The 72,089-nt window shown below is 41.0% G+C and overlaps 1 protein-coding gene across 2 annotated transcripts; it reads left to right on the top strand.

Moving 5' to 3' along the window:
* The first annotated feature begins 23,672 nt into the window (after positions 1–23,672).
* Positions 23,673–34,689, top strand: LOC125463803 (phosphoinositide-interacting protein-like). Of its 2 annotated transcripts, none has more exons than XM_048555527.1 (2): positions 23,673–23,975; positions 33,054–34,689. In XM_048555527.1, the coding sequence occupies exon 2, from the start codon at positions 33,088–33,090 to the stop codon at positions 33,490–33,492; it is 405 nt and encodes a 134-aa protein (XP_048411484.1). In that variant the 5' UTR covers positions 23,673–23,975; positions 33,054–33,087; the 3' UTR covers positions 33,493–34,689. The 2 variants fall into 2 exon arrangements, with proteins under 2 accessions (XP_048411484.1, XP_048411483.1); XM_048555526.1 differs by having other exon boundaries at positions 33,049–34,689.
* The last annotated feature ends 37,400 nt before the right edge of the window (positions 34,690–72,089 follow it).

Below are 72,089 nucleotides of genomic sequence, written 5' to 3'. Positions count from 1 at the left end.
TGTGGAGCTGTTCGGTCTAGGCCCGAAACGTCAGCTTTTGTGCTCCTAAGATGCTACTTGGCCTGCTGTGTTCATCCAGCCCCACACTTTGTTGTCCATGTACATAATGGCAAAGATCTTATCAACATCAACCAAATCATATCTTTCATTCTACTAAATTCTCGCCAAAACAAACCCGGTCTGTCCAATCATTCCTCAGAAGACAATCCCTTTTTCCAGGTATCAAATCTCTCCTGAACCACCTCCAATGTATTTCAAAGCTTCCTTTAATAACGAGACCAAAACTGTGCACAGTATTTTAGATGTTGCCTCACAATGTCCTGTGTAACCAATGCATTGCATCCCTCCTTATATGTTCAACCTCTGTCAAACTCAGGTTAGCTGCCCATGAACGCTCCTAATTATGTGATGTACCTGCAGACTAACCTTTCCTGATTCATGTACTAGAACATCAAGATCCCTCTGCACCTTAGAATTCTACAGTCATTCTCCATCCTATTTGTATATTCTGCCTGCCAAAGTGAACAACTTCATGTTTCCCACATCATGCTAGATTTGCCAGATATTTTCACTCACTCTCTCCACCTATTTATTTTGAACTGCAAGGTTGTAATATCATTTTCTCAACACACTTTCCGACTTATCATTGTGTTGTCTGAAAGTTTAGCCACCGTGCCTGAAATCTCCTCATCCTTGTGCAAACTGTAAAAGGTCGAAGGCCCAGCACAGAACTCCACTAATCATATTGCATCAGTCTGAAAAAGGCCTATTTATAAATATTTTCTGCTAGCCAGTCAATCCAACCTGGATTTTAGTATTTTAACGCAATACCATGAATGTTTACTTTGTCCAATAACCTTTTGATGTGAAAACTTGTCAAATGCTTCCGTCAATCCAAGTATAATACACCCCTTTTAAGGACAGTGCATGTTACTCCTTGAAAGAAGTCCTAATTGGTTCAATAGGATATCCCTTTCCCAAAACCAGGCTGACTCATCCTTATTACCTTGAATATTTGAAAGTACCTAGTTATAACTCACGATTGTCACAAATGGCTTCCCCACTATAGGTGTCAAGTTAAATTGCCTTCAAGTTCTCGTCTTCTGCCTCCCTGGTTTCTTGAATAACTGGGCTATTTCTATTATTTTCTAGTTGTATGGAACTTTTCCAGAATCTAATGAGCTTTGGAAAATTCACACCAATGCATTTACTGCCTCATTGTTCATCTCTTTTAAAACCCCAGGGTGAAGTCCATCGGGGCCTGAAGACTTATCAACCCACAGTTCCATCAGTTTGCTCAGTATCATTTCCCCAGTGATTGTAATTTCACTCGGTTCCTCTTTTCTTTCAACCTCCACCTTCACTGGAATTTTTTTGTATCTTCCAAGGTGAAAACAAATGCAAAGTTTTTATACCATATCCACCATTTCTTTATAACCTATTCATTTCCCATTATTAATCTCTTGAGGACCAACACTCACTTTACTCTTTTCCTTTTAGATACCCATGGATACATACACTAATTTTATATTTCTAGCTTGCTTTCTTTCGTGCCATAATTTATTATTTTTGCTTAAAAGTCACTCACTAACACTCAGTTTTGCATAGTTATCTATGCTTTTACCTTAAGTTGAATGCATTCCTTTAGTTAACTACGGATATTGGGTCCTCCCTTTGGACGTTTATTTTACAGTAGGAAGGTACTTATTCTGTGTATTCTCATAGAATAGAATCAGAGAATCCCTGCAGTGCAGATAGAGGCCGTTCCACCCATCAAGTCTACACTGACCCTCCAAAGAGCATCCCACCCAGACCCATCCCCTCATCCTATCCCCAAAAGCCCACATTTCCCATGGTGAATCAATCTAGATTGCACACCCCTGAACACTGTGGGCAATTTAGCATAGCTAATTCACCTGACCTGCACATCTTTGGACTGTGGGAGGAAACCGGACTATCCTGAGGGAAGCCACATAGACACGGGGACAATGTGCAAACTCCACACAGACAGTTGCCCAAGGGTGGAATCAGTCCTGTGTCCCTGGCGCTGAGAGAGCAGTGCTAACCACGTTACCACCATGCCTTTAAATGTCCCTATAAATGTTTGCCACTGCTTCTCTACTGATCTATCTACTTGTGCAATGTAACAATTCACTTCAGCCAGCTCAGTTTTCATGCCCATGTAGTTACCCTTTTCAGTTTTAAATGCCAGCCTTTGACTCACTCCTCTCTTTTTCAAACTGGATCACAAATACAATCATATTATAAATTTTATTCTCATATTACAGGCAGAAATCATTAGTTGGAGTTGTCTATAGACCTCAAAGCATCGGTGGTGAGGTAAAGTAGGAAATTAGAGATCCCTCTAACAAGGATGCCACAGAATCCATGAGCAATTTTAACCTACACAGAGACTAGGCAAGCTACAATAGCAATAATACCATTTCAGATCAATTTCTGAAGTGCTTACAAGATAGTATTTTCGAGACCACTGCACATTGAGAAACCATTTAGGGATGGCAAGCAAAAAACTCCACCAAACTAAGCAACATGACATTAGCATCAAGCCAATGCCTTTCATCTCCTGCACTTCCTGCCCTCTGCTGTGATTTTGCCAATAGAGTGGGAGGCATCCACTGGTCCAGCCACCAGTGGGCCAACCCTTGAGAGACTAATTAAAGGGGCCTAGTGTCTAATCTGGCAGGTGAAACCTGGAGGACTGGTAACTGGGCAAGAGGTGGGCCTGTGACCATTGGAGATCCGCCACACCCACTAAAGTCATTATCCCTTTTGGCGTTCCCTACTGCTGCGAAGGGTCAGCCAGCCAGGTCCCAGCAAAACCCCAGAGACGCCTTCATCCAGGACCAATGAATCCTCTTTCTCAAGAGACTGGCTGCAGTCCCAGCAGTGGCCACAACTCACAGGGGCACTGCTGAGGCAAGAGAGCTACCAGCCCAAACCAAAACTGTGGAATTTGCTGAGTCAGAAATGGAGACGTTTCCTTTATTTAGTCACTGCCAGCCATAAATTCTTGAAGTGGACATTCTACTATATGATATCCTTTCTTCAGAAGATGGCATCGGCAAGCTGGTGCTAAAGAGCTCTGTAAAAGATGCTAAAGGATGGAACATTTCAAATGGAAGAATTGCAATAAAAGAGTACTTCTATCCGAGTGTCATGGGTGTTGTTTAGTGGAAAATTGCTTGGCCTGGGCAGGGGGTGGATCTTTGGGTGGACCCCAACTTTCTGAATTCCCCAGTGTCCTGCCTGGCTACCCAGCATCATGAGAAGCAGTTGATGTCTCTTGCCACAGATTTCATCAGTTTCTCCTTCTCTAGCCCAAAGCAAAGTCAGTCGTTTGATGCATTCACACTTGCAGGATGTGATCCCAGCAGAAGAGGGAGCGATATCAGCCCTTCCACTATGAAAACAACTTCAGGTTTTATTTTCCAAATCTGTGCTTCTCTGAGAGTTGAAGACACGAACAAGCTGAGATCCCTGATCTTGGGAGGGTCACTCACAAGAAGGTCCTGCGATAAGGAGCACAGTCCAAAGGTAGACCATACTCGTATCAGAGGTCTAGGAGCCATCACGGCTCCTCCTAGCCCACAATCCATTCTATAAAAGACTCAACTCTCATCTCCCTTCTCCAGCCCATTGCCCAGGGAATCCAGTTGGCTGGGGTTAAAGCTGAGCGAAATCAAACATAATGCTGGCCGCCTCGGAATGCTGTTATTAAATGGTCAAGTCTTTCTATGAGATGTTTCCTCCCCACCCCAACCCCCCAGCCCACACCCACCCGCCCCTAAACCCCAGAAGCTACAAACCATTCTCGCTGGAAACTTTATCACCGCTGCGACACTACCACCAGGTCAAAAAGACTAGAACTCTGTTCCTCACGGCACTGTAACGGCCTTGCTACACACATGGGTAGCAATGGTCCACACAGGTGGCTCAATCTCAAGGGCATTTAGGGATGTGTAATAAATGTTGGCCTTAATTGAAATCCTGACATATCAAGAATGAATGTTAAATTTAAAACCCGGCAGTTTGGAATCAGGTTCAGAGTTTGCTTAGAGATTTTTAAAACTTTCATTTCCCAACTGTAACATAGTTTATATGGCTATGGTTACCCTGTATTGTGACAATTGTTGTGACTGCTGAGAGGTGAGGGTCCTTGAAACTCATTATGAAACTGAAGGCTCTCTGTGAGATTAGTAAAGAAGGGGTAATAATGGTCAACAAGAAACTTGACCAAGTCTGCAGCATCAACGAATCCTCAAAAATGGACAAGTCTATTAGGGATTGGCACCAAAAACAGGGATTGATTATGTTGCATTAAAAATCCTGACTCATTCTTCCTGAAATTCAAGATTATGAGGGTCTGACTTTATTTGACCGACTGGGTTATGAGCGCGTACAGATCACACAAATCACTTGTCCATATACACAGCGTTACACTTGTACTTTAGTCCATATACACTACTTGTTCTAATTGCCTCTGGCAGTATAAAGCCTCTGAGGGGGAGGCAATGGCCTAATGGTGTTATCACTAGATTGTTAACCCAGAGACCCAGATAATGTTCTGTGGACCTGAGCTCGAATCCTGCCACAGCAAATGGTGGGTTTGAATTCATTTGAAACGAAGCTCGAATGATGAACACGAATCCATTGTTGATTGTCAGGATTATCTGGTTCACTTACTTGGTCTGGCCTACATGTGATTCCAGACCTGCAGTAATATGGTTGATCCTCAAGTGTCCTCTGGGAAATTAGGGGTGGGCAATAAATGCTGCCTAGTCAGTGATGCCCTCATCCCTTGAATGAATAAGTAAATAAATAAATGTTGTGCAATTGTGACACAATGCTTCTAGTGGTTAACTGGTGCCAAATACGCCATACAGGTTCATAACACATTCCCTGTAGATGATGTGCTGGAAAATGTGTCAAGTCTGAGTAGTGAAAGCAAAGCCATTAGAGAAGTAAATGTCTCATAATTCACCTAACGATCCATTCTATCTTATTTACTTTTGTTTTGGCAATATTCAGTGATATTATTGGGACTGTCAAAGTACATGTTGAAAAACTGAGTTGTTAATGATTATTTGCAAAGTAGCATAGAGATCTTAAAGTGATGAGCTTTTCCGAATACATAGGTTATGACTCAGTTTTTTAGAGGTTCACCTCCTTCAGGGATCTAGTTTATCAAAGGAAAACATTGACTTTTAAAACAGAATGCACTTGCATTCAGCAACACTTTGCCAATATGTACAATCTGCTTGTACTAATTGTTTGTTAAAACTGAGTATGTATTACTGAATTAGAAATGAAAGAGAAAGCAATGGACTCACATCAAATGATCATGTTATCAACTGTAAAGATGACCTGATTGCAATTTATGATTATCTCAGGATTTCAGGGAGGAATGTAGTTGGAAAATATTGTTTACCTGTTGTAAGATACTTAGGAACCAGCACTTAAAATATCTTGAGTGGAGAAAAATAAGTATCAATCATTTACTGAGCTCTCAAGCTTGAATGATAAAATTGAACAACTCTAGCCCTTTGCAGATGGTGGACAACATAAGAGCCATTCAGAACAATCGAACTAGTTGAAAATATGTCCAAGAAATTAAAGTAATTTATTGAATGAAAAAAGCATAAACTGCATGAAAAAGAATGAAGTGTTGAATTTCCCAACTAGCACTGAACAAGGTACAAAGAAATAACAAAGTTAAAAGTTAATACACATTGCTGACCTTCTTAGTTTTAAGTAGAAAATAAAGAAATAAAGCTGAAAGTTCAAACATTACAGTCTTTCTTAAATGCTTGGCCACAGTGGCACCACACTTTGACAAATCACCTTGAGACCAAAACGTCCATGCTGAAACCGGGCTGAAAGTCCACTGTGCCAGGCCAAAGGTCTGCCATGCCAAGCCGAAAGACCACCACACTGGGCCAGAAGTTTGGCACACCGGGGTGAAGGTCCACCACACTAGGCCAGCAGTTTGCCATGCCAGACCAGATCTGAACTATATGCTCAAGTCTTTAGAGTGGGATTTGAACCCACAGAAACAAGTATGTCATCACTGAGCCATGGTTGACAAAAATGGCCTGTGGATAGGTTGTAAAAAAATCCAGAACAGCTGTTAGAACATAGAACATAGAACAGTACAGCACAGAACAGGCCCTTCAGCCCACAATGTTGTGCCGACCATTGATCCTCATGGATGCACCCTCAAATTTCTGTGACCATATGCATGTCCAGCAGTCTCTTAAATGACCCCAATGACCTTGCTTCCACAACTGCTGCTGGCAACGCATTCCATGCTCTCACTACTCTGTTGGATTACATTTATTTATAACCCCATCATACGTAAGTCATATATTCTTCTGCAGCCTTACAACAACTTCACAAAATACTTTATTAGTTCTGAAGCTCTTTGAAGCAACCAGTGGTCATGCAGAGTGCTATATAAATGCAAGCCTTGCTTTGTTTTAGAATTGGTGATCCATTGTTAGAAAAATCACATAATTGGAGAAGGTGCATCTGATTCGCAATTTCACATGGAAGAAATACTTAACTGGTAATGCTGTGGAATGAAGTGAAACTTTCTGTGTAGAAAGCTATCAAGGGAAAGACACATGTAACTCAGGTAATGGAAGAGTGTACTGGAACACCAGACAGAACAGTCCTTCTGCAAAACAGACAGAAGAAGGGGAAGGTGTACTTGGTGGTGGAATAATGCTTAGGTTGTGAAAATGCAGGTGGAAATGCTAAAGGAAATGAGACTCAGAAAACAAAAGAGAAAAGATTAAGGGAAAAGCCGAAAGAGCTGTAGATGCTGTAAATCGGGACGAAAACAGAAGCTGCTGGAACAAGCTCAGGAGGTCCGACAGCATCTGTGAAGCAAAATAAGAGTTAGCATTTCAGGTCCGGTGACCCTTCCTCGGAACAAGATTAAGGGGGCCATTAACAATGAGCTGAAATCAAAACTCTGTGGAGAAAAGGTCATTTCAGAAGCTCTGATTGGCAAAGTGGAGTCACCAAAGCAGATATGATGGACAGGTAGAGAAGAAGGGGCAAAGAACAGACCAGGAAAGATAGACAATGCAACTTTGTATTAGAATTTCCATACAAGACTAAGATGAATTTTTTGGATTAAAATGAAAAATATAAACTTCAAGTGTGCAAGAATGCAATTCTTAATTTTGAAAATGACAAGTATGCAGATGAGACTTGAAAAGATGAGAAAATAAATTCCTGTTGCATGGAATAGACCACTTCTTGTCCATGCTGTTTCTGGAAGGACTTTAGCAAGAGTATTATTTTTCTCAAGGATTTTCTTTTACGTGATTTAATATATTTTACCACTTGGGGTCAGCCATGTACAATAAACAGCATTGAAGGCATTGCTTCCTGCTAGCAGGCAACATGTTTTGTTTGCCAGTGCTGTTTTTCTTGTCAGGAAACTAATAATTCTGGGAGATCATGAACAACATCATGCACAACAACAAAATATAACAAATTGAGAGCATGACAACAACCAAGCCTGTATAAATACCCAAACTCTATTTTGAGATATTATTCATTTCCAACTAAAATTCTCCATGTATAACAAGGTGTAGAGCTGGATGAACACAGCAGGCCAAGCAGCATCATATCTAAGATGCTGCTTGGCCTGCTGTGTTCATCCAGCTCTACATCTTGTTATCTCGGATTCTCCAGCATCTGCAGTTCCTATTATCTCTAAAATTCTCCACACTTCTGTTTAAATCTGTCCATTCCCAAAATTTATTGCCTTCAGTCATGCTTTTGCCCATCTGCTCACCCCCTCCTGCCCTTACCCCTCTCCTTCTTTCTCTCTCAATTTGGTGGTCAACCTGAAATGTGCTCTCAGCAATCTTTTGATGGCAAGATGCATGAGAAATATAAAATATGATTGCCGTTGTTGATTTTTTTAAACATTTTTGAATCCATTATTATTTCCTGCTTTCCCATGTGTTCCATGTATCTTTGCATTTTTAGTGTTGTTACTAAGCTTTTGCAACACTAACTTCAACTTTTGTATTTTTTGCTGCACATATTAGAAGACAGACCAATGTTCAAAATGAGACAGCAGGAAAGTCAATAAGTCATTCAGCATCTGGGGAAGATAAGAGGCAGATTTTGTTGCACTCTGTAATTAAATTGATTATTGGGCCAAGGGAAAGTAGCTGCAGCTGGATATGGGTGTCTAAGAGCAAAGTGACTGGAACTGAATTCAACCACATGCTTAGGGTGGGATGCAAAGGGATAGTGTATGGCTGAACTGTGGTGAGGAAGAACAGGTTTTGGCATGAATGGAAAATGGAAAAGCAAATGGATACAATGTAGAATTTACACCAAATATCAATTTAATCACGTGGCTCAGATGGTTTTGTGAACTCAAAAATACATCAAATTATAGGGAATAAGAAACCACTCATGAATCCACAATCTTGTCGTATGTTGCATATTGTCTAGTCTATAATGAACACTAACTCACTGACTTAACCTTGTAAGGGAACATTCCGCTCAAAGTCACCCAGTGTGCGAAGATAGCACATAAAGTTCAAAAGTACCCGCCCATTCTTATTTTATGTTATTCAAACCTAACCCATTATGCTTGCATCCTTATGCATCCTCAATCCATAGCACAGTACTATTTGTGCACCAAAAGGATGTCATTAATATTGAATAAGTGCTTTTCACTCACTTCTGTGGCATGCTCTGTTTCACTTTTCTTGAATAGACTACACTGCTGTTTGCTGATGCTGAGTATTGCTGGTTGACAATGAAACTCAGGGGTGGTATGTAATTAACATGGTATCAGAACATCCACAAAAATATGATTGTGTGGTTTATGGAATTCCAATGAAGAAATGAATTTGTTTAGCTATGGAGCAGAATTTCAAAAGAAGCAGTTGTTATTATGTTTTTTAAAGAAAACTGCTCCATTTATAGAGACAACAACAGTTCATGCTGCTGAAAACTAAGGATCATTTTGTCTGCAGGATTAAAGATGCAGTGGTTCATCAATTAGACTGAACGTTGTAGTCAATAATTATCTTATTATCATTTGGACTAAACTAGATTTTTCTAATTTGCCTTATAATGAACAATAGAGCAAGAAGCAATCTCTTTTGTCTGATGGCCTGAGTCTGTTTTCAATATCTAATCATCTGTTTCAGAAATAAATAATTGCATTCACTATCATCACGTGCTTGGATTAGTAAACAGATTTTCAAAATGAGCACATCATGGCTCATTTCCTGTAATTATTTCATCCTTTGTTTCTTTCCAACTTTAATTGGCAGAATCAGTAACACAAAAGAAATTAGCACCATATTTTGACTAATGTACATTCACCAGGATATGATATCATTCAATTGTTATTGCTTCTCTTTTCCTAAAGGATCAGTTTAATCCCAAACATGAGCCCTGACTTTATTTTTCAAACACTTTCTCCCTGAAGTGATTTCATATGAAACTGACAAGTGACTGGCCAAGAAGTCTGGTGTTGTTTCCAATTAGAACTGGCTCAAAACCCATAACTATCTTAATGTATCGTCATGGTTAAGAATAATACATGAGCCATACCAAAGTTTTCACAGCATCTTGGCATACTATACATAATCATTTTTAAAGATGCAGAGAGATCATGTGCCTTTCCAAATGTTGGCTAATAAGAGGTAATTATTTGTGGACTGGCACTTGCTTTCCTTAACACACAGGAAGAGATACACTGGTGAAATGGATTGCATAGTGTTTGTGGGATCTGTAAGATTGAGTGACTCACCAAAACATTTTGAGTTGGTGACATAGGATCCGATTTGTAACACTGGGTTTCCTCTTGGTCTTCTGTAGATCAACTGAAAATGCAGCTTTTTCATGTCATCGGTCACTGGGAATTGGAAAGTAGCATAGTGGTATTGAGAGCACCAGCCATGGCTCAGTTGGGAGCACTCTTCCTTCTGAGTTATACATCCTTGGTTCAACTCCCACTGTAGTGCATTATAGAGGGAAAGCTATACTGTGTCACAGTTTTTGCTGACTATTTTTTATTATTTATATCTTTTATCAATTTTGTTTAGGAGCTGCAAAATGGGAATTATGAGCTGAAGATGACTTATGGAGTTTGAAAAACTGCCTGTAATAAAGGGAAAAGAACAGACCAAACAAGCAGTCATATCTTTGTGAGGCCAGACTTGAAGATTAATTTCAAGCTGATTCTTTATTTAAAGGGTTCATGCAGACACAACAACCTTGGAAGGAGAATTGCATGTAAAAAGATTGCAGAAGTCGGGTATTAATGATGTCAGTACCTGAGAATTGGTTCCAGCAAGTTTGGAAGAGACACTACATTCAGACAGGTGGCAGTTGTTGAATGGTAATTGACACCTTGGGAAAAGATGGTCAGTCTATCGGGGTAGCACTGTAGTTAAAGTTTTATTTTGAATTATGTTTTCCAGGACAAGTTGTTTCAGAGATAGTAGGAACTGTAGGCGCTGGAGAATCCCAGACAACAAGGTGCAGAGCTGACATTTATGAAGAAGGGTCTAGGCCCAATACATCAGCTTTCCTGCTCCTCTGATGCTGCTTGGCCTACTATGATCATCCAGCTCTATACCTTGTTATCTCATTTTCTGGGACAAGTGTTTCGCTGTTGATGAACACAGCATGAAGATTTAGAAGCTCCCTATCTAACCTCCCTTACCAGCTTTCAGAAGACCAAAGAGTAAAAAACTGAGTTAGAAGAATTATTACCTCTACCTGGGCGAACTGCAAAGGTGACCCTGAGTAACATTTCACAAAAAGCAACAAGGAAATAAACATTAATACATGTGAAACAATGGATCATGAGAATCACGTATATAAACCAGCCAGATTTCTTATCTCCTTTTATGTACACCTCAGATGTGTTTGTTTGTCTGTCTGTATTTTGTATGAATGGGAGCTGGAAATAAATGTTTTGGTTTAAAGAATAGGCATTAATTAGATTATCTTGTTTCATATTTAATAAATAGTTTTGTATCTTAAGCAAACGACTTAATTATTGTATATTTAATAAATAATTAAGCCTTTTGCTTAAGATACAAAACCAGTGTCTAGAATTAATTATTCACAAAATCTGGGATTGGTCATTCAGAAGTCTGGTTTGGAACCATGAGAGTAATGATTGAGGATCTGCAAAGGGTACAGTTGTACTGTGTTGTGAATACAGAGGTACAAAGTCTGATTTGGTTTAGATGTCTGTCTCTGTGTCAAAACAACTGTTACAGTGCCACGTTTTGAATGAGACTAAAGTCCCCTGTTCAGGTAAGTGTAAAAGATCCTGTGGCACTATATTCCAAAGAAGACCAGGAGAGTTATCATCAAGTGTTTTCACCCATACATATCCCTGAGTCCACTGCAGAAAGGCATTGTAGCTGGTCGTTATCGCATTGCTGGTTGTAAAATTTGCTGCCCTGATGACACTTCAAAGGTACTTCATTGGTTGTAAAATACTTTGAGTCAAGAAAAGTGCGATATAAATACAAATATATATATATATATATAAGCACTATGTATATATGTATGCAGTTTTTAATAGATATAGCTCTTCCAGAAGGCTTAGGGTGGATGGGGAGGTAAATACACACCATGACGAGAATCTGGGCTCAACCACTGCGGCAAAAGCACTGCAACTGGGCTCAAAATGGGAAAATTCTTTGTTGCTGCCATTCTCCAAAGCAAAATGGGGAAAAAAATGATCAATTTGAGGTAAAATATCTGCATAATTAGGATTTCTTGAATGACGTCAAGCAATATTTCAGCAGACTTGGCAGCCACATACCCCAACAGGGGCCTAATGACGGTGTCATGGCCTTCCTCTGAGCAAGACTGGTGTCTGACACTTTAGACCGAAAGACTTTCAAACCACCACCAGATGCTGTCATCAAACAGTAAGTATTTTTAAAGTGGCCAGGCAGAATTTTCTATTTTAAAGTTAAAGTATGGTGCCCAAAGACACCAAGACCTGCAGATACTGGAGTCAGAGACAACACAGTGTAGAGCTGGAGGAACACATCAGGCTAAGCAGCATCAGAGGAGCAGGAATATCAACATTTTGGGTGAGGGCCTTTCTTCAGAAATGGGGAGGGGAAAGAGGGCTGAGAAATAAATAGAGGGAGGGGGTTGGGTCTGGGGGAAAGTAGTTGGAATGGTGGTAGGTGGATGTGCAGTAGGGGTCTGGGGTAGCGGGGATTGTCCGGTGAGAAGGGTGGGGCAGATAGGTGGGAAAGAAGATGGGCAGGTTGTGTTAGGTCAAGGAGCTGAGAGGGAGGAGGGGTGGGGCCGGGGTGGAGGGGTGGGATGGTGATAAATTAATGCAGGTGGGGAGTAGGAGGGGTTGGTCAATGGGATGTGTGGGGTGGATAGTTGGGGAAGATGATGGACATCTTGTGTCAGGTCAAGGAGGCAGGAATGCAAGGGAGGGTTGGATGTGGGATGAGGCCAGGGGTGGGCAGATTTTAACACTGTGATATTCCATGCTTAGGCCATCGAGCTGTAGGCTCCCGAGGTGGCATATGACGTATTGCTCCTGCAGTTTGTGTGTGGTGTCATTGTGGCACTGGAGGAGGCCCAAGATGGACATGTCATCAAGGGAGTGGGAGGGAAAGTAAAGTAGTTAGCAACCAGAAGGTGTTATCAATTATCTGAACGTTGTTTGAAGTCCATTGGGGGTCATACAGCCGTGTAGGCAGGTCTGTGTCAACCTGTCCATCATTTTCCCCACCTATTTGCCCCACCCATCCCACTGACCAATCCTGACTACCCCCTACCTGCAACCATCTATCACCATCATACCTCACCTCCCTCAGCCCCACCCCTCCTCCCTCTCGCTTCCTTGACCTGACACAAACAACACATCTTTCTTCCTATCCACCTGCCCCACCCTTCCCACTGACCAATCCCCCCTACTCCCCAAACTACATCCACCTATCACCACACCAACTACCTTCTCCAGCTCCAGCCCTCCTCCCTCTATTCGTTTCCCAGGCCCCTTTGCCCTCACCATTTCTGAAGAAGGGTCCTGACCCAAATGAGGTATGCCTCTCAGCAACTCCACATCACTCCAAAAAGTATCGCAGTTCACAAATGTCGTCAACCTATATTTGCTCCTCATCACACACGTTGCCTGTCATACCACCATCAACAATGTGGATGGCTCATGGTTGTCCTTGTCAAACCAGCAAATTTTCCTACTCCTCTGATGCTGCCTGACCTGCTGTGTTCCTCTTGCTCCACAAAGTATGGTGCCCAGTGTGTTGAATGGCGCCATAACTGCCATTGCTCAGAGTGGGTTATTTTACACAGTTTACCTGCTTTTAAGCTCATTATCTACGCCACATTGCTGTGTGAGTTACCTAGTGAATCATATGGCAAGCGAATTGGAAGTTCTCACAAGTAGCGAGATAACCTACCAGATTGCTACCGTACTATCTTACATTGTCGCCTATCACTATGATTATTCTGTCAGCTACCAGATATGAGAAGGCCAATCACCAGACTTAAATTGACTGCAGCCTCCATGAATCTATATATTGTCCCCAAAACATATTGGACTCTGTTTGACTCAGCGCCTGGTTGGTTGCAACCCTTCCTCCAGACTGGTTTTGCAATAACACTTGACCAAGCGACCAGCAAGGCCTTGCTTGACTGGCAGGACTGCGCATGGCCCAAACCCCAGACTGTACCAGCACAGATCCCCTGACTTCCATTAGACCAACTCTCGCCTCAGAAAATAAAATGTCCAGCTTCTGGACTGACAGTGGTGAGATTCCAAACTGGTGTCTCCTCTTGTCCCACTGACAGTATCTAACCTTCAACTTTCATGCATTTCAGGTATGTGCAGTTTCCTTGTTATATGAACTGCTGGTACGTGCACCAGCTGTGCTGTTGTCACAGAAGTGTGCCATGCACTACCATCCTCCTTTTCACATTGACTCTTCGCTGCCTGCCTGCCTTTGCTTCTGCATGAGAGTATGAACTGCATGAGATAAGGTACTGCCTGCCCCTGCCCACAAACGTGCCAACTGAGAAGCTGATGCTGGTATGTTGCCATTGCCCAAATGGGGAAATGATGGCCCAGAGAGACCCTGTGCCTTAATCACTTTAGAAGTGGTTCCATCTAAAGAGAAGGAATATGGTCACAATACACCCACAGTGAAAGGGAAAGACCCAACTTCACAAGGCCCTGCTTGGTTTATGCAGTTGAGTTTTTGAAGCATTCACTATTTCAATTTGGCCAAGGTTGATTGAGAGGGAGAAGTTAGTTCCAATGAGTCCGGTTATTAATAAAAAGCAAATACATCATCTGAATGAATTTGATCTCACTATCTAAGAAGGAAGGCCTTACAACTATGTCAGTTTAACTCAATCTGATTGATTGGACTTTCACTAGTATTTGTCATTATTCTCCACACCCCTGGAATAGAAAAATTTTGCCCACCATTCTGAGGAGTATCAGGTACACCTCTTAGCAACTCCACATCACTTCTAAAAGCATTGGAGTCCACAAATGCCATCAACCTATATATGCTCCTCACCACACGTTACTCAGCATTCCAATAACAACAAGGTGGATGGCTCATAGCTGTCCTTATCAAACCAGCAAGTTGCTTCTGGAGGCATCTTGCTATATGCCAACGAGGCAAGAATCCCAATTCTGGTTAAGATCTAACCTCTGGAAAATGCTACTGACTGACAATATGGTTAATGAAGCATACAGTATCATAGGCTTGATTAGTAGGAGCATACAACACCTGACCAAATAAGTTATTTTAAACATGTACAAGACACTAGTGCAGCCTCAGATAGACTATTATGTCCAATTCTGAGCTGCACACTTTCAGAAGGGTGTGAAGGCTTTGAAGAGAGTGCACAAGAGATCCACAAGAATGGTTCCAGGGTGAAGAAATTCACTTATGAAAATAGGTTTTGGAAATTGGAACAATTTTAATTGGTGATGAGAGGCTCAGAGATTATTTGAAGAGGTGTTCAACATCATGAGTGGTATGAACAATATAGATGAGGGAAACGATTCCCACTTGGAAAAGGATCAAGAACAAGAAGGCACAATTTTAAAATAATTTGTAAAAGACAAAAATGATTCAAAGAAAACCTCTTCTTCACATAGCAGTCTGAAAAACATTCCCTGAGAGAGTGGCAGAGGCAGTTCAATTAAAGCATTCGAAAGACACTTAAAAAGAGAAAATGCCTCTAAGCAAATTGTACATTCAGAAATTTGGTTAGACACATGAAAAAAATTGCCTCCAACTGTATTGTAATGATTCTGTGATTCTGTGGCAATATGCATTTTATTTCAGTATCAAAACTGACTAATAATATTTCCAAGATAATAAAATGTGAGGCTGGATGAACACAGCAGGCCAAGCAGCATCTCAGGAGCACAAAAGCTGACGTTTCGGGCCTAGACCCTTTCCAGCCCAGAATCCTCACATCTATTGGATGAAACTCAATATTACAAGCAATTAGATTATATGTCAAAAGAGGAAAACTATTATAGAATAAAGCATGAACAATATTTTACATTTAAAAATTTTCACTCAAAAGTTTTGAGAAAGGAAAGTTACACACTTTATTTGCACTGAGATATTTTCACTGTGACATTGTCAGGTGGCAACATGAAAGTTGTGCTTGTGAATATTTATTTGCACACTTTTCAATCAATTTTGTCAGAAAATGAGTACAAAAAAGTTGCTCTAATTTTCACATTTCTGCCACCAGTTTGGTCCATTAGCTTTGCACAGAGTGACAAAGTGCAACTTCTCATTAGCTCAGGCCTGTGTGATCTTAATTGGGACAAACAGCAGCGCAACCAGCTTCTGGCCTAGGCCACAATAAATGGCTAAACCCTAACAAAGTTACAGGTTAAACTTTAATTCCTATTTCTGCACTTACTCAGAATGAAGTTATCACCAAAGCACAGCAGCAAAGTGGCTGATGTCAGAGAGGCAGCTGGGGCAACATGGACAACTGAGCACGTTAGTGTTCGTTAATTGCTATCAACAGAATCTGTCTCTGAGATTACAGTTGGTAACAACACTGCAGGGTTCCAATACTCCAGAAATAACAATGACTAGGCACACTCTCCTGGCTTCCTAGACTCAATATCAAGTTCAATAACTTTATGGCTTAAACTTGTCTCATGTCCTTACCCCAATCCCAACACCACCTGGCCTTATGGTCATATTGGCTGCTACCACAAACAGCCCATTATAGCCACTGATGGCCCCTAATGGAAACTATTCATTCTTCCAGGCTGACCTTTACCTACTTCCTTTGTCTGCCCATCTATTGTTCTCTCTCTCTCTCTCTCTCTCTCTCTCTCTCTCAGCTCCATTTCCATTTATCATTTACTCTATCCCCCTTCCCCCACCCCTTCTTCAGCATACACACCAACCTTTTCCTAGCTACAGTCAGTTCTGAGGAAGGGTCATTGTTAACATTGCTTTCTCTCCACAGATACTGCCAGACCTGCTGCATTTTTCCAGCTATTTCTTATTTTGTTCCCCTTACCCGCCAATTTAGAATTATTACACTCAGAGTCTAGTGATTTAGGTATAAATGTCTTCTTTACATATAATTTGTCTTCAATTAATAAACAAATCCTTTTTAAAAATGAATGAATACATAGCACTGTAAGATGAATAGTAAGTGAATAAACACAAGAGAATGCAACAGCCCTAACACTTTTAAACAAAGCACATTTATTGGCAAAGAATACCACCCACACTCATCCCTGCTCCCTGACTTTACGGGTTACCATCTGCTGCAGGCGAGCACAATCTGGGTGTAAACTCAAACGTTGATTTGTTTTCTATATCTCCCCAAACTACATTCATTGTCCCTACCGATATGGAAGACAGCCAATTCCAATCAATATGATTTAACACTGTAGTTATATTGGTAAAGTTCTCTGTGTCTGTGATGCATTTACCTTTATAATAGGCTTTTACCCATGAAGTACTAATTTAAGATATTTTAACATGAGATGGCATTATACATTAAGATATACATACAAGCATTATTACCTCAGCTTGTAACCAGCAACAGACTCAGTACATAGTAGACTTTTTTTTTAAAAAATGCTGTAAAAACTCAGCAGATCAGGCAGCAAGTTAACATTTGAGGCCAGAGATAATGGGAACTGCAGATGCTGGAGAATCCAAGATAACAAAGTGTGGAGCTGGATGAACACAGCAGGCCAAGCAGCATCTTAGGAGCACAAAAGCTGACGTTTCGGGCCTCGACACTTCATCAGAAAAAAAGTTTGGGGAGATATAGAAAACAAATCAACTTTTGAGTTTACACACAGATTGTGCTCACCTGCAGCAGATGGTAACCCTTAAAGTCAGGGAGCAGGGATAAGTGTGGGAGGTATCCTTTGCCAATAAATGTGCTTTGTTTAAAAGTATTAGGGCTGTTGCATTCTCTTGTGTTCATTCACTTACTATTCATTTTTTTCTGAAGAAGGGTCTAGACCCAAAACGTCAGCTTTTGTGCTCCTAAGATGCTGTTTGGCCTGCTGTGCTCATCCAGCCCCACACTTTGTTATCTAACATTTGAGGCCGTTGACTTTCCATTTGAACTAGATGGCAGTGTGGGAAGTTTTGAACCACTGGAAACTGGGGTTAGGTGGGGAGGTTGGCTGAATAACAGCACTGTACTACTAAGGTAGTAGGAACTGCCAATGCTGGAGCATCTGAGATAACGAAGTGTAGAGCTGGATGAACACAGCAGGCCAAGCAGAATCAGATGGGCAGGAAAGCTGACATTTCGCGTCAAGGCCCTTCTTCAGAAACCCTTTCTGGCCTGCTGTGTTCATCCAGCTCTACATCTTGTTAACACTATACTACTGTTTGTGGGGGCCCTGCTCTGCATAAGTTAGTTACTGCATTTCCTTCATGACAAATGCGACTGCAATTCAAAAGTACTTCTTTGAGTGTGAAGCTTTTTGGTATCTACTGAAGTTGTGACTGGTGCTATATAAATGTAAATTATTTCTTTCTTTTACATCCAACATAATGAATTTGAATCTCACATGCATCACTTCCAAAAGCAATAAATGCACATACATTATTTGATAAATCAAAGTTTAATTAAACCCTGACACTGACCCTGAAGTAAACAGTAAATCACAGCCGCATCACACAATAACACACTGTACCTCAATAGTCTATAGCAATTTGAACAGGAAAATATAAAATTAATGGGAAGCTGGGAAAAGGTGTTAGGAGCTCAAGACTTAACTTTAGCAAGGAAATTATACATTGACAAATGCGGTACTAACATGAAATCTGACAAAGAGACATGTATAATTAACAGCTCACAGAACTTCAACAACCAGATAGTTGTAATTGACACCACAACATAGATCTTGTTCATTATAGTAGCCAACATTTAGCCATGCTGAATGATTGTCATAGAGTAGCCATTCGACATAATATACATTGTAACAATTTCCTTCATGTCCAATATTGATGAGTCTTTCCTTTTAACAGTTGGTCTTATAGCACAGAAAATCCATCATGTCGGACACACCTAAACGGGCTATACAAGTTACTTTCCTCAGTGTCCCTCAGAATGGCGGAATTAAGCCATCTCTAAAAATATTTCCCTTTACCTCTCGGAAGAAAGAAGGACTGACCTCAGGGGCATCTCAAAGCACTTGGTATCAGATAATTGTTTTGAAATATTGTCATGAATGTAATGTGAAAAAATGCCACAAGTCAGTTTGCACACAGCAAGGTCCCACAATGAAATCATTATATTGCTGCTGCTTGGGGTTTAGTGTTGGCCACGACAGCAGCAGGTTCCCCTTGGCAGACAAACAGGAGGCTGGAAGAACACAGCAGTCCAGGCAGCATCTGGAGGAAAGGAGCAATCAACGCTGTGGGTATCAACTTGGATCTCTAGGGAGATTTCCCCTGCTGTTTATCAATTAGTGATATGAGATTGCAGATAAAGTCAAGTCATGGATATGGTCAGGCCAAAACCTGATGTGGAAATGATACAAAGCTAAGGCCTCACTTCCACCCATTCAGTTTTCCTTGAGATGGAAGAGCTAGAGTGCAACTCCAGTTTATGTTTAATGCCTGTTATTTAACTTTCTTCAGTTATCTTCTCTAAGGATCTCACAGTTTGCTTCTTTCTTATTAGTTCAGACTCCAAGAACCACTCCAGCAGTGCTTTGCAAGTATCTGTACTAGGCCTGTCTCTCAGTAGGAAGGGAGTTGCAGAATATCAAAGTGAAGCAGTGGTGAAAGTCAGAAACTGTGACCAGGCCCCAGATGAGCATAAGACCTCCATCAGAATGCTTTAACATCAATGCCGGCTGCCCACATTAAGGAGAATGGGGGTAAATTTACAAATTCTGCACTTGGAAAAAAAATTACATTGTGAGCATCATTTTTCGAGGGGTTTCGGACTCATACTGTGCTGAAGATGCCATTTTTCCCTTTGTGCCTGTAACAATTCATTCAAGTAGCTGTCCAATTTAGAAAGATCACCAACTTGAACAGTTAATTTTGTTTCCTTCCACGTGTGCTATCTGACCTGCTGAGTAGTTCCAATACTTGTTTTGCTTATTATAATCCCACTGGTCTGCTCTTTCCTTATGGTCCAGCAAGTTTTCCCTTTTAATTTAAAGGTTGGAATATGGGTAGTTTATACGCATTAGAAAGGAAACTGTATGAGTCCATGAGGGAGTATAAATGTGGCTGATAGGCTCAGCCAAGACCATTGGAATGGGAAAATAAGGACGTGAAGTACAGAATAGACTAGGCCAAGCAGCATCTGAGGATCAGGAAGGCTGATGTTCCGGACCTAGACCCTTCTTCAGAAAAGGGTCTAGGCCCGAAATGTCAGCCTTCCTGCTCCTCTGATGCTGCTTGGCCTGCTGTGTTCATCCAGCTCTACACCTTGTCATCTCAAATTCTCCAACATCTGCAGTTCCTACTATCTCTAACAGAACAGACTAATTGGGCCAAATGTCCTATTTCCGAGCTGTTACTTGTATTTAATGTATTTGTTCCCATTTCAAAAGTTACAAATCCACATCCACCATCCTTTCAAACAGTGCATTCCAAATCACAATTCTATTTCCAACGTGCACTAAAATCTCTGAATGTAGCTCTGCTTTCTGAGCAACATATGGGTAATACAGAACTCAAATGCTGCAGGGGTTGAAGGTAATAAAACAAAGAACAGCAGATACTGGAACTCCACTGAATGTTTCCTGAAACACTGAATCACTGCCCTATAATAAATAAATACATCTAACAGTTTGTCACTGCAATAACTGCACACAGGGTAATTTATCTTAGATGGATCCCTTTTGTGTAATCATTTCTAAATTTAAGAAATAATACTGAAGTTGAGCAATGGACATCAGAATTAATGAAATACAGGCATATGGGAAATAATCACCATTTCCTTTGAAATTAAGTACTCTCACCATAAATAATCCAGACTCAAATCCTTGAAAAATGTCGGGAAAAATTCTGCACAAATATTGTTAGTGTATGACTTGCTTGGTAAAAGTGCAGTTCTAACTTATATTCGTATAAACGATAATGTATGTGAATATAATTAATTTCTCATAAATTATCCACTTTGGAAGACAGGTTTTAAACTGGAAAAATATGCATAGAGTGATTGCTTCATTTTAGCTGTGTAGTGTAGTTGTAAGCACAATTTACAAGGAAAAGGTTCATGATTTCATAAGACACAGAAGACTGAGAAAATCTTCTGTTTCTCAAGTACAGAATCACTATTTCATCCGACAAAATATAATTAAACTATCATTCAAACATGAAAAAATGGGACTTATATAGTGGCTTTCACAGCTGCAAAATGTCCTAAAGCACTTTACAGCCAATGAAGTGTCTTTTAAGTGTAACCAAGAGCCATGTCAGAAATGCATTAAACCATGAGGATGCAGAAATGGAAAGGAAGCGAAAATAAGTGCATTCTGGAAGCAGAGATTATCATCAATTTATGAAGCAAGATCACATCGTAACTTAATAACATGGGTGCAATGCAATAATAATTCAAGCAGGCCTCAATCCTATTATTGTTGCTTACAGCAAACAGACACATTTACAGCAAAGAAGGAAACCAATCAACCCATTGAGTCTATGATAATAAAATGTGAGGCTGGATGAACACAGCAGGCCAAGCAGCATCTCAGGAAATCTCAGGTCCTGAGATGCTGCTTGGCCTGCTGTGTTCATCCAGCCTCACATTTTATTATCTTGGAATCTCCAGCATCTGCAGTTCCCAATATCTCTGAACCCATTGAGTCTATATTGGCTTTCCATTGAGCAATCCAATCAATCCCATTCCCCACTCTATCCCTAAATCCCAGAATTTCCTCTTGAAAAGCCAGTTCGATAAATGCATTCGTTTTAATTCTCAATGGGGAGTTATACCAAATGCAGTTATTCTGCTAATATTATAAAGCAGGGATCAAGCATTAACAATAATTGCCAGAAGATAAACATAATTTGCAAAATACCATTTGTCAGACTCTTAATGGTTACATTTGGTACAAATAGTAACATTTGCTAAGAGAGATGCAGGTTTAGCAACTCACTCAGTGCTGTTAGCTTCAAACAATGTCCTGGCCACAGAAAATGGAGCATTGCACAGACATGCACTCACTGATATCCAGAGCTGCCTTTTTAAAATGATGAACTGTCAGTTTTTTGTTCCGAGGCCTAATGACCAAGGACCACAAATCAAACTTCTAACTGGCCTGTTTGTCACAGATCAAATCTGTAGAAAAAAGGTTGGCCCATCTAAAATGATCAAATCTGTACTAGAATGTACAGGCTAAGATTTCCTTTGTTATATTAAATGTTCTTACAAACTTGGAAATAGAAGCAAAGCACTGCAGATGCTGACAATCTGAAATAAAAACAGATAGTGCTGGAGAAACTCAGCCAGTCTGGCAGCATCCATGGAAAGAGAAACAAGAGTTAATGTTTCAAGCCCAGCAGGAGTACAATAGATCAGAAAACTTAAAATATTAACTGGTTCTTTTTCAAAGAAACTGTCAGACCAACAAACTTTTTCCAGCACTTTCTTTTCTTTGCAGTCTTAAGTTTGCTTTAATGCCACGTTATAGTTAAACTAGATTATGGCTTTGTACAGATACATCCTGATTTGCTGCCAAGCTATAAACAGGCACTGCAGATTGGCCAGCAGTCAAATTCCTTCAGAGTTACTTTTTCTGAAGTAGAGTCATATCAGACTCAAAATGTTAACTCTGTTTCTCTCGTCAGAGATGCTGGAGACCTGCTGAGTTTCTCCAGCATTTTCTATGTTTGTTTCAGATGTCCAGTATTTGCAGTATTTCGCTTATACGTGAGTTCTTTAAGAGCAATTGGCAAAGTTTGTTTTGTTGAGTAAAAGGTTAGAAAGCAGCATAACATTTTCATTGTGGCAAGGTTATAAGTGAGTATTGCAATAAATCTTTTGAAGTTTACTTCAATGCATTGTGTTTGTAAACAAATAGAAAATGATTTGATGTTTTATATCAAGGTTTGGCCCTTTCATATGTTATTTTGATTTATTTGTTCATGTGTTGTGAACAACACTGGCAAAGCCAGCATTTATTACCAATCCCTCATTGCCCTGGAGAAGGGGGTGATATTCTTGAATTGCCATAGTCCATCAGACCAAAAGATATAGGAACGGGGATAGGCCATTCAGCCCCTCAAACCTGATGTGCCATTCGATAGGATAATGGCTGATCCAACATTCCTCATGAGGTGTAGGTACATAGACAGGCTATTACTGAGGGAGTTCCTGCATTTCAACCCAGCACTAGCAAAAAAAAGTGATTCCAAGAAATAGCAAGAACTGCAGATGTTGGAGTCAGAGATAACACAGTGTGGAGCTGGAGCTGGAGGAACACAACTGGCCAGGCAGCATCAGGAAAGGAGCAGGAAAATGAATGTTCAGGGACCCTTCTTCAGAAACAGGGAGGGGGAAGGGAGCTCCAAAATGAATAGTGTTTAGGGGTGGGTCTGGAGAAGGGAGATGGGATGGTGATAGGTGAGTGCAAGAAGGGAGTGATGCGCACTGGCCAGTGAGGTGGATGGGACAGATAGGTGGGAGAGAAGATGGACAGGATGTGTCAGCTCAAGTCAGGATGGCTTGTGGCTTGGGGTGGAAATTGTAGATGGCGATATTCCCATGCATCTGTTGCTCTTGTCCTTTTAGATGGTGGAGATCATTGGTTTGGAAGGTGTTATCTCAGGAGCCTGAGCAAGTGAGCCACTGGGCACCATTGACGAGCATGAACATCCCCGATTAAGATGGATTATTGAGCTGGAGGTTTTCTCCTGGCTGGCTTCCTGAGTGCTCTCGGGACAGGCGTTTATGGTGCGGACTGAAAGCTCGGGCGGGATGGGGGCTGGGGGCAAGGAATTTCTCATTCCCTCGCACCAACATGCCAACACTGGGAACGAATGCAAAGTTTTTCAAATGTACAATTGGGTCTATTAATGTCGCAGCTGCGCAGCACAATACAGGACATGAAGGAGCTACAGGCGGAGCAACTGCTGAGCGTCCCCTCCCCACAATGTGTCGGAAACTTAGATACTGTCCTGCGAGCGGAACACCAACATCGTCCGAAAGCCGCAGTTTCTAACCTGAGCCTAGCCCATCGATGATGTCATTCAGTTTATCCGCCCTGTGGAAGGACCTCCCTGTCAATGTTCAGAGTAAGAATCATCAGTGGCTGTTTACAACACTGAGTTATGTTTCGCCCTCTGTCAGACCTTACAGCGCAGCGTTAGCCCGTTTACCTGGCGGGGCATTTCAAAGCCGGGTCGCTTGAGAGAGAGAGAGAGAGAGAAAGGAAACAGCAGATTAAAGTAAGTATCTCTCGTGAGCTTCATGTGGGTAAGTAATCAGAGGGAAAACAGTAACAACAGCGAACTGAGGAGTTAGAGACGGAAAGCACAGTTTCTGTGTGTGTGTGTGTGTGTGTTAAATAGTGGCGTGTGATCGTTCAGTTTTTTCTTCCCCACCTCTCGAAACCATGGTATATTAATCCTGTAATTTCAATCAGAAATCGCCACTTATAGGAACACAGACTGGCGCTGAAAAGGATAATGTAAGTCTGAAGCGAGACTCCAAGTGCCCCTCAACTTTAACCAAATATTTACAGTCGAGGCCGAGTTAGAAGCAGATTGCGAGCGGGCACAAATCTTTCCAGGATGCCAGGTATCCCTCCAACTCTCTCAAGGACGGGCTCAGGGATTGCGAAGTGGGGGAGGCCAGGCAGATGAGTGAAATGACATGTGGATGATATCTGGTCGAGGTTCCACAGTGTTAGGGTGACAGGGTCAGAAACAATAGCCGTGGACACGATGGGCCGAGTGGGCTGACTGTGGGCTCTTTTGATCTGCAGCACTGGGAGGGATTTCGGTGCAGATATTTGACTGGAAGTTCCAGTCAGATCGACGGCGATATGCAATGATCGATGGAGTTTGTGCAGGAACAGCTGAAACAGCAGCCCAATGCAAATATCTCTCCGAAGGCAGAAAGCGATCAGTGTCTCCTGCACACTGTTAGCCACACCCAGTAACTCCACAGAGAAATAGTCTCCTAGTGAGCTGTGAAGGTCGATAGGTAGGGGTTAATTGGACAGTTTTGCAGAGTAACTCCATGTCTGGTCTTTAGGAAGCCAGCAGTCTGGTAATGATTTTGGAAATGAGCTATATTAAAATCTCTTACCCACTCATTCCCAAATCAATTGGATATTTAGGAAATGAGCACTCTTTGGTTTAAAGCAGAGGAACATTGACTGACAACCAACAACACATTGCATTTATTTTGCTCTCTTTGATGTGCCGCACAGCCAGTTAGCTGGACACCTGGTGATGTCAATAGCATGGGTTCAATTCCCACAGCAGCCAATGTTACCCTGACCTGTTTAACCTCTACCCCTTGCCTGATATGTGGTGACCCCCAGGTTAAACAACCACCAGTCTCTCTATGAGACAGCAGGACTATGGCGATTTTACCTTCTTAATGTGCCAGGATGCTTCACATGAGCAGAATGTGGCCCGGAGGCACCTAAAGAGACAGCCAAAAAGATAGGATATAAGGGCTGTCTTAAAAGAGGAGAGTGATGTGGAGATGTGTAGAGATTGTGGCTGAGATAGCTGATAGTACGCCAGTGGTGGAGTGAACAAATCAGGGACTCCAATCAGAAAAGACCAAGAGAAATGTAGGCATCTCGGACAGTCGTGAGGCTTGAAGAAGCTAGAGAATCAGGGATAAACAAGTTTGTAGAGGACTTGAATATGAGAATCAGAATTTTAAATTTGAGTCATTGTTAGACTAAGAGCTAATGCAAGTCAGTCACCACAGACAGGATGGGGTAATGGGTCTTCGTGCAAAGCAGGATATGGGCAGCAAAGATCAAAATTGACAGCAGAAGGCAGGAGGCCAGTTGGACAGCAGAGAATAGTGGAGTTGGAAGTCTGAAGATTGATTAGTAAATGAGCTGAGACAGAAGTAGAAGTGAGTGACAGTAAGGAGGTAAAAGTAAGTGATCTTGGTGATAGGGTGGATATGGTTTAAAAGCTGACCTCAGAGTCCAGCAGAATACCAAGAATACCAACAGTCTATTTTAAACTCAGATAATGGTGAGGGAGGGAGATGGAATTACTTGCTGAGGAACAAAATTTCAACCACCATTGGAATAGTTTCAATGCTCTTGTTGCAATCAGTCAATTTATAAATCCACAGTTTGTGAAGAAGAGATAATAGGAACTGCAGACGCTGGAGAATCCAAGATAACAAAGTGTGGAGCTGGATGAACACAGCAGGCCAAGCAGCATCTTAGGAGCACAAAAGCTGACGTTTTGGGCCTAGACCCTTCATCTAGGCCCGAAACATCAGCTTTTGTGCTCCTAAGATGCTGCTTGGCCTGCTGTGTTCATCCAGCTTCACATTTTGTTATTTGTGAAGTGGAAACAGCTTTGAATCAATGCAGTATAACTGCTCATATGATTCAACGTTAACAGAATTGAATGTAGATGTAATATTGTCCAGGTACATAATTTAACTGGATTTTTGGTTTTAAGGTCAAATTCTAAAGTTTCTCAGCAATAAATTTCACCCAAGGCTGGAATCGAACCCAAAGTCCCTGGCGTTGTGAGATAGCAGTGCTGCGCCATTGCAACAGCTCCCTTTCAACTGTTTGCTGTGTCATCCCACCCACCTGTCAATACTTGCATTTCTACTTTGTATAGTCTGAATTTGCATTTTCAGGCTTCATTCAGTATGATCATATTTCATGTCAATCCTGCAAATTTTAGTCCAACGACAGCTTTGGTGGTTTGCTCTACCTAATGGGGCCACACTTTAACTTAGACGCTTGTCTTTTTATAAAGCCATCATAGTGCCAGAAAACTGGAACTGCTGTCTCATTCGAGAGAGAGATGATTGATGGTAGGTTTAACCTGAGGGTCACCAAGCCTCAGGTAAGGGGCAAGACTGAGAAAACAGGACCCTCATGATGACCTCAGCCAGTGCAGGAATTGAACCCTTACTGTTAGTGACACTCTGCAACACAAACCAGCAGTCCAGCAAAGCATGTCTCTGTATAGCACCAGATACATAGAAAAATATTCTGATGGTTTGTAGAAAAAAATGTTAACTTACATTTAAAAATTTGACAAAAATCCCATTGGCAACAACTTGCATTTAAAAACCATCTTCAATTCTCCAATCCACCCGGATGCAATTCTGAGGAAGGGCTCCCAGACTTGAAATATCAACTCTGAATTTTCTTCACAAATGCTGCCAGACCTGATGAACTTTTCCAGCAACTTCTGTTTTTTGTTTCTGTGTCGGATGCAGTGTCTTAATTTTTCACTATTGCTTTTCTATGGTTCTTGGATTTGTGTTTTTTTTAGATTTAGGAAGATTTGGATGAATCAAATAAGTTTTCCTAGAGCCCAATCCAAAACTTTAATTATTCTAAATGGCCAACCTTTCCTTCACTCAATGGGTTAGACCTGTACAACTGATGTTCTAAACATCTTATCTGACTTTCCAAATAGAAATTTAATTATATTGATAGTCGTTCAGAACTCACCTGATGGTCTGTGTAAATAACTGATCACATCGCATTTTCAGCTTTTGCTAGTCCACAGCTAATGAGTTTAACACCGTGCTATAAACTCTTCAGATCAGCTGCCAGCGCAGTGACCCCACCCACCTGTCAATGCATGTATTTCTAGTTTGTATAGCCCGATTTCACATTTTCAAGTTTCGTTCAGTTTTGTTCTTATGTTTCTGTTGCGAAAATGAAACCACTGGTAAAATAACAAATAGGTAGTGAATATGAAAAAAAATGCTAAATGAAACACTCAAGGCTTAGCTATATAACATCTAAACATAGATGCAAATGATCAAAATCAAAGCAAGCTTTTGAAAATTTTGTAAATAACATTTTTTTTCTTTTTGTTCAAGGGACATGGATATCATTGACTTAGTCAGCATTCATTGCCCATCACTAACTGAGCTCTAGAGGTGGTAGTGAATCTTCTGGAATGGCTGTTAGGGAGGAACTTCCAGGTTTTTGACTTAACGACTGTGATGTATTAGCAATGTATTCCCTAGTCAGGTTGGTGCGTGACTTGGAGTGGATTTTGTTGTTGGGGCATTCACACGTGCAGTACTCGTTCTTGTAGACAGTAGAGGTTGTGGGTCTGGAAGATGCTGCTAAAAGAAGTGTTTCCTTTTGTCTGACTTACTGTAATGTTTGAAGTCAAGTGAGTTCTCTCTGCGGTAATTGGAACTAGGTCAACCAGATGGATGTCATAGAATATAAGTTCCCTTATTGGGGCTGTTAACCTGGTCGAATCAGGGGGGTCCTGGCTGACAGATGTAAACAGGAGTGTCAGGATTCTCCTTACTGTGGGAGCCAGCCCTCTGTTAGCTGGGTCAGTGTAGTGTACTATGCATGTGTAAATAAAGGGTGATTTGGTGACGGGATACCAGCCTTCATGGAGTTATTTCACTCGCCATCAGAGTAATGGCCAAAATAATGATCAGTAGAGACAGACCTCCAACAGTGGAAACCTATTAAAAAAGATGCATGGTCTTCATCTGGAATATCAAACATTGTATTTCAATAATACAATTTTTATTAATTACACAAGTTGATCAGTTTAAAGCAATAGAGAATGCAGTTCAGAATTATTAACTGTACATGACAGGAAAACAGTATGTGTAGGAGTGCAAACTTTGGCATTCAAATGCAGCCTTCTCAAACATAGCTTTGAGAGAATATGGGCTCTCAATTGTCTCATCCTGTAAAAAATGTCCCTGTCAAAGATTCATAATTAACAAGACCTCTCCAGAAATAAGGAGTGGCCTAATTTGTACATAGTTTTAAAAAACATTATTAAAATATAATAACCATTCTATCCAGGGCTGCTTGACATTGCATGATAAATTTCACAGATTTAAGACCATAAGACGTAGGAGTGGAAGTAAGGCCATTCGGCCCATCGAGTCCACTCCGCATTTAATCATGGCTGATGGGCATTTCAACTCCACTTACCCGCATTCTCCCTGTAGCCCGTAATTCCTTGCAAGATCAAGGATTTCTGTGCTAACCACAAGTAATACAATTATCTGATCAAAATGACACTTCTGCAGTTGTGAGTCTCAGGTGCAGTGAAGAGACAACTAAATTCTAGCATTCTTCTAGGACATCCTGCAATGTATATTCATTAGAATTCATTAGATGCAGTAATTTACATTACAAAAAATTTCCCTAATAAATTGGCAGACATGAAATTTCTATTATTGCATAACCAAAAACAGACACTAGCTGTGTTGTGCAAGGAGTAGTAAATTTTTTTCATTTTTATCGAAGAAGCCACATGGAATCTTAAACAACCTATATGTATTTCATAATCTTTATCCCTGTCCCCGAAATCATTCCAAATATTTTTCTTTGGATTATTAGTTGTGCTGTTACTGTGTACAGTTTTATTCTGTTGTTGATCTGCTTGTTGTGCTACTGTCACATGTTGCATAGACTTCGATGCTAAAATGCTTGATTCATGATGGCAACATCACTTAAGGTTATTGATTGTGATATAATAATTGCAAATTCACCATGTGCCTATCCAAACTCGATTACCATGAAATAATACTGTCATTGCTTATTATAGTATGTAACTGTTATCAAGCTGTGTGCAGTAGCTTCTTATCATCTGTGGCAATTTGTGACATTGAGGAAGAATTACTTTCATCACTGTTAGATATATCCTTCTCCATGCCTAATGTGATGATGTAAATCCTGTTAAAACGCAGTATCACACTATCTGTGATGCAAAAGATGCAAAACTGTTTCAGTTCATTCCAAACAATTACGTAGAATGTCCAAATCACTTGACCAGCTGTCCAACACTCCACAGAAGTTTTATTTATTTTATTAGATTCCCTACAGTGTGGAAACAGACCCTTTGGCCCAACAAGTCCACACCGCCCCTTGAAGCATCCCACCCAGTCCTGTCCCCCTATAACCTACACACCCCTGAACACTACTGGCAATTTAGCATGGCCAATCCACCTAGCCTGCACATCTTTGGACTGTGGGAGGAAACTGGAGCACCTGGAGGAAACCCACGCAGACATGGGGAGAATGTGCAAACTCCACACAGACAGTTGCCCGAGGTGGGAATTGAACCCGGGTCCCTGGTGCTGTGAGGCTGCAGTGCGAACCACTGAGGCACTGTGCCTCCCCATATTTCCAAACCTTTGTCATCTAACTCTATCAACTTAACCATTTATATCTTTCTCCCTCATACGTTTACACAGTGTCACCTGAAATGTGATTCGCCTCAATCTCTATCTATTGGAAGCAAAATTAACCATTCTCTGGGTGAAGACATTGCTCCAGTTTGATTTGTTCATGACTATATTGCATTATTGTTCCTCGGTTTAGTTGCCTTCACCATCTTTCCTATGTTGAATCTGTTAAACTTCTTCATGATCTTAAACACATTGATCATGTCAATCTTCTCTCCTAAACAAGAGAGTCCCATCCTGTTCTAACTTTCCTATTAGGTATAATGTCGCTGTTTTGGTACCATCTTGTAAATTTTCCTTTTACCTACTCCAGTGCCTCTTCCTTTTAATAATATAAATATACTAGAATTGTAAGCAGGTCTCTCAAGTATGGTCTGCCTAAGGTTTCAGATAAATGTAACGTAACTCTTTTCTGCCAGAAGTGTATAAAGTATGTAGAATGTGACTGAGAGGCTTCCAGCGTTGGTAGATGTGTGAGAGTCAGGTGAAGCATGTGAACAATAAATCTGAGTCCTCATCTCAGTTTACTGAAAGATGAGCTGCTTAGAAGATGACAGGTCTAGTGGATACAGGATGCCATTAAAAGTTTCATTCGCTGACCATATTGATTTGGATGAGGTTGTTGATGTTTTCTGTGGCACTACATTCAGGTTTCCTGGGCTAGTCCAGGAATAAAGAAAACACTATAGATGCTGGGATCCAAGGTAGACAGACAGGTGACTGGAAGAGCACAGCAGGCCAGGCAGCACCTGGAGGAAAGCATTAGTCAATGTTTAGTTATTATTCTTCTTCCCTGTCTCTGCCTTCTGCAAGGACCATTCCCTCTGCTACCGCTACGTTCGCACCACACTCCCCAACAACCATCCCAACCTGCCTGGTACCTTCCCCAGCAGACGTAAAAGATGCAGCACCTGCCCACATACCACCTCATGCACCTCCGTTCAGACAGAGTTTCACCTGCATCAGCTCCAACCTAGTCTACTTCATCCGGTGCTCCTGATGCGGTCTTCTCTACTTCAGTGAGACCAAATGTAGACTCAGTGACCGTTTCGCCGAGTACCTCCACCTGGCCCGTAATGGCCAACCTAACCTCCCAATCACTGCCCATTTCAACTCCCCACCAGCCCCACCCCCCCAACTCCCCCCTCTGACATGTCCGTCCTTGACCGCGTCCATTGTTGCAGTGACTTGGAATGCAAATTTTAAAAAAACACCATGTCTTCTGCCTGTGCACTCTACAGGCCGGAGGATTCAACATTGAGTTCTCCAATTTCAAAGAACCTTCCCACCCATCCTCCGCCTCCCCTTCCAGCCCCACCTCCTCCCTTCCATTCCACCTTATGACCTTCCCTTGCAGCCACCAACCAGATTCATTCCTCCCATCAACCAACCAAGTCATACCCATAACCATTGTCTACCTATCACCACCATTCTGCCTTTACCACTTCTCCCCTTCCTTATCTGCAACTCCCCCGCCCCCACATCAAATCCTAAAGAAAGATAATACCCAAAATGTTGACTGTTCCTTTCCTCCAGATGTTGCCTGGCCTGCTGTGTTCTTCTGGCCTCCTGTTTGTCTCCCTGGGCTAGTCTCCTGAATTCACCTCCCTGGCTACCTATTCCCACTCCTTCTGTTATGCGTGCAGACATCAAGCAGAGTTTGACAAGTTAAATAGCATAGCACAGTCATGGTGAACATACACACACTTATACATGTTACCTGCATCACCTGGAATGGATTAATCTCACTTCTCAATCGAGTGATATTACCTTGACTCTGTCCCAACTGACAGCCTAACTCCCAGTCTCTGGAGACAACCAATTACAGCATCAGTTTGACTTTTTACCCTTCCTCCCCATTTAGTCTCTTGGTACCTTGAGTTCAGGTCTTCAGCTTAATGCAAAATTCTGGGCATTTCTGCAGAGTAAACTCACAGCTTGAAGAAAGTTATCGAGTCATTACCAGCTGTACTCATTTCATGTTCAATTCTTACAGCCTTTCAAATTTAGCCTTCCACCTTTTCACTTTGTCCCAGGTTTAAAACTGGGCTCCAGATATGAAAGGGCATGAGGCTGGCACACAGAGAGGCACTCATCCCTTTCCAAAGTCACATTCCTGCTCTTTATATTGTAGACAGAATAATAAATCTCACCAAGATTATATTTCCAATCTTTTATCAAAAAAGGCAAAGCGTTTATGAACCAACTCATTGAGCATTTATTGAACTGTGTGATGGGTGGAATAGGACTAGTGGAGGTGACAGTGTTATAGACAAAATGATTAAATGTATATTATTTTAAAGTGAGATTCACACACATTGATTAACTGCCTCTGCACTGTAAAACCCACAATATACTCACTGATAGCATTGCATTGAGATTATTTAATTGCTTCTCTGATCTCCTTTGTGTAAATAATTATCCCTGGATCACATCAGCAGCCATTCACTAGCAACTGAATTACTAATATTGAATTTAACTTCCTGTTTATAACAGTAACTTTTTACAAGAAGTACTACATGCCAGCTTATAAAAATAGAACCCCCAAAGCAAAAAGTAAACTGCATTTGAGCCATTTTTCATATTCATCATATGCCTCAGTAGAAATCAGTGAGACGGTTGCAGCTCCCTGCAGTTCCTATTTGCTTCAGCCAGGCTTGAATTCAAAGGTTTTCTTTCAACCATATTTGTATAATCCAATTTAGTTAAACAAACTTGGAAGCTTGTGCCTATCGATTTGTTTATCCATTATGTTTTAAAAAGCTGCTCAGCTCACTTTTTCCTGTTTTGGGGAGGGTTATTTTAGCATCCTATTGTAATGACACTGCCAGTGAGAATTGATGGTGATGTACTTTATAAATCTATATTTCTGCTTTTAAGTGTTTGAAAAATATTTAGACATTTGGAAATATATCAACATGAGGAACTTACATCAGAAGAATATGATGTACCTGGAATAACGTCACAATCTGACACTTAATGAATTTTATTATTTCAATGATCTTTGAAGAAAATGATGGACTTCTTCCAGTAAATAGCATAATTTTCTCTTCCACCAGTTTAGTTAGTGCTCATCTTCAATAATATATTTATCTGTTTAAGCACAGGTACGGATAAGTTGGCACCCACTTCGATCCAGCGATGAAGACAAGTTCAACTGAGAACATTGATCTAGGCATGAGATTATGCTCTGAGTCCAAAGATCTGCTGACCAACCATACAGAAAGCACATATTACAGCAGTTCCAGAAGTGTATCCATCTGGACATCAGAGCCACGTACTGCCTGGGAAATTTACCACAAACCTATCATTGTCATGTCAGTTGGAGGGGCTTTTTTCTTCTTGGGCTCCATAATGACTGGTTTGTATTTTGGGCAGATCACAAAGAAAACATGCAATGTACTGGGGCCTGCCTTTCTCTCCATTGGGATGATGTTTCTCATATTTGGATTAGTCTGGCTCCCTATCCTCAAAGAAAAACAAAGCCAAAAGTCTATGTCAAGGTATTTAAGGAACCACAAACCACCATCGTTCTTTAACTTGTGAGATAGAACTACGCTACAGAAAAGCTGATTGCTAAACTGATGGTTTCTGTGAGTGGATTTCTCCTGATGTACACCGTAATTCATGTTTACGTGGGCTTGTGGAAGTTAAAGGAGGTGTATGAAAAGCTCTCCTCATTTATTCCTTAGTGTCAGTGAAACTGGTGAGAAAGGAAGAAAGACTTGCATTTATAATCCACCTTTTGTGAACCAAGGATATCCCAAAGTGCTTTATAGCCAATCAAATACTTTTTAACAGAAGAGTAGTCACTGCGAAAGGTCATAACACATGGAATAAAGTCACAATGTAACATTTAATGAATTTTATTAGCTTGATGATCATTGAAAAAAATTGATAACTTTTTTCAGTGGGTATCTTGTTTTTATACATTTTTACCTGATGTAACTTTATCAAGTAATTTAATTTTATAGCTTCTCAGAGCTATCCAATTCTGAGCTCTAATCTGTTTTAAGCAACAAACTAATGAATGAGCAAGAGTTGTTGCATCAGTCAGTAAAGCTGTCCAATATGTCGCAAACAGTTTCTGAAGTCAAGAAATTAGCTCTGCCAGTAAAATGTTATCAATTACAATATAAAGCTATTTGTAAGTATGCTAATGTATATAAACCAATGATTTAACAGTAGGCTTGGTAGAAAATTTGCATGTTTTCATGTGGTGCATAATTTTGGGTGTCTTTGCAAGAGACTAAAGCTAAGTATTGCACTTAAAACATTAAGTATCTGCCTTGCTCCACTGAAAATTATATGTGCACAGTAAAGTTTTAACTGTTACTTCAAATACTTGCACTACAATTTGTTTGTCCAAGCATACTTCAAGTTGGCTCTTTGTATTGAGTGGATTTTTAATGTGATTTGAAAACGTTCATTTTTGGCGTAGCAACGCTTGTTAAAATTGACAGAGTGTAATTTTCTCAGTTCTTAAGTAGAAAAACTATTGAACATTGCACAAGACTACCTTAATGTTAGCCTCAGACAAATTATGAATACATCCATGTGAAGCATGAATTGCATCTTTTAACAATACAGTTAATTTATATCGTGCCTCTAACATAAATACACATCCTAAGTATCTCACAGATCCATTGTCGGATAAATTTTACAAAAATCTCTACAGTTTTTCACTTCTTATATCAAAATATATTAGACCCACATGGATTTATTTGTGCTTAAATTCAAGAATACTCCACTAGGAAATAAAAAGTTAATTAAAAATAATTGAAAGTAGAATTAAATTGACTAACTTATTCCGTCTTTCTGTTTCTGTTTAAATACAGCATAAGTTAGAATTTGAAATTTTAGCTGTGATCTCCACAGTTAATTTTAGAAATTCTTTTGGAATTTTGGAAGGAACTTATTTTGAAAATAAGTGTAAGCTTGTTTACAGGAGTATTTAAGCAACAGGTCTGGATGATCTTTGCCAATTAGTCACTTCCAGTTTCATTGTATGATACACCCATACGTTAGCTAACAATCTTAGCAGGATGCCGATGCAAGGGTCAGTCTGCAAGAAGTGTGCTTCACCTAGAGAAACAGTCTCAATCTCTGTCATTTTTCATCTTAGGGTCTAGAACGGGCTGAAGATTTACCCGTCTCACCCCAACACAAGGCAATCAGCATCTACCCCCACCATCAACCACACTGAATTAGTGAACAGAAATCAAGAACTCACAGCATGAAAAATTGAGATCAGAAATTTACACCTTTTTTTTCCTTTATTCATTCATGGGATGAGGGCGTCACTGATCAGACAGCATTTATTGCCCATTCCTAGTTGCCCAGTGAGCAATTTAGAGTCACATGTAGGCCAGATGAGGTAAGGATGGCAGTTTCCTTCCCGAAAGGACAGTAAAGAACCAGATCGGTTTTCCCCCAACAGTCAATTCATAGCCATCAATAGATTCTTAATCCCAGATATTGAATTCAAATGCCACCATTTGCCATGGCGGGAGTCAAACCTGGGTACCCAGAATCTACCTCCTCCCTACCAGCCTCATCTCCACCTCCTTGACCTGTCCGTCTTCCCTCAGTTGACCAAACCCCATCCCAAATCCCTACCTAAAGTGTTAACTCTATTTTTCTGTCCACACATGCAGCTGAATTTCTCCAACACTTGTTTTTGCATTACCTATGACTTTAATATTAGATTTCCATATACAACCTAAACTCTTTTCACATTATATTGTTGAGCTTAAACATTGAAATGCAGTCCCTATAAACTTTGGTACTGGATTGTTTCTTAACCTTTTTGCACAAATAAATTCCTCCCTAAAATATACAGCTTTATAGCAGTGCGAGTAAAAGTAAATAATTGGTCCATACCAACAATGAGGCTCCTGCCTCATGTTTTTATTCATAATCATCAGCATTTAGTGGCAGGTGTTATTATTCCCTGTGTGCGAGCCATCAGAAAACTTACTTGTAGGCCATTAGTTTAGATTTTTTGGTAATGGACTGATCGAATTGAACCCAGTCAAGATGTAATAAACACACTACAATATGTGATAAGACCTGGAAAACATCCAGGCTTGGAAGGATAATCGGCAAGAAACAATCATGCCACTCAAGTGCTTGACAATAACTACCCTCAAAAAGACAGAATCTGACATCTCCCCTTGACACTCAGTTCCCAGCACTGAATTTGCTCATTGTCAACTTTTTGCTGGCTTACCATTGACCAAAAACTGAACTGAACCAGCGATATAAATACTGCAGCTATGAAAGCAGATAAAAGACCTGGAATTCTGCAATAAGTAATTCACCTTCTGTGTTCGCAATATTCAAGGCATAAGTGAGGCATGATGGAATACTCTCCACTTGCCTGGATGGGTAATGGCTCCAGTGACAGTCAAGAAATGCAGTATCATCCAGGGTAAAGCAACCTGTGTGATTGGCACCACCTTCAACACATGTCCTTCATCACCAACGCACAGTGGCACCAGTGTTTAACACCTACAGGTTGCACTGCAACAACTCACCAAGGCTCCTTGGACAGCACTTTCCAAACCTGTGCTCTCTACCACTAAAATGGACAAATTCTGTAGATGCTTGGGAGTAGTACCTGTAAGTTCCACTCTAGATCACACATCATCCTGACCTGAAACCATGTCATCATTCCTCCATTGTCGCTGGGATAAAATCCTGGAACTTCATTCTTTACAGCACTGCCCAACAGCCTGACACCCCAAGGACTGCAGCAGTCCAAGAAAACAGCTCAACACCACCTTCTCGAATGGAATTAGGAATGGGCAATAAATGTGGCCACATTAGTGATACCCACATCCTATGAATAAATAAAAAACAATATATAGATCTTATTGCCTTTGACTCAGTAAAAAAAACCCAGTTTCCCACTACTGATAAAAACCAAACAAACTGCGGGTGCTGTAAATCAGAAACAAAACAGAAGTTGCTGGGAAAACTCAACAGATCTGGCGGCATCTGTGAAGAGAAATCAGAGTTAATTCCTCAGAACACCTCTTTGTCATTTGTTACAGAATAAAATTCAAAATTACAAGAACACCTCCTGTGCCCTAGGATGAAATAATGTACAATGCATGTAGGCCACATTGCTAAAAGAAAGCAAAATAAAATCAAAAGAAAACTCACATTAAACTCCATAAGATAAGACACAGCAGGTAATTTAGCTTAATAGAGAAATGACAAAGAAAATGGACAGCACAATGGATGTCTCAATCTGAACATATTGTATGAGAAGATGACCTAATATTGCATGTTCTGGCAGTTAAGAATTCTTTCAATCTTTTAAATTGTTCTGTGGCTACAAAGCAAATTTGTTGAAATCTGTAACTAGTCAGGACAAATATACAAATAATCTTGGCTCTTAAATGGAACTTCCTGCAACCATTTGGTAGTTTCATAAATTTCAGGAAAAAACTCAAAGAAAGGGATATTAAATATTGATTTGTAGAGACAGTGCAAAGAAAATATGCTTGATTTTCTTTTCATTTCCCATTAGTATCATAAAATATTTATGTGTGTGACAGATTAGTATGCACATTACTTTAAAGTCTCCATTTTGAAAAGCCATTTCAGTGTGGTGACTGCAAGTAATATATATAGAATAAGCTGACAGAGCATCATAATAGAGAAAACAGATCCAATGTGGTTTTACATAACCAAAGATTAAGTACTATCCCCAATCATATATTGCTTTCATAATATAGATATTACATTTTAGCTTGAATTGCCTCTTAGAAATGTCATCTATATCACATTAAGGTAAGCTGGTTTTGTGAATCAGCAGGTTGTCTGTGCACAACCCAAATGGGTGGATGACATTGATGGAGGATGCACATAAAATACTATGGAAGTTACATATTGCATTGTGCAATATTTCAAAAGGAACTGTTGACAGACCAGCATTCTTGATAGCTTGCAATGCCTGAGGCTGAATACCAAGGATATCATTGTACACTCAATTTCAGCTCCATAATTTGAGACAATTTAATCATTGCAAAGCAGCATCTATTTCAATTATGATTTATACTGTGCTTTTCATCCAAATCACTTACTGATTGTCTAAGATGAGTTGCAGTAGATGATGACTGAGTGATGTCTAAGGGTTGGTTTACTGATATGTTTACGCAGAAATTAGGAGCACGTCTAAGCTATTCGACCCTTCAAACCTACTCTGCCTTTCAGTATAATCATGGCTGACCATCCAACTCAGTTTCCTGTTCCTGCTTCCTCCTTATACATTTTGCTCCTTTAGCCCTAAGAACTATATCTAATTATCATATGTGCTAAAGCATGAATGACTGCCTAGTTGATGAAATTGTCTACAAATTGCACCAAGAGTCCTGGAAGTCCTTTGCATCATCACATAACCTGGGTCACTACAATGCACTCCAAATGCTATGTTACTGAATAGTATTGACAGATGCCCAGCCTTTCGACTGTATGTAGAAAGTTGAAAGAGAAACAAAAATACATTAAACAACTTGCACCATTTTCCTAATTGTACCAACTCTCTTGTGTTTGGTTAATCCAAACAGATGCTGGCATTAATTGGACAATATGAACTCTGACAAGCTATCGTTCTGGTCTCATCCAGATACCATTCAGAAAAATTCGAAGGCAGTATACTGAAAAAAGTCGCAGCAGCTGGAAACATTGCATATGGCTGTGGTCAAACCCAGGCTGTAGGATAAAACCTGTACTGAGTGGTATAAAATTCATTTCCCCTGATGATCACTGTAAAAATCAGTTGTATGTGAAATTATGTTGACAGATTATTGTGACCAACCTGAGAATAAAACAATCTTTCCATGAAGCCCATTCAATTCAACCTTCTGTGTATTTACATAAACTTATACCACCCAGTTAGTTCATAACTTGCATGATATATGAGTGTAAAAGTTTGATTTCTTATGTCTCTGAAAGAGATGACCAATATCACAGCAAATGGGCTGTAAAGATCAGTGGCCAGGCTATATAGCTGTTTGATTTTGGTGACTCACATTTATGGCGAGTAAAGACTGAGCATGCCAAAATTGTGCCAGGCAAAGTTTGCATATGTATTTACTATTCAAACCATTTGGTGTGGAATAGAATTAACTATCTGCAGTTAGAGGGGAAGAAATGGCCTAATGGTGTTATCACTAGACTAGTTAATCCAAAAATTCAGCTAATATTCTGGAGACCTAGGTTCAAATCTCTCCATGGTAGAATTTGAATTTTATATAAAAAAACAGAATTAAGAATCTACCAATCATCATTGCCTATTGTCAGAAAAAACCCATCAGGCTCATTAATATCCTTCAGGGAGAGAAATCTGCCATCTTCACCTTGTCTGGCCTACAAGTGACTCGAGCAATGTGGCTGACTCTCAATACTCTCTGAAATGGCCTAGCAAACCACTCAGTTCAAGGGCAATAAATGCTGGCCATAGGTCAGGGTATTTTCTCAATGATGTGCAAAATATAGTGGATGTCCAAAGCGACTTGGGAATACAGGTGCATAAATCTTTTAAATGCCACAAACAAGTGCAGAAAATAATCAAGAAGTCTAATGGAACATTGGTCTTAGTGTCTAGAGGACTGGAGTATACAGATGCTTAAGTTATGCTACAGTTATACAAAACCCTGTTTACATCATACTTGGAGTATTAGGTACAGATCTGGGCATGAGACCTTAAGAAGGATTTATTGGCTTTGGAAGGAGAATGACATAAGTTTACAAGAATGATACCTGGACTTCAGAAGTTAAGTTATGTGGAGAGATTATAAAAATTAGGCCTGCTGCTTATAGAATTTAGAATGTTAAGGGTGATATGATTGGATTCTTCAATATAATAACAGGAAAAGACAAGGTTGAAACTATTTCCATTGGTTGGAGGTTCTAGAACTAGGGAACATATTCTAAAAATTAAGGCCAGACCATTCAGAAGAAATGTTAGGAAGCATTTCTACACACAAAGGATCATAGACGTTGGAACTCTCTTTCACAAAGCAGTGAATGCTAGATGAATTGTAAATTTAAAATCTGAAATAGATCTTTATTGTTAAGCAAAGATATTAGGGAATATGCGGTTAGGCCACAAATCAGCTAATGAGCTCATTTAATGGTAGAACAGGCTTGAAAGGCTGAATGGTCTACTCCTGTTCCTGTGTTCCTACAAGAAAATATCGAATGATATATTATAATTTAGCCATTGTTATCAGCTTTTGATACAAAACAGTCCCCAAGCCATCTGCAGTTCTTATTATTTTGCAAATGTTTGAGACACCACTTAGACTGTTTGCAACCTTGCTGTGATTGTGGCCCCTTAGATGAGTTTCCAACTGGATATCTACAGAATTGTTAGGATCACCTCGATTTCCACCTTTATAAAATCACGCAACTCTTCCACTACATCAGCTCACTGTGCTGCTGAAGCCTTGATCCAATCTTAGATTAACAATTCAAAAACATTCCAGGCTGGCCACCCACATTCTAAATTTCAGGTAATTCTAAAATCCAATCTAGTTCACCATTATCATTCTGATCCCCAGCCCACATTCATTGTGCATTAAGTAACCCTTCCACTTTAAAAACTTAATCCATGTTTTCCCCGGCTCTAAAGTCATCCAAGATATCGGTATTCCTCCAATTCTCACCTCCTTGAGTTTGGCCATTTTAATCAGTCTCCAGCTGCCTGTTTCGTTGGGTGGAGAATTCACCCCCTCTCCTTTAAGATAGTCCTCAAAACCAACTTTTTGAGTAAGCTGTGTATCATTTATGAATTCAGCCTGTTAAGGGCGTGCAAAACAAATTTGGAGCATTGAGGATTAATGTTTTAAATTTTTGGACTGATACCGATTTTGATGTGGATTTTTTTAATAACACTCAGTTTTGTGTAACAGCACAAACAGACGTAATGAAACAATTAATGAAACGTTTAACCTAGTAACCCAAAAAAAACTAAAGAATTATTTCAGATTTATTATCAGGAAAGAGTTGCTCCAGTGGTTTTACGTATTTCAGTTTAAAACCATCATTTAAAATGAAATTTTTTAGAATGTATTATCTTTAGTTTTAAAAACATTTAACCCACGTTTTCCATCCAAAAAGAGCAGGATTTACGTCACGGGAAGCCAGTACAAACAGTTACAGGCTAAACTTTTTATTTTTGGAAGTGGAAGGGTGAGTGTAGGTGGGCTGCAGGCAAGAGGCGATGCTGCTGAGAGGTATTGGAAGGTGTCCTGCCTTCTTCTGGATGGCCATTAGCTTAGACGTGGGAGGGGTCTCCTTACTGTTAGTTGGCATCTTTGCCAACGTGCAGGTGGGTGGTCGGGGCTTTGGGGACTGTCTTGTTTACAGCGGCTCGATCATCGTCTTCTTCAGCTTGATTTGGTGGCTCTTCTGGTGCACGGGCAATATCGAGCTCCCTCCAGAGGAAGGGGAGAACGTCAAGAGCTTGGCCCAGTTGACCAGATTGTTTTCCGAGAGGTTACCCGTGAAAAGTACGAACTCGCCACGGGAGATGGACTGCACGGCCATCCCCTGGGACTCGGTGCAGCGGAACGCTGAGACACCGCCTCCCCAGAGACAGCAGCCCAGATACGTGGAGCTCAGTAACGTGATGTGCCCGCCGTACGTACTGACCAGCAGAGCACAGCAGCAAGCTGAGCGACTGGTCTAAACAGGGAGGTTCACTGAGATGACAGGTAGGGTTATACCACATTTGTTCATGTAACAAAACGGGCAGTTAGACTACACCGAATTTCTTGCAACCTTAAGCTTGACATGGTTGAATAATTAGTTGGAGAATGAACTTAATGGGGAATTCACCAAATTAAATACTCGAGCTTCACAATTAACGTAGACACCAGCTAAGAAGGAGTCTAATCTGTGGGAAATAGTCTTTCAACTTTTTTTTCGAGTCTAGCCCACCTCTCACGGAACGCAGATGAAATTAGAGGGCGAGATTTAGCGTCTTTTAGGACAGATTTTCGTGAGGAGACACCTACAGAGTTAATGGGCTCAACTGGAACTAGGATCTACAATTAAAGGGGTGATAAGAGATAATGAGAACTGCAGATGCTGGAGAATCTGCGATAAGGAAGTGTGGAGTTGGATGAACACAGCAGGCCAAGCAGCATCTTAGGAGCAGAAAAGCTTTTGTGTTCATCCAGCTCCACACTTTGTTATCAGCAATTAAAGGGATTGTTTGCTTTTATTACATGGAACATAGAACATAGAACATTACAGCACAGTACAGGCCCTTCGGCCCTCGAAGTTGTGCCGACCTGCCATACTGATCTGAAGCCCATCTAACCTTACACTATTCCATGTACGTCCATATGCTTGTCCAATGACGACTTAAATGTACCTAAAGTTGGCGAATCTACTACTGTTACAGGGAAAGCGTTCCATTCCCTTACTACTCTCTGAGTAAAGAAAGTACCTCTGACATCTGTCCTATATCTTTCACCCCTCAATTTAAAGTTATGCCCCCTCGTGCTCGCCATTACCATCCTAGGAAAAAGGCTCTCCCTATCCACCCTATCTAACCCTCTGATTATCTTATATGTCTCAATTAAGTCACCTGTCAACCTTCTTTTCTCTAACGAAAACAGCCTCAAGTCCCTCAGCCTTTCCTCGTAAGGCCTTCCCTCCATACCAGGCAACATCCTAGTAAATCTCCTCTGCACCCTTTCCAAAGCTTCCACATCCTTCCTATAATGCGGTCACCAGAACTGTACGCAATACTCCAAGTGCGGCCGCACCAGAGTTTTGTACAGTTGCAGCATAAACTCTTGGTTTTGGAACTCGATCCCTTTATTAGTAAAAGCTAAAACACTGTATGCCTTCTTAACAGCCCTGTCAACCTGGGTGGCAACTTTCAAGGATCCGTGGACATGGACACTGAGATCTCTCTGCTCATCTACACTACCAAGAATCTTACCATTAGCCCAGTACTTTGCCCTCTGGTTACTCCTACCAAAGTGCATCACCTCGCACTTGTCCGCATTAAACTCCATTTGCCACCTCTCAGCCCAGCTCTGCAGCTTGTCTATGTCTTTCTGTAACCTACAACATCCTTCGTCACTATCCACAACTCCGACCTTAGTGTCGTCTGCAAATTTACTAACCCATCCTTTTACGCCCTCATCCAGGTCATTTATAAAAATGACAAACAGCAGTGGACCCAACACCGACTCTTGTGGTACACCACTAGTAACTGGACTCCAGGATGAACAATTCCCATCAACCACCACCCTCTGTCTTCTTTCAGCAAGCCAATTTCTGATCCAAACTGCGATATCTCCCACAATCCCATTCCTCCGCATTTTGTACAATGGCCTACTGTGGGGAATCTTATCGAAAGCCTTGCCGAAATCCATATACACCACATCAACCGGTTTACTCTCATCTACCTGTTTGGTCACCTTCTCAAAGAATTCAATAAGGTTTATGAGGCACGACCTACCCTTCACTGACTATCTCTAATCAAATTATTATTTTCTAGATGATTATAAATCCTATCTCTTATAACCTTTTACAACACTTTACCAACAACTGAGGTAAGGCTCACTTGTCTATAATTACCAGGGTTGTCTCTACTCCCCTTGTTGAACAGGGGAACCACATTTGCTATCCTCCAGTCTTCTGGCACTATTCCTATAGACAATGACGAGTTAAAGATCAATGCCAAAGGCTCGGCAATCTCCTCCCTGGCTTCCCAGAGGACCCTAGGATAAATCCCATCCGGCCCAGGGGACTTATCTATTTTCACACTTTGTAGGATTTCTAATACCTCCTCCTTGAGAACCTCAATCCCATCTAGTCTAGTAGCCTGTATCTCAGTATTCTCCTTGACAACATTGTCATTTTCTAGAGTGGATACTGTTGTAAAATATTCATTTAGTGCTTCCCCTATCTCCTCTGACTCCACACACAACTTCCCACTACTATCCTTGACTGGCCCTAATCTTACTTTCGTCATTCCTTTATTCCTTAAATACCTATAGAAAGCCTTAGGGTTTACCCTGATCCTATCCGCCAACAACTTCTCATGTCTCCTCCTGGCTCTCCTGAGCTCTCTCTTTAGGTCTTTCCTGGCTACCTTGTAGCCCTCAAGTGCCCTAATTGAGCCCTCACATCTCATCCTAACATAAGCCGCCTTCTTCCTCTTGACCAGAGATTCCACCTCCTTCGTAAACCACGGCTCCCGCGCTCTACAGCTTCCTCCCTGCCTGACAGGTACATACTTGTCTAGGACACACAGGAGCTTTTCCTTGAGTAAGCTCCACATTTCTAATTTGCCCATCCCCTTCAGTTTCCTTCCCCATCCTATGCTCCCTAAATCTTGCCTAATCTCATCGTAATTGCCTTTCCCCCAGCTATAACTCTTGCCCAGTAGTATACACCTGTCCCTTTCCATCACTAAAGCAAACATAACAGAATTGCCTTTGCACATGCGTATTTAGAAGATAGGCTTCATTTTTGTTGAAGCAGAATCTGAAGGTAACTGAAGGATTGTACGTATAGAATAGGTCAGTCATATTGGAACTAACACCATTGCAAGCTTATATGATGGCCTGGATGGCTATTTGAAAAGTTTTATTCATTCAAGTCTAGTCCATTCCAGAAATCACTAACGTGTTTGTTTTTGAAAAAAATATCAATAAAACCTTTATGAAAAAATTTAACTTTGACTTAAATGTTGGGGACTGTCCTGATAATAGTAGTTGAGTGCTGTGTTTTGTGAATGTGTGATCTAAGGCTCCAGAGTAAATAAGCAAGAAGCTCAGATTTGGCAATCTTTTATTGTACAGGCAGATATTTTCTCCATTATCCAAATAATTAATTAGTTTCCAAAAGGGAGTAAAGACACAAGTGTATTCACAGATGGCTTTTCGCAGTTTAAAAAAAAAGTTCCAAGGTCTTTGACCTCATAATGTTAATTCTGTTCTCACTCTCTCCTCAGATGCTGCCAGGCTTGTTGAGTTTCTCCAGCAATTTCTGCTCTTGTTTCTCTTTCCAAGAATGCCTTATCGTCAGTAATACACTTTTGATGTATAGTTGCTGCAGTGTTCTAACACCTGCAACAGCCAGTTTGCAAAGAGCAAACTGTCTCAAACAGCAACATAATTTTTTTTGTGATTTTATTTGAAGGGTAAGTATTGGCCAAGACACTAGGAATAACCATCTTCTTTGAAATTGTGCCTTTAGGATCTTTTACATCCATCTGAAAGGGTAGACGTAGCCAAGGTTTTAATGGCTCATGCAAAAGGTAGCACCCGTGACAGTACAGCACTCCCTCTGTACTGCACTGGAACACGAGCCTTAGTTTTTGTGCAGTGAAAACCAAGTGTTGAAGAAACCCAAACATGTTTGGCTGTGTCTGTGGAGAGAGAAGCAGTCTTAACATTTGGATCCAATATGACACTTCTTTGGAAAAGAGAGGTGGACTATTGATAGGCTTTAAGTGTAGAGAATCTGGGGAGGAGCAAGTGGAACAGAAGGAAATGTCAGAGAAACCTAAAGGGTTTCTTGCCACCAAGCTAAAAGGAATAATCAGACCTCTTGTTTTTACATAAAGTACATGACTATTGCAGCCTTACAAACCTGCCTATCATTGGTTAGGCCTGAACTAGGGTGTTCTGTCCAATTCTGGCCACTTACTTCAGGAAAGATATCAAGGACTTGGAGAGGGTAAAGAAGATTTGATTAGAATGGTACCAGCTGGAGAATGTGACATTGTTGTTTCTAAGAGCAGAGAAGGTTAAGGGGGCGTTTAAATGAAGTGTTCTGAAAGATAAAGTAAATAACTGAGCAAATCTAGCAAATTAGTCAGAGGTCATTGATCTGCTCTGGGCTACAGAAGAACTTGCAGTGGGAGGGAATGGATACCAATATCAGTAGATAGAACTAGGCAAGATGAGGAAGTTAGCCAGGTGAGGAACAAGCACCAAATTAAGAAGCAGAAGCTCAAAGTTAATAACCCCTAGATTACTACCTGAGCCACAATGCAAATTGGCAGCAGATAAACAAGGTTGGAGCGATGAATGCATGGCTGAAAGACTAGTATGGGATAAATGGGTTCTGGCTTGTGGGTCATTGGCACCATACTAGGAAAGTGAGATCTGTACTGTTTAGATGACCTACAATTGAACCCTTCCAGCTTCAGTGCTCATTGAATGCATAACTAAGGAAGTAAAGCAGATTTTAAATGAAATAGTGGGAACAAGGGCCCAAAGCTGAAGTTGTGAATCAGAGTGGAGAATCTATAACAGAAAAGGAATTAATGTAGGAAATGATAAACTTACAATGACAGGAGGGTACAAAGAAGGCAGATCAAACAGCAAATCAGCTGATTAGGCTAGATCTTACAAAAATTAAAAAGGGGTGAAACTTAAGATACTGTATTAGGATGCACGTAACACTTGAAACAAAACAGATGAACAGTCAGTTCTGATATAGTAAGAGTTCCGTTCTTGTGCGATCTTGCATTACAGGAAAATCGCACAACAGCCGTGATCTGTATAATGGTGGGAACAGAGTTGTTTTATAGCCAAGACAAGGAGGGAAAGTTTGTGTTCTACCAATAGCGTCCTATAATTCTTCAATCATTTTAAAACCGTTTTGCATTGAAAAAACGTGTTGTATCAGAACCAACTGTAGTTTTAAGAAAAAACTGAGATAATTAGGTGGGATATAATATCCATAATTGAGATGTGGCAGCAGTGACCTAGTTTGGAACCTGAATATTGAAGAGTGAGACATTTAGGAAGGATGAGAAGTTACGAAATAGAGATGAGGACTGATGAAGGCAAGCAGTCACCTGTAGGAGTTACATACAGGCCCCCTAACAGTAACCACGTGGTAGGATAAGGTATCAAGGAATAAAAGGGAGCTTGACAGAGAATACAGCAATTATCATGGAGCCTTTATCCTACACATAGATGCAAATAATCAAATGTGGAGCAAAAAGTAGTCTAGATAAGGAATTCGTTAAATGTTTTCAGGACAGTTTGAAACCAACATGTTATGACACTGAACAGAGAGCAGGCTATCCTAGACCTGATTCTGATCAATGAGATAGGATTAATTACTGATCTCAGAGTGAAAGTGCACCTGGATAGCAGCAACCATAATATGATTAAATTTTGCATACACTTTTTTTTAGAGAGAAATGTAGGTCCAAGACGCTACAGGTATTTTGAATTTAAACAAAGGCAGTTATGAGGATACGAAAGCAGAGCTAGCAAAAGTGAAATGGCAGTTTAAATTGAAGGATAGGTCATTTTGAGATGAATGGCAAACATTTAAGAGATTTTTCCTCAAATCCCCCTCTAAACCTCCTGCCTTTCTCTTTTAAAATTATTCCCCCTTGTTACTAATTCTTCAACTAAGAAGGACTGCTAACAAACTAAGTGTTGATCCTATAGAGTCTGGGAAATTAGTAATGGAGAAAAACTAATGGCAGACAAACTGAAAAGATACTTTGCTTTTGTCGTCACTAAAGAGGACATAAGTGACATCCCAGAAATAATTGAAAGGGAGAGATGAACTCAAGAAAATTACAATTACCAGGAAAGTAATACTGAATAAATTGTTGGAACTGAGAGTTGACAAGTCGACAGGTCTGATTAATTTCACCCTAGGGTCACTAAAGAATTAGCTGATGAGATGAAAGAAAACAAAGACCTGCAGATGCTGGAAATCAGAAATGTTAAAAATTGCTGGAAAAGCTCAAAAGCTCTAGCACCAATTTAGAGAAAGCAGAGTTAACATTTTGGGACCAGTGACCCTTCCTCAGAACTGATTTTAGTTTGGAAAATCATTGCAGAAACGGGCCATTCAGTCCATCGAGTCCTCTGTGACTCATTGAAGAGCTTCCCACTTCCCTATCCTATGCCTGTTCCTTGCATTTCCCATGACTAATCCATCTACCCTGCACACCCCCAGATACTGTGGGCAACTTTGCATGGCCAGTCCACCTAACCTAATCATTTTTGGACTGTGGGAGGAAACCTGAGCACTCGGAGGAAGCTTGCACAGACACAGGGAGAATGTGCAAACTCTGCAGAGACTATCACCTGGGGATGGAATGGAACCCTAGTCCCTGGTGGTGGAAAGCAGCAGTGCTAACCACTGAGCCATCAAGCTGCCTAAGTATGCTAGAAAAGGGGTGGGAGGAAGGGCAATGAGTAAATGATAGGTGAAGATGGAGCCCAGAGAGACAGACAAAAAAATGGGTAATGGTCAGTCTGGGGGAATTGAATAGTTGCTAATGTGGACCCTGTAGTGGCTGACAATGGGTTGTTTATGGTAGCAGCCCATGTGATGACAAGGTCTAGTGTTTGGGCGTTGGGGTAAGAACATGGGACAAGCTGCTCAGGCCCTAAAATTATTGAACTAATGAGTTCAAAAGGCTGCAGGTTTCCCAAGTGACCATTTCAAAGAAAGCCAACATTTTGTCTGCAAAAATGACCCAGACTTTCTGGTCACCTGCCATTTCAACACAATGCCATGTTACCTGACTGACATCTCTGTCTCGGTCTTGCTACAGTGCTGAGGCAGAGCTCAGCACAAGCCAGAAGAGCAGTATCCCATTTCCACTTCGTAAAAAGCATAAAAAAGAAGCATATTACTGAAATGGTGGGACAGCTAGCATAAATCTGAGATGCAGAAAGGTCTGAGTGTCGTAGTGCATGAATCGCAGAAGATTAGTATACAGGCACAGCAAATAATCAGAAAAGCAAATAGAATGGTACGCTTTATTGGGGGGAGTCGAATACAAGAATAGGAAGTTTGTCCTTCAGTTATACAGGGCGTTAGTTAGACCGCATCTATAATACTGTGTACAGTACTGGTCTCTGTACTTATTGAAGGCTGTTAATGCATGGGAATCAGTCCAAAGAAAGCTTGCTGGACTAATACCTAGCATGAGCAGAATGCCTTTATAAGGATAGGTTAGGTCTGTATCCTGTGGAGTTTAGAAGAGTCCAATTTGATAATGGAGACTTGTAAGATCTTGAGGAAACTTGACCAGGGTGCATGTGGAAGGGATGTTTCATCTTGTGGGAGAATCTAAATTAGGGGTGACGGTTTAAAAATAAGCGATGACCCATTTAAGACAGCGATGAGGAAACATTTTTTTCCATATAACGTTGAGTCTTTGGACTTCCCTTCCTCAAAAGGCAGTGGATGCAAAACACTCAAATATTTTTAAAGCAGAGGTAAGTAGATTATTGATAACTAAGGGGATGAAGGATTATTGGGGTGAATGCGGGAATGTAAAGCTGAAGTTAAAATCAGATCATATTCTTGTATGTTCGTGTGATTAAAGCTAACAGGTTAAAAAAACCAAGTGCAAGAATATCTTATTGTACGGAGAGTTACTCAGATCTGAAATCTGAAAGTAATGGAAGCAGATTCAATATCTTTTATTTGTGTATTTATCCAGGATTTATCATTATTTTTATGATAGATTTCTGACTCTGGGACAAATACAGGAAATTGGGACTAATTGAAAATCTGAGCCAACATTGGTGCTTAAGCCAAATGGCCTCATATGCTGTTTAGTTCAATGTCCAGACATACTATAACTTGAACCAGCTTTGTTTAGAGGAAATTAATTGAATCCATGGAAATTTTGCTTTTCATACTTTAGCATCATATATAGATATGCACAGAGTCCACTGGCATGGTGGTATTGTCACTGGGCTATTAAACCAAAGACCCAGGGAACATAGAACAATACAGCACAGAACAGGCCCTCGATGTTGCGTCGACCTGTGAACTAATCTAAGCCCCTCCCCCTACACTATCCCATCATTATCCATATGGTGTTGGTATATCCTTAGGTATACAATGTGTTTGGCTCTTCAACAGTACTAAATTCTTTATCCATCGAGAGAGGAAATGGAATAAATACTGCTTCACATAAATGTTTCGGACTTGATTATTCCAGCATCAGCTCATTTATTTCCATTCGCTGTTTCTCTCCTCCATTGTCTGAAACGTTAAACAAATGTTCATTTGTATTGTGAATATAGTTTCTTTTTAATTTCTCGCATGAGGAAAGTTGTAAATTTAAAATTGATGCAGAGGTCTGAGGGGAATGATGAATGACTGTGTTTCCTGTTGGTTGATGTATTATTTCAGGGTTGAATGCTTCTAAATAAATGGTTGAATGCTTTTGGTCATAGGAAGAAATGACCTAATGATTGCCAGGTATTTGGATCTTTACTTTGCCTGTCCATTCCTGGCATGTGCACACTATCCAGGAGGGTTCTTGATGCATCATGAATGGATTTTGAAAATTTCATGTTGATGCCGAAGTAATTTCAGTCATCTATATTGTACAACAGTCTGATCACATCATGTGTGCCATTACACAATAGTGAGAGAGACAGACAATTCAGAATCTGTTCAGTGGTTTGTTTTGCATTAAACATTCACATGCTTATTTCATGATATTTTTGGGGGGGAAAAATGTTCCTGAGTTCAAATTGAGAGACCTTTATTATGTCTAAAGAGCTTTTTCCAGTTTGAGTACCCACTGTAGGTGTAATCCTTCCATTTTCAAATTGCATTTTTCAGTGTCTTGGATATCCCAAAGCACTTTACAACCAAGGAAGTAATTTTGAAGTGCAGTCACTGTTGTAATGAAATCAATTATTTCTGTCTGAGAAAGCAGAGAGCCCTCTATTTAGTGTCTCATCTGAAAGATGTCACTATCAACAGCGCAGAACTCCTCAGTATTTCTCTGGAGTGTCTTTTGTTTTGGTGAGGGTGTGTACTCAACGCTATAGCATAAGACTTGAACCCACAACTATCTGATTCAAAGGCTGCCACTGAGCCAACACATTTAACACTGAGATGAGGAATCTCAAACTTGAGGATATATATAGTAAATGACATTTTGCTGTGCACGAAGCAGGACAAGACTGCCTTGGCAGTAAACAGTATGAAGTTTTTAGTGTGGAAGTTTTTAGTGTAGATGAAGAGGGAGGATATCTTTTGCAGAAAGTTTGGATAAGTCAACAAACAAACAGTTCAAATCTAGTGACTCTGTTTCCGGTCTAGTTCCTTTAATGCAATGTTTTGATTTTGTTCAGAATACACAGGTTTTATAAAATTGAATTCTGATGGTAGGTAATGAATGGCTTATAAATAGGGGCTTATTTAATGTTTCTTCTGCGCACATTGGCAGGGCATCACCTTGAAATGACAAGTGTACTATTCCATTCTTAGGGAACGTGAGGTCATGGACTGCTTGCTAGGGTTCTCTCTTCACTGTGCATGAGGAATTGGAGGAGGAGAAAAAGATGAGCAGAACAGCTCCAGGCCTGCACCAGGATCTGTGTCTCTTTTCCCAAGACCGCAAATGTTGCAGGATAATCAGGATTGTGTTGTCTGTGACAGCAAGGGTCACAGGAATTACCTTTGTGCCTTTGGAACTTTCTGGGCATCCCTGGATGGATTTGCAGCAAGTCTCTCCATTTCTGGCACTACAGGAGGACATTAGAAATCATGCTGCACTGCTGCTACTGAGTTTCCAAGATACCTACCACCCATAGAGTCTTAAATGTACAGCACAGAAACAGCCCCTTCAATCCAACTCATCCATGCCGACCAGATATCCTACGTTGATCTCGCCCCACGTCCATCTTTCAAACCAGAACATTTTCTCCACCACCCCCCCTCAACAAAATTTGACTTAAATGCTCATTCTCACATACAGCGTTTCCACTCATTCTGCCTCTGTGACCTCCTGTAGCCATATGTTCCCTGCTCTTTTATCCATTTTTCTCTCTGCTCTGTTTGTCCCTCCAGCTCTTTCCACTCTATTCTTGGTGGCAGAGCACTCAAGTGGCTGGCCTCTTCATTAAGACTCTTCAATCTATCATTCAGTCTACCATCTGCCAGTCAGTTGCTTTAACAAAACTTTTAAACCCCTTTTCCAATTCTAAAAAAATTGTTTCTACATTAATTGCTGTCTTCTTTTTGGTAGTACCTTGGGAAGTTTTCCTGCAGTAATGGAGGTTTGTTGTATTCGATTAATGATACTGAATACATTTTCCTTATTAATTTGTAGCAGAATTATATTTGCAAAAACAGAAATAAATGAAACGGATGGCTGAACTAGTTCTGCAAACCCAAGTGATCTGCTTCAAAGTGCATTAAACAATGAGGATTGAGGGTAGAAAGGTAGTGAATAATATCTTGCATTTTTGAAGCTGAATTTGTGGCTCCAAAGATCTATTTGTTTGAGGCTAATTTCTCAAATGTTAGGCTAGTAAAAGCTGAAAATAAATATTTATTTATTTTGTAACGTAATTAACTTAACAGAAAGGTGTAGCATTATTGAAACTTTTTTGGGGGGGTGCGGATATATGGCTTTGACATGTATTAGCTGAAACTACTGTAACTTTTACCTTCGGGGTTGAGGGTTGCTAGTGCAAATGTTTACACCCCTGTTTCTCTGTTTGACCAATATCTCAAAAGCTGACTTAGCAAAGCTTGGTGGATAAATAGAGTTAGGCCTCAGGAAGAACTGATGAATTTCTGTTATGATATGTATCTAGATCTGGATTGTGAAATGTTTTAACGGATCCATTAACACTGGAAAATGGGGTAAGCCGTCTTTTTTGTTTGTTTAGAATAGTATTTCTAAACTATGATGGTAAAATTTGTCACTGTGCAATGGGCTGAATGTCCTCTCTGCACTGTCAGGATTCCATGATTCTAAGAGCTGTCAAAATGTGAGCAGGATTTTTAGAGCAGTTTGGATGTGGGTTGGCCCGTAGCCGTGCCAGTGAGAACGAAAGCTCTTAATTTAAAGAAAAAAGAACAGCAACATGGTAGGAAAAGGGAAGGCTTGCATAATTGTGGTGATGTTGAGTTAACACAGCATGGCAGAGATATGCACTTTACTGAGTTCCTTCTTCATTTGACATTCATGCATGGACCAGACTTAACTCTTCCTTAGAATGAAATGATTTCCCACACTCTATTTTCCAACAGCTTGAGGCCATCCAAAGTTTTGCCCACATTTTAACTCACAGGAAAACCCATTCCTCTAAGACCATGGTTCTCACTGAGATAACAGTGTGGAGTTGGAGGAACACAGCAGGCCAGGCAGCATCAGAGGAACAGGAAAGTTGATGTTTCCAATTGGGACCCATCTTCAGAAATTCATGAACTCAGCAGAATGGCTATTCTATTTGTCAGTATGAGCTCCCATGCGCCCTCGCTCCCCCACCCCATTTCTGAAGAAGGGTCCCAACCTGAAATGTCAACTTACTTGCTCCTCTGATGTAGTCTGGCCTGCTGTGTTCCTCCAGCTCCACACTGTGTTATCTCTGACTCCAGCATTGGCAGTTCTTACTATGTCGAAGTGACATTTCTCACTGATCTACTTTGGCTCCCAGTCAAGCAACTTCTTGATTTAAATTCTTACCTTTGCTTTCAAATTCAACCCATGTCCTACTTGTCTCTGTAACCTTTGCACAATCTTCCAGGGTATCTGTGCTCCTCAAATTGTACAACCCCAATTCATAATTGCTCCTACCATCGGTGGCTATGCTTTCATTGGCCCAGTCCCCAGTCACCATACAGAGCTCCACCTCTCTACCTTGCTTCCGCCTTTAAGGAACCTGCAAAACTTGCATTATTAACTCAACTCTGATACAATTTAAACTCTAGACCCCCCCTACTGAGATTAGCCCAGTGACCATTCTTTACACTCTGATTAATATTAAAATGAGGCGATGATGTTTTTAACCTGGTAGATGTACAGAAAGGAGAGCTTGTAATTTCCTTAAAATATCTGTGAAATCTGTAACTGTGTGTTAAGAACATTTGAGAGAATTTTTAGGAGTTTGTGTAATTGTAAATGGATTAAGTAAGTGCCATGGATAATTGGGTATGAGGTTATGCTATACAAGACACTGGTTAAACATCAGCTGGAGTATTATGTGTATTTCTGGGCACCACATGGGAAGGATGTGAATGCATTGGGGGAGACTGCAGAAAAGGTTTACGAGAACAGTTACAGGGGTGGGAAGTTTAAGTTATGAGGATAGATTTGGGAGCTTTGAACTGTTCTTTTCAAAGAGAAGAAAGCTAATAGAAATTTTCAAAATCGTGAGCATTCTGAACAGAACAGATAGGGAGAAACTGTTCCTGCTCATAAAAGGGTCAAAAGCAAGAGAGCACAGACTTAAAGTGAATTCCAAAACTAGCAAATGTAATGGGTGGAAAAAGTTTTTTTTTCTCACAATGAGTAGTTTGATTCTGGCATACACTGCCCGTAAGTGAGGTAGGTTCAATTGAGGCATGCAGGATGCTACTTGATGTTTCTATTCACATAAATAATGTGCAAGGGTATGGGGGAAAGATGGGAGAACGGTATTAAGTCATAAAGTTCATTTTGGAGAATTGGTGCAGACAGGATAAGTTTCCTTCTGCACCATAAGACTTTTGAGATTTTATGAAGTAGAAATACTGAGCCATGTAACCTGTCAATCCCTGACCTGGATGCAATACCAGTAAGATGAAAATTGAGATCCATGTGCACTAGCAATCACAATAGAAAAGAAAGAGGAATACACCAACTTCTTGAGGTAAAAGCAAATTTTGCTCAGGCAGAGGTCAGTTTTTTTCTGTCAGGCAGAAAGGGTGACACGGTGTCTGGAAGGTTTTACTGGAAATTATCAGGACTGTTACGATTTGGGGAAAAGGGATTTCACAGATATGTCTCTTGCTGATGATCGACACACCCATGAAATTCTGAAGTGAGAATCCTATTTGAATAAGACACCCAATCTACTTTGCATGATTTAAAGCGTCATTCTGGAACAGTATACTTAAATACTGTCATACCTGCTGAAGGGGAACAAAAGCAGAATTTGCTGGAAAAGCTCAGCAGGCTTGGCAGCATCTGTGAAGAGAAATCGGAGTTGACGTTTCAGGTTGAGGGACCCTTCCTCAGAACTATTGAAGGGGAATACTGGTGGTTATGAATGACATAATGAAATATTTAAAATGAAATTAACCTTTATTTATTTGAAGTATCATTTACTTGTTGATTCATATTTAATTTGTATTAGTTCATCTTAAAGATTAGAAAGTGAAATCTTGTTGATTATTTCTTCACAAGTGTTGTTTGATAGATTGGTTAAAGTTCATGGTTTCTCCATAGGCTTCTCAACATGCCTCTGCCTCAAACCTGCCCAGGGTGGTGGGAAAACTAAACCTTGTTTTTCCATGTGTCACAGAGAGAAAAAAGGATTGGACATAGCTGGAAAATCTCACAAACTGAGTTTTATTTAGGACTTAAAGAAATAGTGTACTGTTCATGAAATGGTACAATTGTTCGGCATTGTAACTTAGGTTTTACAAAAGTGAAACTGTTTAATGTCCTGACTGGTCTTGTCTCTCACTTTAAAAATCCTGATTGTTGAGTTACTAATTGACAATGTTATCTCCTTTTGATGCAGGTGGTCACGTGGCATTTGGTGTACAGTATGTAAAATGTGAAGGAGAATCTGTGACCTTAAAGAATGAAAGTGGTTTGTTTGCTGAGTAAATTTTACATGCAATTTGCTGCCTTCAAACAATGAAAGCCTCTATACCTCAAGTTTCTGGGCACATTTCATCCTCAACCGAGGTGATTTGACTTCTTTCAGATGGACAATATTGCAACTACAGTCAGTATTGAGCACTGAATATTTTCTCTCAAGTCATAATGCAAGAAGAGTAGCATAATCAGCACTCATGATCATGCTTGAGATGTATTGTTTACTTTTGTACCAATGTGTAATCTATTAAATTCAACATTGTATTGCGTATAATATATATGTCAGTGTATTTTGGTATCTTGCTCCTACCATTCCATCATTTTTCTTTCCCCACACACTCATAATAATTGTGGATGTTATTAAAGTGTGACATGTCAAGTTTGGTCTTAATGGATTTTTGCATTTTTCAAGATATTTGGTGCACACAATGAAGCCACTTCATCAATAACTGGGTGGGGGAAGATCGAGTATTAAATTGTTTGAACTGTTTACATAGTTGTCATGTGGAATATTTAACAGCCTCACCAGGAAGTTGCTGCTGGGAAAATGAGTTTGCACTATTGTGACAAAGGTATATAGTTTCAAAAGGCATGAGTTCTTGGCCAAAAAACAAACACACTGTTTCATAGAAGATCCTTTCCAGACTGGGTTAGTTACTGTAATTTTTCCTAGGCTAGGCTAAGGCTATTAAATGACAGCATTATGTTTAAAGCTCTTCTTCCTTCATGAAAACCGTAGTCCTCATAACGCAGATATGTTACACATGCAGGAAAGATTCTTTAAAAACGTGAGGAAGACAGCTGTGTTCTTTTCAAAGTGAAGTGTTACTCTTACAATGTTTCAGATATCACCAAAGCATTTCTTTTGTAGAATGAGGGTGTGAAAATTCAACAATTTATAAATGGTGGCTAAGTTTTCTCCTTAACAAATATGAAATATGTCTTCTCCAAATATGTTGTAACAAAATGGAACTAAACTCTTTACTTGAAATCTTAATGTTGATTGGGTGAGCATAAGTAAATACATTTATGAAGTCTTTTGTAACTGCTGTCTCTGCCGTGACACTTACATTTGATTATTGTTTGTTTCAGTTAACTCCCTATATAATAATTAGCTGAAGTATTGCACAACATGATTTTTTTTTCAAACTCACCATGATATTACTTTTGAGCAGAATTGATTACGTTGTTTCTGTGACTTGGTGTGGCAAGTTTGGAAGAAAATCAACCCTAAATTCCTGTTACTGCCTGTTTTCAGTTCATTGTTAACTCAACAGGATGATGCCAAACACAGGTAGACTATAATTATGGGGATGTAATAGAATGACTTTTATCCAACGGTGCAGAGAAGACAAAGAAGATAATTTGATACTTAAAACAACAAATGTTGGAGATCATAGTGGATTAGACAGCATCCATGGAGAGAAAGCAAGCCAACATTTTAAGTCTAAACTGCTCTAGCTCGCTCGCTCTCTCCTTGGATGCTATCTGACTTGCTGTGATCTCCAGCATTTGTTGTTTTCAGTACAGATTCAAGCATCTGTAATTTGCTCCTAAGATAATATAATATATTTTTGTTGTAATTATGAAGGGCTTTGAGAGTTTTAAAATATGGCATTTTACTGTTTTGAATGTATTTTGTAATTGCAAATTGTTTTATAAACTGTTTATTCTGTTTTGAGGACTTGGGAGAGAAGAGGCCATTAATTTAAAATGGGGTCAGCTTGAGGAGAGGAAGTGAAAGAAGCATCCTTGTTCACCTCCTGATGAAGTGGCTGGAGATGTTTTAGTCTAGGACACTAACCTCTTATAGTGATATTCTGGGGCTCAGATAATTGGCACAAATTAACTACAGCCGTCAACTGTTATGTTTGATCCATGTCCAGCAGGTGATGTTTTTCTCCCAATTCCCATTGTTTTCAATGTCATCCTTGGTCAAATGCTGTCTTGATGTTTTGGACTGTCATTTTCATCTCCCCTGATGAATTCAGTTCTTTTACCCATGTTTGTATAAGGTCTATAGGAGATGGATTCTTCTGCCACTGTTGAGAGGCATACCATTTTTTTTCTTAAGGGAAGGTTTGGCTAAGTGAAGCAAGTGATGCTGCAGGGTGATGGAAAGATAGTTTTTTCATCTTTTAAATCGTGAAGGCTGAGTCTGAGTCTCTTCTGCACTAATGTCTTTTCGATCCCAAGATTAGGATTCAGTATATCAAACTAAGGTTTTAAATGTTTGTAAGCTATGTTCACAAGGGACTCAGGAATGCACAGCTTTCTAGAAGAACAATTAAAGCCATTGCCTTGTCTATGAATTGGTGTCATCTACCTATTGAAATCAGAGCAACTCTCCCTACAGGTCTGATTTAATGGAACATTACCGTGCTCTGTAGTGAGGATCGTAAAAGAGACATTGGCTGCAGCATATAACCATGTATCAACCGAAATTAAATCACGGGGATCGGATGTGTTTGTTGAGCCCCTTTTGTGTGCTAATTTTTTTTGATAAAGAGTCTGTTACAATTGTGAAACAAGGGGAAGAAGTGAACTATTGCACAAATATTAAATGATGGACAACAGAAGATTACAATTATTTTTACTTGGAACTGATGATTATAAAGCCTAAAGTCAATTCTCCAAAATTCTATAGATATGGCAATTTGCAACAGAGTTAAAATCAATTTGTTCTAATTGGGATACTGGAAAGTTGAATAATCCTGTTCTGCAATTTTTTTCACTTGTTCATGTTACAGGGGCTATTACTGGCAAAGCCTGCATTCTGCCTTTGGGAACAATTAAAGTGTCATGTTGTTGTTAAAATGTTTTTAAACCATATGTGTGGATCTGGAGTCATATGAGCCAAACAAAGCAAGGTTGGCAGAATTCCTCCCCTAAATGACACTAGTGAACTGGTGTTTTAATTTTTAATGACAGTGGATAATAATTTCAGAGCCATCATTACTGAGACTAGCTTTCAGTTCCAGATTTATTTTTAATGGAATTTAAATTCTACTAGCTGCAGTGCTGGGAACTGACCCTGCATTTCCAGAACACTACTGAGCCAGTGACATAATAACTACACTACTAATGTCCATCAGGGGAGGAAATCTGTCACCCTCACCTGGTCTGGCCTACATGTGACTCCAGACCCACAGCAATATGGTTGACTCTCAGCTGTCCTCTGATATGGCCTAGCAAGCCACTTAGTTGTACCAATCGCTACAAAGACGCAAAGAAATGAAACTGGACAGATTACTTGGCATCGACGACGGCAGAAACAGTCCTGTCGACCATGTAAAGTCCTCCTCACTAATGGCTGGCAATTAGTGCCAAAATTGGGAGAGCTGTCTCACAGACTAGTTGAGCAACAACCTGACATACCTTACAAACAATGTCCTAGACACCACCATCACTGTCCCTGGATATGTCCTGTCTCACGGGCAGGACAGACCCAGCAGAGGGGGACGGCACAGTGGTATGCAGTCAGGAGGGCGTTGCTCTAGGTGTTGTCAACATTGACTCCGTACCCCCAAGAAGTCTCATGGCTTCAGGTTAAACATGGGCAAAGAAACCTCCTGCTGATTACCAAATACCGTCCTCCCTGGGCTGATGAATCTGTACTCCTCCATGTTGAACAACACTTAGAGGAAGCACTGAGGATGGCAAGGGCGCAAAATGTACTCTGGGTGGGAGATTTCAATGTCCACCACCAAGAGTGGCTCGGCAGCTGTTATTGATCGAGCTGGTCGGGTCCTACGGGTCGTAGCTGCCAGACTGGGTCTGCGGCGGGTGGTGAGGGAACCAACAAGAGGAAAAACATATTTGACCACCTCCTTACTAATCTGCCAGCTGCAGTTGCATCAACCCATGGCAGTATCAGCAAGAGTGACCATTGCACAGCCCCAATGGAGACAAAATCCTGCCTTCACATTGAGAACAACTTCCATCGTGTTGTGTGGCACTACCACCGTGCTTAATGGGACAGACTTTGCACAGATCTAGCAACTCAAAACTGGGCATCCATGAGACGCTGTGGGCCATCAACAGCAGCAGAATTGTACTCCAGCACAATCTGTAACCTCATGGCCCAGCATATCCCCCACTCAACCATTACCATCAAGCCAGGAGATCAACCTGGGCTCAATGAAGTGTGCAGGAGGGCAGCACCAGGCATACCTGAAGATGAGGTATCAACCTGGTGAAGCTGCTAAACAGGGCTACTTGCACCCTCAGCATAAGCAGCAAGAGATTGACTGAGCCAAGCGATCCCACAGCCAATGGATCAGATCTATGCTCTGCAGTCCTGCCACATCCAAGCATGAATGGTGGTGGGTAAATAAACAACTCAGTGGAGGAGGAGGCTCCACAAATATCCCCATCCTCAATGATGGAAGAGACCAGCACATCAGTGGCAAAAGATAAGGTTGAAGCACTCGCAGCAATCTTCAGCCATGAGATCGGTCTCATCCAATGGTCCCCAGCATTACAGATCCCAGTCTTCAGCCAATTTTATTCACTCCATGTGATATCAAGAAACGGTTGGAGGCACTGGATACTGCCAAGGCTACTGGCCCCAAAAACATTCTGGCAATAGTACTGAAGACTTGTCCTCCAGAACGCGCCACTCCCCTAGCCAAACTGTTCCAGTACTGTTACAACACAGGTATCTACCCGACAATGTGGAAAATTGCCCAAGTATGTCCTGTACACAAAAAACAAGTCAAATCCAACCCAGCTAATTACCGCCCTATCAGTCTCCTCTCGATCATCAGTAAAGTGATGGAAGGTGCCATCAATAGTGTTATCAAGCAGCACCTGCTCAGCAATAACCTGCTCAGTGACGCCCAGTTTGGGTTCTGCCAGGGCCACTCAGCTCCTGACCTCATTACAGCCTCGGTTCAAACATGGACAAAAGAGCTGAATTCCAGAGGTGAGGTGAGAGTGACAGCCCTTGATATCAAGGCTGCATTCGACTGAGTGTGGCATCAAGGAGCTCTAGCAAAACTGGAATCAATGGGTTTCAGGGGAAAATGCTCCAGTGGTTGGAGTCATACCCGATTATGTAGGAAGATGGTCCTGGTTGTTAGAGGTCAATCAGTCCAGCTCCAGGGCATCTCTGCAGGAGTTCCTCAGGGTAGTGTCCTGGGCCTAACCATCTTCAGCTGCTTCATCAATGACCTTCTCTCCATCATAAGGTCAGAGATGAGGATGTCTGCCGATTGATTACACAATGTTCAGCTCCATGAGTGACTCCTCAGACACTTTAAGCAGTCCGTGTTCACATGCAACAACATCTGGACAATGTCCAGGCTTGGGCTGACAAGTGGCAAGTGACATTCATACCACACAAATGCCAGGCTATGACCGTCACCAAGAACAGACAATCTAACCACCGCCCCTTGACATTCAATGCTGTTACCATCACTCACTGAATCCCTTGCTATCAACATCTTGGGGGTTACCATTGACCAGAAACTCAACTAGACTGACCACATTAACACTAGCTACAAGAGCAGGCTAGAAGCTGGGAATACTGCAACGAGTAACTCCTCTCCTGACTCCTTAAAGCCTGTCCACCATCTACAAGGCACAAGTCAGGAATGTGTTGGTATACTCCCCACTTGCCTGGGTGAGTGCAGCCCCAACAATACTCAAGAAACTTGACACCATCTAGGACAAAGCAGCCCGCTATATTGGTACTACATCAACAAACATTCACTCCCTCCACCGCCAATGCTCAGTAGTAGCAGTGTATACTATCTCCAAGATGCACTGAGAAATTCATCAAAGATCCTCAGACACCACCTTCCAAATCCATGATCACTTCCATTAGAAGTACAAGGGCAGCAGATATATGGGAACACCACCACCTCCGAGTTCCCTTCCAAGTCACTCACCATCCTGACTTGGAAATATATCGCAGTTCCTTCACTGTCGATGGTTCACAATCCTGGAATTCTCTCCCCAATGGCAGTAAGACTCAACCCACAGCAGGAGGAATGCAAAGGTTCAAGAAGGCAGCTCACCACCACCTTCTCGAGGGCAACTAGGGATAAGCAAGAAATGCTGGCCAGCCAGTGATGCCCACATCCAGCAAATTGAATAGAGAAAATAACACTATCCCACCAACGACTCCTGCCCATTTATGATTAGGATCAGCAGTTCATAATGTATGAAAAGTCACATTTTGTTGTTATAGACTTGGGACTTTTCCTGGTCTTTTGGCCATTATCCTTTTGGATAGCACCATAGTTTTCTGTGAATTTACCATTGATTTGAGTTACAAAGGCCCTAAAATTATGTTGAGGTGTATAATGAAAATGACAAAAAAAATTTGTTGAATCAATTCTTTCCTCCAAATGGTGAGAGGATATACTTAGGAGAAGGAGCTCAGCATATCAGACCTTTCATTTTCAACGACTTCAGTTCAATCTGATTTCTGAAGAGGCAACTTTATTCTAATATTGTTTGACTTAAGAATATACAAGAATCGTTGTTCTGCAAACACTTCAGTTATTCAACACTAGGTGTGGCAATTGGAATGTTATTAGGCAATGTTGTTGTGAAGAAGGGTCTAGGCCTGAAACATCAGCCTTCCTGCACCTCTGATGCTGCTTGGTCTGCTGTGTTCATCCAGCTCTACACCTTGTTATCTCTGTTGTTAGGCTCTGTTGGGAAGGAAATGTGTTCCAGCAAGTTCTATATTTAAATCTCATTTCTATGTAGAACTTGGACAAGTTAAGAGTTTATGTTTATTTTCATACTTTAAAAATATTTATACAGTTTATTATGTTTCTCTGAAATATTTCAGGGTTTTTCAAACGATAAATTACTTTGAACTGTCTCACCTGTTGTAAAGTCACTTGGGCCTTAACAATATCCCATAAGTAGTAATGAGATGAATGGCTGGCTGACCATACTACTCTTAGCACCACCTCCCTTCCATTCCAGCTACCAACCAGATTCATACCTCATCAACCAACCACGTCATACTTACTACCCAGTGTCCACCTATCACCACCATCCCACTACTCTGCAAACTTCCCCCTCCCCCAACAACGCCTTATCTGCAGCTCCCCCCTACCTCTACATCCATCCTTAAACATTGACTTCTCCTCCTGCAAATGCTGCTTGGCTTGCTGCGTTTTCCCACCCTCTTGATTGTCTACCTGAGATTCCAACAACTGCAATTTCTTTTTATCTTTACACTACCCCTAGTGCTTTTGTTGAGGAACTAATAGTGGCCAAGAGAATAGGAGAGCTTCTGGGGTGTTATAAAGTGTCCCAAAGCTTCGAGTTTAACATCTGATTAAACAACAAACACACCATCATTTCTATTTTCCCTTGTCAAGCGAGTACTGTTTACTTTCAATGTATGACACTCTAAGGAAATATTTATTCCTACATGTGGTAATTTTGGAAAATAAACGTCATGGTTCTAGAGTCCACAGTATTTTGCTTTACATTTTGTTCTGATTATGAAAGAGAATGAAATATTTTCCATATTTTACTGTTGTGTCGGTAACAGGCACAATCGGTACAACCAGTCAGAATGGTTCTTGCTGCTGCATAGGGATCTGCCTCAATCAAATCCTCAAAATGCCTTGTTTTCTTGCCCCAACTATGAAATATTACATCTGCCTACATTAAGCAACTTTGTGGCTTCTGATCAAATTTCTTTAGTGCAAAATGTCATGCTGTGAATTATTGCCAGTCTGCTAAGAATGGGAGTTCCTGAGGTATTTTTGTGTTGGGCTAATGTACATTTACCTCTTCTTTCTGGAATGGTGTAACTATATTCTTCTGACAGTGGTCTCTTGTGGATCCTTCATCCACCTCAGTGACCATGATTTTAGCTACCTAAACCCTCCAATCTAGTGTCGCTTGCCAAAATCTCTCTGTCTCTCCCCTTACCATCTTTTAAGATGCTTCTCCAAATTTATTTCCATGAGCAGGTTTTTGCTCACCTGTCCCATCTCGTCATCATAGTTCTGTCATGTTTTGATTAAGCTCCCTGAAGTGCAATGTTAAAGAGAGGTTGTTGAATCCCTCCCTGATGGAAGAAGCTGCTATTTAAAACATTAGTTAAAAGGGGTTTGGGTTTGAATTAGAATGCAAATTAATTGAATATTGGAGAAGAGTGCAGAACAAATGAACATGGACTTTAATGTGAAGCCCCTAACTAACTGTTTTAAATTTCAAATATGGTGTCAGAGATGAGGGACATATTCCCTCCTGCAAATTCACTTGCATTTGATAATTGAATTCTGTCCTTCAGACCAGGCTTTCGTTGTGCATTAGAGCCTCCACTTCAAACATAAAAAAAATCAGAATTCAATTCAAGTGCTAATGTTCTTTCATACTTACTGATGTCATTTAATCTTGAAATTTCCCAGAAACTGTACATGGGATACTTTTCTAAATACATAAGTATCAGTAAGGAAGAAAAATTGTTTTGAAAATCAAAACAAAAACCAAGCACAGTTAAATCAAAGTCAGGCTACTGTCATTGCTGTTTCTTCAAATATAATCAGCATCCATCCACAATAATTGAAATATCCATTATCATAAGGAAGACAGAGATCTTCTTATCTTTGATCTTTTATTCAAAGAATACAAAAACTGTTAAAAATATAGGGCAAATCTTTAAATTTTTAGCAACTTGAGTTAAGATGAGAAATCTGGGAGAATTGTTAGAATGTCCAGTAAGGTCTGTCTTAACATCAGTAACACCTCATTGTGTTTTCAAACCGAGTTCCATGTGTTAAAACACTTGGGAATCTATGATAGGGTTTTTGCTCACTGTTAGCCTCATTTTCTGTAGTATCTTATTTTACTACCTATGGCCACTGGAAACTGTTAGTTTCCAGAATGGAAGTCTGAGGGGGTTATCTGGTCAGCTCGTGCTTGTTTCTCTGAATGCCATCTTGGACAACTGGCATGAACGTCTCAGGGCACGCTCCACAGAGAGCAAGTATTTTCTGTCCATTGACACTGGCATCTGATGTGCCAGTCTTCCACATCAATGAGGCACATTGCCAATGCATTTATACTTTGTTTCTACACTTCAACACTGCAGCTCAGGATGCATCAACATCTCTCATTGCGATGCTATTGCAAAGGGGGGCAGACAGGCAGCCAGCTCATGGACTGGATTAGGCTGCACTTTGGGGCTGTACACTCGCGCTCTCAACGTTCAGTGAGGCTACTTGGATGCTCGTGTATCCGTGGTGTGCCTCCAGAACTACCAGCCCCCCAGGACTGTTGTATTGCCTTGTTGTTTAGCACAGACATGAAGCCAGAAAACTTGTCATAGCTTTTGATGGCCTCAGGGTCATTGGAGGAGACAGCCTTTAGCCATGGACCCTTGCAACAGTAAGTTAAGGGCAGCCTCGAAAACCAGTCTATGTGTTTGGGCAACCACTTGGGGCTGTCAGAGTCAGATCCCTTCTACGTGTAAGGGTGGAGGCAGGAGTGTGTGGATGCCACATGTTGGGTAACCCAACACTCCTCAATATTTCTGCCTTTATTGTGGACAGTTTCATCCTGTAATCAGAGAAGGGGAGATACTAAGGGACATGAAAGTGGCTGGTACGGTGCTGGCATCTGTAGGGGGAAAGGTGGTGATGTGTTCCAAGCAAGTGAATAGACAGCACAGAGGACATTCAGGATTAGTATGTAGGGTTGGTAGGAAGGCTGAGAGTGAGACAAGTTGCTGCATGCCGTTGTGAGAGTGACAGAGTATGAGCCTTGATGGGAGGTGTGTGCAACGGCAGAGATAGAATGTGTGAGGTATCAGAGAAACTTACCCAGGTAGAATGAAGAAGGTTGCTCAATCTAAGAGGCTGGGCACAATACCATGGTTGTGTTGTGGCCTCTTCTGGCAGTCGTGGGGCTAAGAATATACCTCCCTATCCACCAGGATATCTGCCCACAAAATAGGACAGCAATTTCCCATTCTCTGTTACACCCAGAGCAAATGTGAAGAAGTGTGTGGAGCAGTTCCAGACTGACGGCGTTTGTCTGAATGCGCAATGGCCTTTAAAGGTGGTGCTGACACCAGGGATCCTGGAATATTTGAGCAGTGGTGCGCTTGTCCAGTTACAGGAAGTGGTAAATTTGGGCTAACGCTGGATGGGATGTGTGCCGCTAGCACAAGATCGGTAGTTATGAAGCAAGTTGGTAAGATCTCACGAGAAAACCTGCTTGGCATTGCAGAGAAACATATCATGAAACTTGACAAAACTGATACTTTTCCAAAATGTAGCAAGGTTTGGAGTGGCACAGGGGCCTAGTGGTTAGGACTACTGCTTCACAGCACCAGGGAATCTGGATACAATTTCACCCTCAGGTGAGTGTCTGTGTCTGGTGTTCAAGGATGGGCAGGCTAGGAGGATTAGCCATGAAAAATGCAGGCTTACCGGGATAAGGTGGGGGGAGGGAGGTCTGGGTGGAATGTTCTTCAAAGGGTCGCTGTGGATTCAAAATGCTGAAGGGCCTGCTTCCATACAATAGGGGTCCCACGATGAAGATTCAGTCCACAGTGTCAATTTTATCTCTGTGCAAGTACAGTTCTTTTGATGAGACAATAATTATGAAATAAATAAATAAAACTTGATCAAAAGTTCAGTGGCACGGCGAATAGCATCCACACCTCAAAACAGAAGATCTTGGTTTTAATCCTACTCTGGGACTTGATGGCCAACATAAATGGGACAGTCAAGAAGGCAAAATAATGCCTCCTCTTCCTCAGGTGGCTCAGGAAATTTGGCATGTCCATAAGGTCCCTCAGCGACTTCTCCAGATGCACCATTGAAAGCATACTGTCTAGGTACGTAACAGCCTGGCACAGCAGCTGCTCTGCCCAGGGCTGTAAGAAACTGCAGAAGGTGGTGCGCACAGCCCAGACCATCACGTAAATCAACCTTCCATCCATCGACTCTACTTACATGGCTCGCTGCCGCAGATGAAGGGTCTAGGCCCGAAACGTCAGCTTTTGGGCTCCTGAGATGCAGCTTGGCCTGCTGTGTTCATCCAGCTTCACACTTTATTATCTTGGATTCTCCAGCATCTGCAGTTCCCATTATCTCTGATACAATTTTAACATCATCAAAGACCCATTGCACCCTGCTAATGATCTCCTACAACCTCTTCCATCAGGCAGAAGATACAGAAGCCTGAACATACGCACAAGCAGTTCAGGAACAGCTTCTTTCAAGCCATTATCAGACTGTTGAATGGACTGTAGCCTCAAATAATGTGACCTGTATCCCTCTTACGTCTTTTTGATCTGGATATCCTGTGCTTGCTGTGATCTGTCTGTAGCGATCATCAACAAAGCTTTTCACTATATTTCGGTACACGTGACAATAAAATCAATCAAAACAGTTGTGGTTACAATGTGGCTCAACGAGTTGAATGTCAACCTGCAAATCCTTTCCAAATGCTTATGGTTAATGATAAGATGAATATGTTGGCCAGCCGTGCTTAATGCAGTGTGAAAACCCAAGCTGTAGGCTCTGACTTTAGGCTCACAACTTATTTCAGGAAAAAAGTTACAGAAACAGATGTGTGTGTGCTTCATCTGTCTCCTGCACCACAAGACACAATAAGTTTAAGAAGTGTTTATTTATAAGTACCGTGAACTGGCAATTTCATTTTGCTCTGAACTTGAGATTTGCAAATGTTCATACCACCATCTCTTAGTTGCTTCCTTTGCAAGCTGAAAATTCATAATCTTTCTTCACAACCCAAAGTTTTAGTACCATTAAGTACCAATTCCGTCTGTGTACTGCTCCATGATATCAGTTTGACAAACAGAACAGGTTCACTATTTGAGCTGCTAATCAAAGTGCTATACATTTTTTACAACTTCTTTGGGCAGATGTGCTTTGGCTATATGGCTCAACTTTCCACTGTTTTTATCTTTCTATACTGCTGTTCTGCATTGTGTAGCTATATTTACTGACAAGTTTAGTGTGCTTCCTTTGTTTCTTTCAGCTTCACCTTTAGTTATTACAGTCTCATTCACCCAGTGTCTGGTAATATCTGTGGAGAGAGAAACAGACTAGAGGTACTAGTGATTACCTCTAGGGTTCTTTATGTTTGTTTCAGACTTCCAGCATCAACAGTAATTTTGTCTTTATTCACAAAGCGTCTGTCTTGCCTATTTTTCTCTCATTTTCTATTTATCCATGTTGAAGTTCATGTGCCACTCTACCCGAATACCTATCTTCTTCAATTCCTTGAGTAATTTTGTTGAACATTACTTTCGCACTTAGTTTGGCATCATCTGTAAATATAACCACTTTGCCTTGATTTTTCCATGGTTCTTCTTAAAGTAAATTAGAAAGCCTATTCATGTCCAACAGCATGTTCACCCAGAGAGCAAACTACTTTGTTGAACCCTTCTGTAGTGTCATTGACAGCATTGGGCAGTGCAGGTGAAAGCATCAGCTCTTGGCCGAGAGGAAGGCCTAGAATGATGCCAAACTGTCCTTGTGCCATAAGATCCTGGTGTAGGCTTGTAGTATCCTGCCTCCTCCACTTGTCCCTCCTCAGGTGTGAGTAATGTTTTACTTGATTCCTTCTTCCTCAACTGTTAGCTGTTACTGCTTCAGAGCGTGGGAATTGGACTGGTCCTGAGTCTTAGGTAGGGATCAACAAGAAAACAGTGCCCAGAATGACATATATTGTACATACTGCTAACAAGTGTGACTCAACAGGTGGAAGAAGACAAGTGTAGAGAGGAAATTTAAAAATGATATTTGTTGGATGGTAAAAACACACCTTAAAATTCAGACTCTCAAATGGTTTCAAATGATCTCCATTGGGACCTGAGTGAAGTATATGCTCTCATGTAAAGTCAGAGACTTGATGGTGGCTGGACCCAAAGCCGTTGCTAGCCATTTGACTTGCAAGCAATGTGCTAGATCAACGTAATCTACACCGCAAACAGTGATTTGATGCTCAGGACTGTACGCCACCCTGTTACGTGCTCCCACACAAGGCCATATTCAACCAAAATTATTGTAATTCAACCATTTGCTGGCATGCTGTTAACAGATGGCAAGAGTGAAATAGTTTCTCTAATCAAAGCATTCTTAGCTGGAAAAATAGCAATGTAAAAGCTTGACAAAACATTCAAGTTCTTCCTAGTACACTGGGCTGTATATTAAAAAGCATATTGTATATATTGTAAGAGATAATAGGAACTGCAGATGCTGGAGAATCCAAGATAATAAAATGTCAGGATGGATGAACACAGCAGGCCAAGCAGCATCTCAGGAGCACAAAAGCTGACGTTTCAGGCCTAGACCCTTCATCAGAGAGGGGGATGGGGAGAGGGAACTGGAATAAATAGGGAGAGAGGAGGAGGCGGACCGAAGATGGAGAGTAAAGAAGATAGGTGGAGAGAGTATAGGTGGGGAGGTAGGGAGGGGATAGGTCAGTCCAGGGAAGACGGGCAGGTCAAGGAGGTGGGATGAGGTTAGTAGGTAGATGGGGGTGCGGCTACAAGTGTAGCATTTCCTGCGGTTGCAGGGGGTTGCAACCGCAGGAAATGCTACATCTGTCCCCACACCTCCTCCCTCACCCCCATCCCAGGCCCCAACATGACATTCCACATTAAGCAGAGGTTCACCTGCACATCTGCCAATGTGGTATACTGCATCCACTGTACCCGGTGCGGCTTCCTCTACATTGGGGAAACCAAGCGGAGGCTTGGGGACCGCTTTGCAGAACACCGCCGCTCAGTTCGCAACAAACAACTGCATCTCCCAGTCGCAAACCATTTCCACTGCCCCTCCCATTCTCTAGATGACATGTCCATCATGGGCCTCCTGCACTGCCACAATGATGCCACCCGAAGGTTGCAGGAACAGCAACTCATATTCCGCCTGGGAACCCTGCAGCCATATGGTATCAATGTGGACTTCACCAGTTTCAAAATCTCCCCTGCCCCTACTGCATCCCTAAACCAGCCCAGTTCGTCCCCTCCCCCCACTGCACCACACAACCAGCCCAGCTCTTCCCCCCCACCCACTGCATCCCAAAACCAGTCCAACCTGTCTCTGCCTCCCTAACCGGTTCTTCCTCTCACCCATCCCTTCCTCCCACCCCAAGCCGCACCCCCAGCTACCTACTAACCTCATCCCACCTCCTTGACCTGTCCGTCTTCCCTGGACTGACCTATCCCCTCCCTACCTCCCCACCTACACTCTCTCCACCTATCTTCTTTACTCTCCATCTTCGGTCCGCCTCCCCCTCTCTCCCTATTTATTCCAGTTCCCTCTCCCCATCCCCCTCTCTGATGAAGGGTCTAGGCCCGAAACGTCAGCTTTTGTGCTCCTGAGATGCTGCTTGGCCTGCTGTGTTCATCCAGCCTCACATTTTATTATCTTGTATATATTGTACATTTGTCTAGTCTGTAGTTCTCCAAAAATCAATATGTAAACTGGTCCGTAGCACAGCTCAAAAAAGGAAACCCATCTTTTATTTGAATCAGCTGCTGTCAAGTTTGTTTCATGGACTTTGCACTTGCCAGCACACATTGTTGAGGAGTTTAAAATAAGACAGTGAGTCAGTCTTCAGTATTCGGTACCACGCTATTAATGGGAAATGGTTGTGGTGATAGAAAAGTGGATCAGTTATTCATAGTGATTAAAAGTGGGTTTCACCCATCCCGTATTTCCATCCAGGTACATAAGAAGGGTTTTCACAGCTGAGTACTACATATGCAATAAGCGGCTGAAAAATGATTCCTGCACTTTAGTAGGAGAGGTGCATACATCAGGCAAGGAACAGTCATCTTTATCAATATGTCTGCTTTGTGTTTTCTGCAGCATTTCTGATGAGATTGGTCTAAGGCACAAGAAGCTTCTGTTGTCCTACAATACAAGCCTAATTACATCATTCAAATCGAAGATATTGCAGCATTTCTTGATGACCACTGATCCAAAACAAGCAGTACACGTAAGTATTTGGAGCAAATTGGATTCCTGCTAGCACACAGTAGAATTTGCTTTAAAACTGTAATGGTTGGCAATTTGATAACTAGTCTTTCTTTCAAATTGAATTGGATTCATTGGTAATTCACCACTGTTAGATCCATTGCCCCATTTTGTTGCTTTCAACCATTTTTAACCAATTTACTTAACAGAAGCTATCTTGTATGTCAGTGTCACCTAGACATCAGTAGTCTCCTGCCATATCTCAGTGTTATGTATAGAAGACATCTGATGTGAAAACTTGTCACCAATAAGGATCCTGCAAGATACTGCCCCAGATTTACTTAGAATATCTGGTTGGCATGCACGAATTGAATCAAAGGGTCTGTATCCATGCTGCACATCTCTGCGACTGTTTGCACCTATTTCTTACGATCTGCTTATTCTTCATACATAACGACTGCTCGCTGGAGGTACTGGAGAGCAGCTGACAGATATCGGCTCTAGCATAGGAAGCTTTAATCCCAGTGCATGGCATGAGAATCATGCTGGGAGATCAACAACTGTATCTAAATGATGGGACTGTGGGGGAAAACCAAAGAAATTCTTCTGAGTGCATTGGATGTGTGAAATACACCATTAGTGCTACCAAAGCTCTCACTCTGTAAGCTTAGCCCCAGTGGATTTTCATGGCTAAACATGGGAAAATGTAGGATTCATGAAGCTGAAAAATCCAGATAATAATTGTAGATTTTTTAAAAATGGAGGATAAAACATCAAAATGGCAATAATTTTTGAGTGAAAAGAAACGAAACCAAAAATATGGAGTATACTTCATCTTCTGGCCTTTTACTTCTCTTTCAAAATTTCTACAATTGTTTACTATTATAATGTACAGTTTGAACAGGATGATGTAAGTATTTATTCTGCACACAGTTCAAGTCATTACAGATAATATTTTGGTCCTTGTGGTATTTTTCCATAATGATTTATTTTCCTCACCACTTTTCCTGAAACAGGTTGATATCTGTCGGCTGCTCTCCAGTACCTCAAGCGAGCAGTCGTTATGTATGAAGAATAAGCAGATCGTAAGAAATAGGTGCAAACAGTCACAGAGATGTGCAGCATGGATACAGACCCTTTGATTCAACTCGTGCATGCCAACCAGATATCCTAAATAAATCTGGTCCCATTTTGCCAACATTTGACCCATATCCCTATAAACTCTTTGTATTCATATAACCATCCAGATGCCTTTTAAATATTGTAATTGTACCAGCCTCTACCACTTCTTCTGGCAGCTCATTCCATACATGCACCATCCCTGCATTAAAAAGTTGTCCCTTCCATCCCTCTTAAATCTTTTTCCTCTCACTTTAAACCTATGCCCTCTGGGTTTAGACTCCCCCACCCCAGAGAATAGACCTTGTCCATTTACTCTACCCATGTCCCTCATGATTTTATAATCTCTGTAGGCTCCGTCCTCAGCCTCCAATACTCCAAGGAAAATAGCCCTAGCCTATTTACCCTCTCCCTACAGCTCAAACTCTCCAACCCAAGCAACATTCTTGTAAATCTTTTCTAAACCCATT

The sequence above is a fragment of the Stegostoma tigrinum genome, chromosome 22, assembly GCF_030684315.1.
Source record: "Stegostoma tigrinum isolate sSteTig4 chromosome 22, sSteTig4.hap1, whole genome shotgun sequence".
Classification (NCBI taxonomy): domain Eukaryota; kingdom Metazoa; phylum Chordata; class Chondrichthyes; order Orectolobiformes; family Stegostomatidae; genus Stegostoma; species Stegostoma tigrinum.
The sequence above is the reverse complement of the archived record's forward strand: the minus strand, read 5'-3'. Positions and strand labels throughout refer to the sequence as shown.

Coding starts and splice junctions, on each gene's coding strand:
- LOC125463803 (XM_048555527.1), top strand. CDS start 33,088: ATGAAGACAAGTTCAACTGAGAACATTGATCTAGGCATGAGATTATGC.